Below are 72,089 nucleotides of genomic sequence, written 5' to 3' on the forward strand. Positions count from 1 at the left end.
AGAACTGCTGCCTAACCATTCGGTCCCTAGTCTGTAGCGGTGCATGGGATTCTTCCATTCTAAGTGCAGGACTCTGCACTTGTCCTTGTTGAACCTCTTCAGATTTCTTTTGGCCCAATCCTCTAATTTGTCTAGGTCCCTCTGTATCCTATCCCTACCCTCCAGCGTATCTACCTCTTCTCCCAGTTTAGTGTCATCTGCAAACTTGCTGAGGGTGCAATCCACACCATCCTCCAGATCATTAATGGTTGGACGAGTCAGCAGACTGGCTCTTAAGCTCATCAGCAGCAGCTGTTCAGTGGCTGCTCAAAGCATTTGCCCACGGCTGCAATAGCTCCTCTTCCTTCTTGTTTCTGCCTTGTTCCAGCTTTAGCCCCAGCCCTGGTCCTGGCTTACCTCACTCCAAGTAACCCAGCTCTGACTGTCAGCTCTGACCCTTGGCTCTAGCATCTGGACTCTGACTCTGATTCTGACCATGGGCTCTGAATCCTGGTTCCTGACTCCAGCTGTGACCTTGACTCTGGCAACTGGCCTCTGACTCGAGCCCCGACCCTAGACTCTGATTCCTGGGTACTGACACCTGATCTAACCACTAGGCACGACTACTCACATCCAAGGCACTGAACCACCTGAATGGCTCCAGTCCAGCCTATCAAAAGGCGGTGGGAAAACTGGCAGAGCCCTTGTGACCGAAGGCTGCCATACAAAACAAGGAAGTCTTCTCAAGATAGGAGGGGCAGTCAAGGACACCTTAACCCCTGCACCATCTGTTGTGTGTCTCCTTAACCCCTGCACCATCTGTTGTATGGTATTATAGAGCATGGAGCAGGAAAACTGTGGCTGGATTTGGCAAGCATTTGTTGGATGGAACAGAAGACAAAAAGTGGTAATAAATGAACAATTTCAACATAGCAGTAGATTAGCAATAGGGTGCCTCATAGATGTATACTAGGGCAGTTGCTTTATATAAAGATCAATGATGAGCAGAAGGGTGAACATCAAGATGGTAAAATTTTCAGCTGACATAAAATTATCTAGGACAGCCGACACTTGATGAAATGATAGGAATTTCAGAGGGACCTTACAAATTTACGTGAATGGGCAATATGATGGCAGCTGAAATTCAGTGTTACAAATGTAAGGGAATGCACACTGGGAGAAATAATTTGAAATACTTTAACAAGTCAGGAACAAACCTGGGCATCATTGCGGAAAGTGCAATAAAAATCTCTGCTCAGTGTACAGCAATGGTCAAAAACAGAAATGAAATGTTAGACTGTATAAAGAATGGGAGATAAAATTATACTGACAATGTTATATATAAGTCATTATATAAATCAATGGTGCACCCTCAACTGGAAGACTGTGTTCAATCCTGGTTACCCTATTTCAAAAAGAATATAGTAGAAAGAAGGGGTTCAGTAATGGGTGATTACAGTTATTGGAGGCATGGAAATCCTTCTATAGGAGAAGAGATTGAAAAAATATGCCTCGTTACTTTAGACAGCAGACAAAAATGAGGGGACAAGATAGATGTATTACGAATAATGGAGATAGCAACACTTCCTTTTTCTGCCCTTTGTCTGTCTTGTATATTTAAGCTCTTCAAAGCAGGAACTGTTTCTTACTATGTATTTCTACCATGCCTACCATGATAGGGCACCAATCTCAGTGGTGCCTCCAGATGACATTAAAATACAAATAATAATAAGAAACTATGAATGGTATAAACGAGATAAATTAGACATTCCTATTTAACCTCTCTCATAATATTAGAAAAAGGAGGCATTCAATGATATTGAAATGTGATAAAGTTAATTAAAATAAATGCTTTTTACATAGCAAATAATTACCTTGTGGCAATGAGTTCCACAGGGCATCATTGAGGCAAGAGCTTATCAGTGTTCAAATGAGCACTGGATGTTTATATGGATAATGAAAATATCTACAGTTACTCTATATAGGATTTTTAAAATATTAATGATATAAACTTTCATGCTTCATGGAGAAAGTCAATCCCAAAGTGACTGTTTAGGAGAATAGGTTTTTCCATGACTGTATACTACACAAACAACAAGGAGTTCAGTGGCACCTTAAAGACTAACAGATTTATTTGGGCATAAGCTTTTGTGGGGTAGAACCCACTTCATCGGATGCATGGAGTGAAAATTACAGATGCAGGCATTATTATACTGACACATGAAGAGAAGGGAGTTACCTCACAAGTGGAGAACCAGTGCTGACAGGGTCAATTTGATCAGGGTGGATGTAGTCCACTCCCAATAATAGATGAGGAGGTGTCAAAGCTGCTTTTGTAATGGGCCAGCCACTCCTAGTCCCTATTCAGGCCCAAATTAATGGTGTTAAATTTGCAAATGAATTTTAGTTCTGCTGTTTCTCTTTGAAGTCTGTTTTCTGAAGTTTTTTTGTTCAAGTATAGCTACTTTCAAATCTGTTATAGAATATCCAGGAAGATTGAAGTGTTCTCCTACTGACTTTTGTATGTTACCATTCCTGATGTCCGATTTGTGTCCATTTATTCTTTTACGTAGGGACTATCCGGTTTGGCCAATGTACATGACAGAGGGGCATTGCCGGCACATGATGGCATATATAACATTAGTAGACGGGCAAGTGAATGAGCCTCTGATGGTGTGGCTGATGTGGTTGGGTCCTCTGATGGTGTCGCTAGAGTAGATATGGGGACAGAGTAGGCAATGAGGTTTGCAACAGGAATTGGTTCCTGGGTTAGTGTTTCTGTGGTGTGGTGTGTAGTTGCTGGTGAGTATTAGCTTCAGGTTAGGGGGCTGTCTGTAAGCAAGGACTGGCCTGCCTCCCAAGGTCTGTGAGAGTGAGGGATAGTTTTCCAGGATAGGTTGTAGATCGTTGATAATGTGCTGGAGAGGTTTTAGCGGGGGGCTGTATGTGATGGCCAGTGGTGTTCTGTTATTTTTCTTGTTGGGCCTGTCCTGTAGTAGGGGATTTCTGGGTATCTGTCTCGCTCTGTCAATCCATTTAGTCACTTCTCCAGGTGGGTATTGTAGTTTTAAGAATGCTTGATAAAGAACTTGTTGGTGTTTGTCTCTGTCTGAGGGATTGGAGCAAATTTGGTTGTATCTTAGGGCTTGGCTGCAGACAATGGATTGTGTGATGTGTTCTGGATGGAAGCTGGAGGCATGTAGGTAAGTATAGCGGTCAGTAGGTTTCTGGTATAAGGTGGTGTTTATGTGACCATCACTTATTTGCACTGTAGTGTCCAGGAAGTGGATCTCTTGTGTGGACTGGTCCAGGCTGAGGTTGATGGTGGGGTGGAAGTTGTTGAAATCCAGGTGGAATTCTTCAAGATTCTCCTTCCCGTGGGTCCATATGATGAAGCTGTCATCAATGTAGTGCAAGTAGAGAGGGAAGCTAGGAGACGAGAGCTGAGGAAGCATTGTTCTTAGTCAGCCATAAAAATGTTGGCATACTGTGGGGCCATGTGGGTACCCACAGCAGTGCCAATGACTTGAAGGTATAAGTTGTCCCCAAATCTGAAACGGTTGTGGGTGAGGACAAAGCTCAGCCACCAGGTGTGCCGTGGCCTCATCAGGGATACTGTTCTTGACAGCTTGTAGTCCATCCTCATGTGGAATATTGGTGTAAAGAGCTTCTACATCCATGGTGGCCAGGATGGTGTTTTCAGGAAGATCACCAATGCATTGTAGTTTCCTCAGGAAGTCAGTGGTGTCTTGAAGATAGCTAGGAGTGCTGGTATACTACACAGTTTCTTATGCCTTTCTCTGAAACACCTGACATTGGCCACTGTCAGAAGACAGGATACTGGGCTAGATGGACCTTTGGTCTGACCCAGTTCCGCTCTTCTTATCAGCAGTCTTGGCATTTAGCATATCTGCAAACTCCTCCCAGACCAAACTATTGTTGGTTATACAGTCCAGTACTGAGTCCAGGTCGAATTTGAAGCAGTCACCATCACAGAAACCTATAAGCATCATTGTTGTCTGTTTGTCTCCCATCCCCTTGTATTTCTGCTCCAGCATTTTTTGAATCACCCTGGGGATTAAGGGCCAGATCTTTAAAGGTATGCAGGCACCTAAAGATGCAGGTAGGCACATCGTTAAGTACCTAAATACCTTTAAAAATCTAAACCTAAGTGCCTGACTCTACTCCCTTTGAAGTCAATGACAAAACAACTGTTGCCATCAATATTGTATACCCAGGCCTCAAAAGAAATTAGCATGGTTTAGATAATATAGTAGGGCCCTTGGATCAGACCAAAGGTCCATCTAGCCCAGTATCCTGTCTTCTGACAGTGGCCAATGTCAGGTGTTTCAGAGGGAATGAACAGAACAGGTAATCATCATATAATTCCCATTCCCACTTTCTGGCAAACAGAGGCTATGGACACCATCCCTGCCCATACTGGCTAATAGTAATTGATGGACCTATCCTCCAGGAATTTATCTAGTTCTTTTTTGAACTCTCTTATAGTCTTGGCCTTCACAACATCCTCTGGCAAAGAGTTCCCCAGGTTGACTGTGTGTTGTGTGAAGAAACACTTCCCTGTGTTTGTTTTAAACCTGCTGCCTATTAATTTCATTTGGGGACCCCTATGTCTTGTGTTATGAGAAGGAGTAAACAATACTTGCTTATATACTTTCTTCACACCAGTCATGATTGTATAGACCTCTATCATATTCCTCCTTAGTCATCTCTTTTCCACACTGAAAAGTCCCAGTCTTATCAATTTCTCTTCGTATGGAAGCTGTTTCAGTTCCGTGTTTTCTTATGGTCTCCTCTTGCTTGGTGAAGTACTGGAAAACTATATGGCTGCAAGGAAAGGTACCATTGCATGATCATAGGGTTGGTCTCTTTCATAGAGTTCAGCCGATGGAGGGGTGCATGATCTGTTACTAAAAGGAAAGGGTTCCACAACAAATAATATCTCAAAGTTTCCATAGTCCACTTCATGACCAAGGCCTCCTTCTCAATGACACAGTCGGACACTTCTCAAGGAAAGTTTCCTGCAAAGTTAAAGTATGGGGTGTTCTTCCCCTTCAAAGTCTTGTGAAAGTACTGCCCCTAGGACCCACATTTGAGGCCTCAGACTGCAATATGAATCATCTTGAAAAGCCAGGGTGTGAGAGAACTGGTTCCTGAGTTAGCTTTCCTTTCAGCATCTTTAATGCCTTGTTGCAAGCTTTGGACCACTGAATTTTCTTAGGGTTGCATCCTTTATCAGATCTGTCAGAGGGTGCCGCAATGGTAGTGAAACTTGGTACAAAGCATCTATATTAGCTGGCAAGGCCCCGAAAGCAACACACTTGCTTTTTTGTGGTTCGTATGGGGCATTTCTTCAAGACTTGTAGTTTTCCAATCAGCAGTTTCAGAGGTCTTCCCCCTACTGTATAGTGCAGGTAAATCACTTCCCAGCTGGCCAGCCTACATTTGGCAGTTGTTGGCCATTATTCCTACCTCCTTGAGGGCTTGCAGTACTGTGATGATGTGTCTTAGGTAATTGTTCAACTCATTACTATTAATGACAATATTGTCAATGTGTGCAGTGGCATAATGTCCATTGGGTCAAAGTACATAGACCGCCAGGTGCTGGAAGGTGGCTGTGGCTGCATGGCCAAATGGCATGGTCTTAAACTGGCAGATACCCAACGGGGAGGAAAAAGTGGTCTTCTCTCATGATTTGGTTGCCAAAGGAATCTGCCAATAACCTTTGTTAGGTCAAGAGTGGATATATACTTGGCAACCCCTAGCCTGTCCAGCAACTTATCTACTTTAAGCATATGGTACACATCAAATGTTGATATTGCATTCACTTTTCAGAAATCAGTGCAGAACTAGGTTGACCCATTGGCTTTTGGCACAAGTTTTATGGGGCTCCTCCACTCAGTGAAGGACTCCTCAGTCATCCCTAAGTCTAACATGACCTGTAGTTCTTGGTGGACCATCTCCCACATTTTCCATGGAAAGGGATATAATCTTTCTTGGACATTTATCCCCAGTCTGGTGTCTATGTGATGGAAGGCCAAGTGGGTGCATACTTGCAGTGCTGAGAATATTGAAGGGAAGGCCTCAATCAGCCATTGTAAATGTTGTTTTTGTTCAGGCTGGTGTTCTTCCCCCAGGAGTATTGGTCTTGTATTGTGCCATAAGGGTGCTTGTAGGACAAGCTCATGTTCGGAGAAGGCGCTATGAAGAAGCCAACTTAGTCCTGCCGAGCCTCTTGCAGGTTCACATGATAAATCTGTATTGCTTTTCTCTTCCATGGGTGGTGGATTTCCTAACTGATCACCACCACCCTTCTTACCACCTCAAATGGACCCTGCTATCTGGCTAATAGCTTTGACTCCAAGGTTGGTAGTAACAATAATACCCTATCCCCGGGGCTCAAATTCTCACATCCTGGCTCCTCCATTGTAGATCCATTCCTGGTTCTGTTTGGGACTTCAACAGGTTTTCTTTAGCAAAATGCCTCAATATCTCCAAATTATCCCTCAGGTGGATCACTACTCTATCATGTTTTTTTTCGCAGGGACTTTGCTCCTCTCACGGAAGAGGCCTAGGATCTATGTGGCTGTCTCCCATATAGCAGTTTGAATGGTGAGAACCCTGTTGATGCCTATGGCACTTCACAGATGGCAAAAAGAAGGGGCAAGAGTAACTGATCCCAGTGATGGGGGTCCGAGGTCACAAATTTCCTAAGCATTCTTTCAGTGTGTTACTGAAATACTCCACCAGCCCATCTGTCTGTGGATGATAGACTGATGTCTTTAAAGCCTTGATTTTCAAGAGGTCACACAATTTCCCTATTAACTTTGATGTAAAGTTGGCCCTGTGGTCAATCAGTCTCTCTTTTAGTATCCCTACTCATGCAAAAAACCTTCATCAGTAGTCAAGTGAAAGGGAATGGCCTCTGGGTACTGCATGTTGTAGTCCATTATAACCAGAATATATTGGTACTTCCACTCTTTTCCAGTGGCCGTGGCCCCACAAGGTCCATACTGATTTTTTTCAAGGGAACTCTGACCACTGGAAGGGGGACTAGTGGAGTTTTTGCTCTCTTTTTGGGTCTTGTCCATTGGCACTCCAGACACAATGTCCTTGACCTTGTTATGCCCCCCAGGCCAGTACAATCTAAGGGCTATCCTTTCTATGGCTTTCTCTGACCTTCAATGTCCCCTCTGCCCAGGGTACTATATGTGCCAGCTGTAGTATTTTCTGGAGGAATTTCTTTGGGACCAGAAGTTGTACCCTTACCTCTCTGGTTTGGTGATCTTTCGCCACTCAGTATAATCTCTCCTCTCTGAGTTCAAACTAGGGCCACTGCTTCATCTGCGTGGGTCTATCACTTCACATTTATAATGGCAAGTTGGTCATATGCCTTGCTCAGGGTTAAGGTCATCTTTCTGTTCACCTACAAAATCTATGTCAGCTGTCGTAAGTCAAAGTCTTGGGAGGTTGAAGTCTTCTGTTTCCCTTGATTGTGGGAAGCATGTTATTCCTGTCAGGAGGTCCCTTTACCAGGATTTTCCATCTTTCCAACTCCTGCTAGCTTTCCATGATTATGAGACATGAGGGCCTCTACCTGAGGGTCATCTCCTTCCAAGGGGTCATTGCCCCATGATTTTCTGACCTCCCTGAAGAATTCCCAATCCCAACCCAAAATCACTGGGTAAGCCAGCATATGGACAACATCTTCTCATACTTTTCCCATGTGGTTCCCCATGGTGAGCTGTATCTCCTTCATGAGACATGGCCATATGTTCCTATACATGCACTGGAGGTAGATGGTGTCCCCAAAGTTATCTCTGGCTTGCTAGCTGTTCCCTGATCAATGTTTAGCTGCACCCCAAGTCTCTTAATGCTGGTACTTCTACCCCATTGATCCACACAGGGACTAACATCTTGGCCTGGCCTCTTTTCCTAGCCTTGGTGTCCACCGCCCATGCCTGCCCATAGGCATGATCTATGAAAGGGTAGTAGTCATAGTGGAAATGACCACACTGTGTGCACAAAAAGCAACTTCTTGTTGAGATACTTGCTCTATCCCTTGATGCTCTCGGGGGAGTTGGGTGTCCATGGAGGAAGAGAAGGAAGGATATGACCTGTCAGTGAACCTGCTTCTCCACTACCTTGGATCTTGCATAGGCATTTATACATGCGCAAAGTGGTATAGAATGCTACCATATCAGAACAGGAACATTCTATATTTTCTTTGCACAAGTGTAAATGACTACACAAAGATGTAAGTCAGTGGAGCAGCAGGCCCTATATGTTGTTTAATTGGATGACTGGTTTTCTCAGATTGACAGTTTTGTCACTTTGCTTCTTCAAAGAGTATTCTACTGATGCACAATATTCCAGATAAAATGTAATAATGGAACAAGAGAAGCAAAGGAAGTAGTAAGCCTCTGTAACTCAAATTTTGTTGATGAACTTGAATAACCTGAAGGATTAGTACAAGTGGAATTTAGAGCAATCACTGTATTCACTGGTCATTACCTTTATCATAATTTTCCAATTACTACATCATTGGTATACTTGACTAATTGTAGTGATTCTACTTATATTTCTCTATATCCAAACTGTTCTGTTTTTAGTATTTTTGTACGTTAAAGTTAATTGCACTTAAACTATTATCAAATCTATTGCATTACTCTGAGCTAAACGATATGATGCTAATTGTAATGTTTTTTATGTCCTTTCACTTATCAAATGGATCATTTTAGTATGATTCTATAACTGTAAATAGGACACCAATTATTCTTCCGTGGACATATTAATTAAAGAACAAAACAACATTTTTAAAACTTATCAATAACATATAATCCATGTACCCTGTATGGCAGTAAACTAAATAAAGTTTTATGTTTTATTTTGGTTTTAAATCTCAAATGTGTTTATTCAGTGATGGATATGGTCATATACACACAAAATTTAGATTGGCTTCATTTTGATTATTGCACAAAGACTTGTGTCATTTCTTTTCATATCTAAATCCCAGTTTTACCATTCTCAATTCTCAAACATGTTGGTGAGTTACAAGAGCGTTTACCAGTAAAATGTCAACAGTTACCATTAAAAAGTCAAGAAGTTACTATACAGTCCTTGGAATGTGAAAAACCATAGATATTTCCAGTATGCAAAACTTCAAATAACTGCAGTATCTCATATCCCATTGTTGGTAAATGATTGCTTTACATTCACCATGGTACTTTTTACAATTTTTTATAAATAAAATATAAAGAATTAAAAGGAATGTTGAAATTAATACACAGTACAAAGACTGACTGCTTTCAAAAGACCATTTTAAAAGAGTTTGTAGTATAATACTTGGGCTAAATTCATCCCTGGCTTAACTCTTAGTGGATGTAGCTACTATGGCCTTTTGTTTTGGAGAAATATATTGCACTAACTATTCATTCTTTTATTCAGTTTGGCTGCTTCTGAGGTTTAGAAAGACATATGAATATTGTTGAGTATCACTTTAAATCCCATCCCATTCAAAACTGCTTTGAGTAAAGTAAAGGCAACTAAAATGAAAGTTTAAAATAAGACAATCCTTGCAGTAAAAAATCAGTCACTTATCAGTAGACTTCCATGCAGCTCATTCGAAATTCACAATTTGGAACACAAATTTAGAATATTGAACGTGGCATTATTCATTACCTGGCACACAGTCACTCAAGGCAGTTAGCCAAACAAGCTATCTCTCTACTTACAGGTGAAACAACGTTTTTGAGAATCTTAAAAAATTGAAAACATTCATAAATCAAAATAGGAGGTTTTCTAAGAGGGAAGCTAACATGCCAATTTTAAATATACCGGATAGGAAAACAAGTCAGCTTTTAAAAAGGCTTTTCTGACAGACACTTCCACTTATTCAGACAATATATATTAGTGTCTATAGAGTAGACTTACCAAAATGATATTTCAATCAATATATTTTCCAGATGCAAAGAGACCATATTTCCTCCCTCTTTGCTTCAGAGTGTAGGAAAGAGGGTAACTATTGAACATGGACTGGGTTACAGTATGACAGCTTACAAAAACAATTATAACTAACTGTCAGTTCTGGACACTGAACTGCAAACTTTTCCACCATGACGAGTACCATCTGTAGTAGTGCTTAACCTGTTTAGGTAAATTAGTTTTTCTTTTTAGCATCATCCTAAATCTATAACTCAAGTTGTAACTGGCAAATATCCCCCATTTCACAGGGGGGATGTTGGTCAGACTGGCGGGGGCAGGACAGCCCAGAAGGGAAGGGAAGGAAGAGGGGAAAGTGCATGCCTGAGAATGCTGGGCCTCAGCCCCTATTCCTTCCATTGGCCAGCCAATGGGGAGTGAACAAGCTGATTGGCCTGCGCATTCCCATCCCAACTAATTAATGTCCTTCCCAGATTTTTGGGGCCTCTTGTCCCCTTCAGCTGCCCAACCCGTCTTCCCTGTAGTTGTAGTTCCCTGAGTTTTCATGATGCTGTTGCTCTGACTGATTTGGGGTCAGGAAGGAATTTTTCCCATTGGGCCAAACTGGCAAAGTTCTGTCACTTTTTTCACCTTCCTCATAGCATCATGGAGTTGCATTTCGGTTTAAAGAATAATAATAATACCTAGCTCTTCTATGACAAGGACTTGGAGATTTAATATTATATATATATATATATATATATATATATATATAGGTAAGTTTAGTTAGTTTGTCACAACTTACAGCTGGTGTCCTGTACAGATAAAGGCCAAAATGGTCAGTTCCAGATGCAAATGAGACCCAAGATTTCAATGGCAGACCTTGTGCCTGTTGGAGAAGGGGAAACCTGGAGTCTTCACAGACCAAGGTCTCCCTTTGGGTACTCTCATGAGGGAATGGGCGAGAGGATTCAGGAGTAGGCTGAAGAGGATCTACCCTGAGTTATTGGATATATGGTGGGAGCCCTGTAACCTTGAACTGAACCAACTTATATGTTTAGTATGTGAGAGACAGAGGGCAATGTTAAGTTAATGAAGTTGCAGCCTGCAATTTAAATTCATCCCTGTGTCTGTCTTCATTCATCTGCATGTCATGATCAACCACTTAATGCTATTAGAGATTGAAGAGATAGTGGAATTCTGTACAAATTACAGTTGGGTAAATTACTGTGGTTGGTTGAATTGATACAAAAAATGCCTTCTGAATATTTTCACAAATAAACATATTGATTTTCTTTAACTCTTATTTCTTATTTATTCTTGTTTCCAAGTATACAGAAAACTGCCCCTTTATTCATGAAAATGTTCATGATTCCCAAAAGTTTCAGCAATGTTAGCATAATCAGTTACACATGATGAATAACAAATATCAGACAGTGAATGCTCCAAGTGAACAGTTCACAAAAAACACGTAGTCTGAAAAACTTATTTCAGTCAATTTGGCAAATACTTACGAATAACGAATACCTTAATAAAAATTAGGACCAATTTGCTAAAAATTCAGAAACAGAGAAAAGGATTAAATTTATTGGATAAATTACAGAAGCTGCCTTTCAGTGGTGAGTGAAGAGTTTCATATACAGACACAGAGTTGGACAAAGACAGATAGCTTGATAAATAGACAAATGGAGAGACAGATATGTACATGGTATATTCACAAATATAAAGACACCGTATGTACTCTTCTGTATGTACAAATTAGGTCAAATCCTTAGCAGTTATAAATTTGCATGGCTCTATTGACTTCAATGAAACTATGCCAATTTATATCAGCAGATCATATAGGCCACAATATTCATGTAGGTCCGTTAGCTCTAAAAAATCCTAAAGTGTTTTGTGCTTTAAAAATAATCTATTATCTATATTTCAGCCGGGTGAATAGTAGTTATTGAATATACTGTCTGACCAAATTTACTATTTTTATTGAGTAATTTATTTAATAAATACTTTCATAAGGTGTTTGAGGAGTCCCATATGTGGTTGAACACTGTCTTGAAAAAAGTATTCAATAAATAATGGTGATATTTATCAAATAATGTATTAAATTCTTTTCTTTTTAAAAAATATTTTGATATTCATCCAGCTCTAATCTATATCTCTATCTAAGATATTTGTAGGGCCCTATTACTGAAGTATCTGAGTGCCACAGAATCTTTAATATATTTATCCTTACAACACCCCTATGAAGTTGGGACGTACTATTATTTCCACTTCATAGATGGAGAACTGAGGCAGAGAGAGAGTAAGTGAGTTTCCCAAGGTAATATGAGAAGTCTGCAATGGAGTGGGGAATTGAACCCTAATCACTGGTCCATCTTTCTTCCTTGCATATAGATATAGGTGATCTGTGTCTATATAACAACCCCTTAGAGCTCTGTCTAAGCTCAAAAGCTTGTCTCTCTCACCAACAGAAGTTGGACCATTATCAGATATTACCTCACCCACCTTGTCTCGGTAACGTACAAAGGGATTGGCCATGCATTGTGATTTGCCAGGGTATAAAAATCATTACTTCATGCAGGATTCAGGCCATACTTTGTAACGCTCTTTGGAATACTGAAGGATGAAAGTTGTCAAATTATTAATTATTATTACTACTACTTCTACTAAAGCCTATGTAGTTTCTAACCTTGGACAAATATCTATAGTAAAGTAGACAAAGACAAATTTGCTATCTATAAAATTGTGATCTATCATGATCTTAACTGATTTTGTCTTATTGGGAGTGATGTTCTTTTTTTTAAATAATGATCACATCTTTCTTCATCTTTATCTTTAATGCTTTTCATAGCACTCATGAAGACAAAATAATAAGATATTAAAAGCAGTAGTGAGTGGTTTTAAAAATTTAAAATAAAAAATATTTGTGGTTTAATTCCATATAAATTAATCTCACTCTGGAAAGTATTTTTCACTTCGAGAAGCTATTAAATGCTCCTTTTTTATACTCAACCTGCTGACAAAAATTAGAAAGCAAACAAATGAGATGAGTTGCAGTGAGGAAACTAGATGCCAAAAGAGCACAGTATATAATTGGAAGAGCACAGGAGAATGTTTAAAATAAGTTCAAGAACAGTGATAAGGCTGAAGATGATGTTATCTGTTGGACAGAAGAAGCCATTAACATACACCAGAGTGTTTTCAATCACTTAATCAGAAAACCCTTTTCCTGAGCACTGTTTCTTGTCCATGTGCCATGAACAAACATAAATATTTTGGATTTCCTGCATCCTTTACTCTGATAATGGGCTCTTAACTGTAAGCCCTTCCCACCTCAAAGCAAAAGCTAAAAAACAAACGATAAAACATGAAAGATAGATATGATTTCTATGCCAGATGAGTTACTGAATTCCACAAAGAACTCATTGTGGGCTTTTTAACCACATCATTACTTTTTACTTTAATATGAATGCACTTTAAAATGAGAGAGAGGGGAAATGCTTTAGTGGTCCATTATTGTCCCCACTGAGCTCAACTGGCTAAACTCTTGACTGACTGCAATACTATAAGTCAAGATCAGCCCCATATTAAAAAGGTTTAACTACTCTCATTTTACATTTGTGCATTACAGCAAACTCCCGATTCCATTTTTAGTATCTTTGAGCTCACTGGGCTGGTGTAACTTGGAGCAGCTCCACTGACTTCACTGGAATTGTGCCAGTTTACACCAGCAAATAATTTACCCTACTGTTTAATTAGGGACTTTTCCATCCTAAAACTTCTATGTAGTTTGCATAATAAATGGGAAGTTGTAAACAAACTGTGGCAAATCAACACCTGTAAAATCTTATTAAATAAATGTATATAATATGTTCCTGAAATCTCTGTTCATTTTGTGTATCCCTGCACACATGCACAAGCACACAAACACCTTAAAGATAATGATGAATTATGGTAGCGTTGTATATGAAAGTTCACTGAAAAAAACAACTGAAGAATGGTCAGTGTATTTAATACAAATTCACATTTTATTGCATATAATAAAAATATAATATATAATCTAAACCGCACAAGAAACGATCCTTTATCCTGTGTCAAACGTCAATACATGAGTTATGTGCTGGGAAGAGCCTTAGGAGCTGAACTCCTCCCACACACACATACACACTATAGACTGACTCTATGAGCAGCTTCAAGGCTGCAGCTGCCTCAGCAGATGGGGTCTAATCCTGTGAGGTGTTGAGCTCCATCAACTCCTGTTGATTCCAGGAATGAACCTAGGGTTCACTGATGCTTTCTGCAGGAGTACTGGTTGGTGGATCCATATAGTTCCAGATTTACCATCCCTACTTCTCCTGATGCCCACTCCTACTGGTTATAGCTCCATGGCTCTCAGAAGCTAGATACCCTATATATAGGCTCCTGGTATCCTGTCCAACCCCTTATATACACTGGAAACGCATGGCACTGCATCCGTGGAAGACAGGGCAGGATATACCCTATAACAGTCAATATATATCAGAAACAACCTAAGAGCCTCAGGAGTTGTTTTTAGATAATTCTGACACAACTGATGCAATGTTTTTCTGTGTCCAAATAAGCTGTATCAGTCATTTGAATAGTAATGAACTAGAAACCGCACATTGTGTTAGAACAAATAAATCAAAGTGGGATACTTGGCATCAGGAAAAACTAACTTTAAGTGATCATTAAAGGGAGAAAGAGACCCATATTTAAATACATTTCTTCTGTTCTTAATGGCTACCAGGCAAATTTTTTTGTTCTGTTCTATCGTGATTGTTATGGTGTTACACGAAATGAAATCTTAGACTACATAGTAGATTGATCACCTCTCAAATGTTTACTCCCCATTTGGATCCCAGCATTCATACAAAAATATTTAGTGCCAGATCATCTGCTTCTTTGAGCAACACCGATATATGCCAGATGAGAATCTGGCCCAATATATAGTCCAGAAATTTATAAATAATAATTATGGGTGTAATTTCTCCTGCACAGGACAAAATTTAAAATTTCCAACATGATTCAGGCTCACGTGGGAATGTAAAAAGTAGCTAGGTAAAGAACCAAAGAGCCACACCGCAGAAAATAATAATTCAGCTCAATTAAAATATTTGATAAATATGATCTGATTCTAATCAATATGCAAAATATGTCTTTTGTCAGATGACTTATACTGTTTTCCCATTTTACATTTATGAGCCTTAAGTCATAAGTGTTTTATGCCATACCAAAATGGATTTAAGAGCCCAGACCCATATTCCTATGTACACAGATTCCAAGTGAAGTCAAATGGAATGCATAAGGAATTCAGAATCAAGTCCTTAAAGAGTCATGGTTTATTCCGTGTATGTGTGTGTTTAAGCACAGCAAAAAGAAAATGCATGTGACTTCAATGTTTATGACATTTCCCACTTGTTTCTCTAACAGGTGAGATGCACTGTTAATAACAAGAAGATGAAAAATTAATTTATCTGGGTAAACTGCTAGTGAAATCTGATGGTCTCATTATGGAGGCTGTTGCCTTGCAATAAACATTGCCTCCCATTACTAAGGAAACTGCCACTAATCAAATGTGTTTCTGAAGTACTACAAAAGGATTTGGCAGAAAATTTCAAGATAATGACTGTTAAGTGAGGCTTGATTTATTCCTAGTCTCTCTTTATTTTTAATTCTTTTTTTACATACTGGAAAACGGGCACCATTACTCGTTGTGGAATTTGGGGTATAAATCTGAATAAAAGTTGTTTACGTAAAATATTATTTCATTGTCTTGGGGGAAAAATTGCCTCTTAAGTTATCTGATTTCATACAAAATGTTACAGAAATGAACAGCATCCACATTTTTTTTTCAATAGTCGGTTGAATCACATCACAATCACGAGACAATTCCAAGATGAACCGACTCAGAGTAAATGACCTCTTCATCTCAGTGATAAAGTTCCAGCCAAAATACTCTCTCGGCCCGAGACGTGATTCATTAGAAATATCTGCATGGTGTGGGGCTCTACTCTCTATCTGGCAGAGTCCGGCCTGCAGACTGATAAGAAGCAAATGCAAATGTCCTGATAAGAACTGAATGCAAATATTTATGATATGATATTCCCTGGGAATTATGTGCAGATAAAACAAAGTGTATTATTTTCCTGCTTCTCTTTCAGGTTTGCCAAAATGCCCTTTTTCGCTTTCGGAATTTGCATTTCTTCAAAATTGATTCGGCTTGCGTATTATGTTAAGCTATTTGTTTGCTAAGGATGGTAATTAGTTACTGTAATTACAGCAATGACAGTTGCTAAATTGTTTTTAAAGCATTACAGTGAGCCTGTGCCAGAAGATTGCAGTATTTTTTTGGATTTAAGCAGAGGCTGGAAAAACTCCCACTCTAAGGCCAGCATGGGATTTTCAACTACAAAGCTGCTTTTCCCGATTGAAATATTTTTTTAAAAAAGAAATCATTAATCTGCATTGATTGTAAGTACTCACTTTAAATTTTGGTTTATTCACAGATCACAGAAATATTAGTGATAGTGGGCCCTGTGGGAAAGGAGATGCAAGGGGAACGCCCATCTTAAATAAAAGTGAAAGCAGAGGAAAAATGGTATAACTACTACTCTGAGCTTGCTCATGAAACTCTTTATGCTGTTTTTAGACAAATTAAAAACAACTTTAAAATGCCGGATTGCAAGTCATTTCCAAACTTTTCTGACATGCCCACAGCTAAAATGAGAAACTCAGAAAATACTACATTTTCCAAATCTGTACTGTACAGAACTTTGTGACTTGGAAAGAAGTAGAAGAGGGAAACAAACAGCTCCTCCAAATACATTCATGAAGTCACTTGGAAAGAAATAAGAAAAGGAGGACTTGTGGCACCTTAGAGACTAACAAATTTATTTGAACATAAGCTTTCGTGAGCTACAGCTCACTTCATCGGATGCAAATACAGACTAACACAGCTGCTACTCTGAAACTTGGAAAGAAATGTTTGGTTTTTTTTTTTTTTACTTTAACCTATAACATACAGCATATTTTTGCCATTCCTACTTATAGATAAACAGTGGATAGATTGCAGTGACTGTGAGTGGGGTGAATGTCTGGCACTAAACCCAGAAAGCTTCAGGTTTCATCCTTTACCCCTTTCCCTCTAGCATTTCCTCCAATGGAGGTACTCACACAGCAGGAAGAGCATGCAGCTCAGCAGTGGAAGAGCCCCGGGCATCTTAGCATGAGCTCTTCCTCTTCCAAGACATGTGGTCTCAGGAGATTAGCTGGTGTGTGTGTGGGAACCCTAAGGGTTCACCCATCTCTTCATTCTGTTCCTCCTTCCACCCCACCCCCGTATAATCTCATTCCTCACAGTTTATAGGAACAGACATAATCACTCCAGTTTTCTTCCTTCAGAAAACAGGCAGCCTCCTTTAAGTCAATAGTTTTGCTCTCTAATTAGTAAGTAGAGCATCTACAACCAGCCCTCCACCACCTTCATCATTCTCCTTGATTCAAATTTCATATATTGCCTTACTGTCTGTAACCTGGGAATTTATCTCAAGATAGCTCCCACCTCCTAGAATATTCCCCATTGCCTGCTCTTAACTGACTATACAACTTGCTGCAAATCCTATTTCCAGAACCATTTCACTTCCTGAACCCCTCACTAATAAATAAATAAATACATAATAACAATAACAATAATAATACAATCAAATGCTATGCCAAGAGACTCCTAGTTTCCCCATGTTGTATCATTCTCTACAAAACTTTCCTTTGTCCCCTTTTTCATCCCTTCCTCACTGCTGTTGATGTTAGCTGCATGATATATTGTAACCTGCACACATTACTGTATATGTATGAATGTGGAATGCATTTGTCTATTAAGCATTCTGCAATTCTTTTTAAGGGGAAAAACTATATGAAAGCAAAATATGCTCTATGATTTGCATATGCACATTTGAGTTTTGATAGGTGATAATCACTCTTTCAAAGATACATAGACAATATACTTCTTAATCCCATTTATGTATTCTCCACTTAATAGATGTTCCCAGTTGGTTAACCAGAAGTCAGATCGTCATCTCCCAACATCAACATACCCCATAGTTTGGTGCTTTGAAAGGGCCAGTTTCACAAAGCTGAAACAATTATGAGCCAAATCTGCCAGGAAGAAGAATTTAATCAGAAAAATGTGAATGATAATTGGCAATAGTTTAAGAATACTTTACAAGCTGCCCAAAAGATCACGATCCCACTGTTGAGGAAGAAGGCTGTATTGATTAAAAAACTGACCTGATTTAGAGGGGAAGCGAAGGTAGCTATAAAAATAGTATATAACAAATGAAAGAAAGGGGAAGTTGGTAGTAATAAATATAAATCAAAAGCTACGAAATGTAGAAAATTGATCAAGAAAGTAAAGGGACACAAGGAGAAATCCAGCAGAGTTAAGGATAATAAGGTGTTTTTAAGTATAATAGGAAGAAAAAGGATCCTATCAATGGTATTGGTTCATTACTACACAGAAATGGTAGAATTATCAATAATTATGCAGAAAAGGCACAAGAGTTCAATAAAATATTTCTGTTCTGTATCTGGGGAAAAAACAGATGATGTAGTCATATCATATGATATCACTCTTTCCATTCCACTAGTTTCTCATGGGGATGTTAAACAGTCACAACTCAGGTTAAATCTTTAGAAACCAGCAGGTCTAAATAACTTGCATCCAAGAGTTTTAAAGGAGCTGGCTGAGAAGCTCATTGGACCATTAATGTTGATTTTCAGTAAATCATGGAACGCCAGGAAGTTCCAGAAGACTGGAAAAAAACTAATATTGTGTAAATACTAATAGTTTAAAAGGGTAAATGGGATGACCCAGGTAATTATAGGCCTGTCAGTCTGACATAAATCCTGAGCAAGATAATGGAACGACTAATATGGGACTCAGTTAATAAAGAAGAGGTTACTCATCCTGTGCAGTACTTGTGGTTCTTTGAGATGCGTGTCCCACTTTAGTGTGCTTGTGCCCCATGTGCCTCAGAGCAGAGATTTTAGGTAGCAGTGTCTGTTGTGCCCACGCGTGTGTCCCCACAGCCTTGTGCCCTGCACCAAGGCTATATAGCACTGCATGGAAGAATTGCCTTCAGTTTCTTCTCTACAACGGAGCCCACTGAAAAGAACTCTGAAGCAGAGGGGAGGAGGATGGATAGTGGAGCACCCACAGGGACACATATCTCAAAGAACCACAGTTACTGCACAGAGTCATCTTCTCTTCTTCGTGTCCCTATGGGTGCTCCATTCTAGATGACAATCAAGCAGTACCCTCTACAGAGGGGAGGATCTTCAGAGTCATATCTAAGATTGAAGATAGAACAGTAGAGCCACATATGACATCAGAAGCTGAGTTATGAGTGACTGCATAGTGTTCAGCAAATGTCTGGATAAATGTCCAAGTCGTGACTATGTATTTCTGCAATGGGAATGTTCTTAAGAAAGGCTGTCGAAGTACAAAGGGATCATGTGTAGTGAATTAATACTCTAGAGGGAGGTTGAAGATCGTGAGACTTGATAGCACGAGGTAATACAGCCAGATATCCACCTGGAAAGACTTTGCTTGGAAACTGGAGATCCCTTAGTTCTATCCACTCATGGTTGTGATTCACCCCAGACAGCATGACAATGCTCATCTAGTCTGACCTCCTGAACATTGCAGACCACAGAACTCTACCCACCCACTCCTCTAGCAATCCCATAACCTCTGGCAGAGAGTTAATGAAGCCCTCAAATCTTGATTTAAAGACTTCAAGTTACAGAGCATTTACTCTAGTTCAAACCAGCAAGTGACCTGTGCCCCATGCTGCAGAGGAAGGCAAAAAAACCCCAGGGTCTCTTCGAATTTGACCTGAAAAAAAAATTCCTTTCTGACCCCAAATATGGTGATCAGTTAGACTCTGAGCATGTGGGCAAGACCCACCAGACAGACACCTAGAAAAGAATTCTCTGTAGTCCCCCTCTAGAGTTCCATCTCCAGCCACTGGGGGTATCTGCTAATAGCAGTCATGGATGGGCCATACGCCATTGTAGTCTATCCTATAATCCCATCCCCTCCATAAGCTTAAAATCAGTCTTAGAAGAAATTAGATTTTTTGCCCACACTTGGAAGGCTGTTCCAGAGCTCCATTCCTTTGACGATTAGGAACCTTTGTCTAATTTCACACCTAAACTTATTGATGGCAACTTTACAACCATTTGTTTTTGTGCCAGCATTGGCCCATAACTTAAATAACTCCTCTACCTCTCTGGGATTGATCCCTCTGATGTATTTATACAGAGAACAATCATACCTCCCGAGCCTTCATTTTGTTAGGCTAAACAACCCAAACTCTTTAAGTCTCTTCTCATAAGGTAGTGTGACAAAGTTCCTCCTCTACCTTGGTGGGTCCTGCACTTACTGGAGGATTTTGCTCACCTCAGAGACTCACAGTAGCCCTCAGTTTGGCCACTTTCGTGGCTCAAATCTGCCGTTCACTCAGATAACCTCATCACTGGCCAGCATGGGGGAAAAGAGTAAGAACAATTCCCACAGTTTCTGCTGATCCACCATGTGGGGCAGGGATCAGCTCAGAGACCTTCCCTTCTGGTGGAAGCTCCTGTGTTGGGTCAGGAGTTGGGAGCTTTGGGGGGAACCCGGGCCCGCCCTCCAACCCAACGTTCAGCCCAGGGCCCTGTGGATTGCAGCTGTCCAGAGTGCCTTCTGGAATAGCTGCACGACAGCTACTACTCCCTGGGCTACTTCCCCTTGGCCTCCTCCCAACACCTTCTTTGTCCTCACCACAGAACCTTCCTCCTGATGTCTGTTAATGCTTGTACTCCTCAGTCCTCCAGCAGCACATCCTCTCACTCCCAGCTCCTTACATGCACACCTCACTAACAAGCCTTTTTAACTAAAAAGCCTTTTTAAACCAGGTGTCCTGATTAGCCTTAATTCTCGCAGCTTCCCAATTGGGTACAGGTGTCCTAATTAGCCTGCTGCCTTAATTAGTTCTAGAAAGTTCCTGAGTGTTCTGGAATAGTCCCTGTTATCTCACCCACAAAAAAGGGACCTGCTTAACCTGGAACTAATGTATCTACCCTCGACCACGCTCTTGTAGCCATCTGGCCTGACCCTGTCACAGTAGATTCTCCATTCCTTGGATCATACTATTGGCCCTTCTCTGCATCCGTTCCAGTTTGAATTCATCTTTCCTGAACATGGGAGACCAGCACTGCACATAGTATTCTAGATATGAGGTCTCACAAGTGCCTTGTATAATGGTGATAACTCTTCCCTATTTCCACTGGAAATATCTTGCCTGATGCATTCTAAGAATGCTTTAGCCTTTTTCATGGCTCATAGTCGTCCTGTGATCAACCAATACACACAGGTCTTTCTCCTCCTCTGTTGCTTTCAACTGATGCGTCCCTAGCTCAAAGCAAATATTCTTGTTCTTAGTCCTTAAGTGCATGAACTTGCACTATAAAATTTGCACTATAAAAATGCATCGGGCCTTGCGGAACTCCACTAGTAACGTCTCTCCAGCCTGACAGTTAACTTTTCAGTATGACCTGTTGTTGTCTCTCCTTTAATCAGTTCCTTATCCACCTTTTGATTCTTGTATCAATCCCATCTTCTCCCATTTATGTAACAATTTCTCATGTGGAACTGTATCATATGCTGTAATGAAATCCAGGTAGATTAGATCTATTGCACTTCCTTTGTCTTAAAAATCAGCCATCTGCTCAGCAAGAGAGATCAGGTTGGTTTGGCACAGCCTCCTTTTTGTAACACCATCTTCTATTTTATCCCAGTTACCGTTTCCTTGACATCTTTAATTTCTCTGATTTTCAAAATTTGTTCTAAGGCCTTGCACACAACTGAGGTCAAACTAACAGGCCTGTAGTTTCCTGGATCACTTCTCCCCCCCTTTCTTAAATATAGGTATTATGTTTGCAATTCTCCAGTCATGGGGTATGACCCCCAACTGTATAGATTCATTAAAAATCCTTGCTATTCGGCTTGCAATTTCACGTGCCAGTCCTTTAATATTCTTGGATGGAGATTCTCCAGGTCCCCTGATTTGCTCCCATTAAGCTGTTTGAATCTGGCTTCCACCTTGGATGTGGTCATTTCTACTTCCATATCCTTGTTCCCATAAGCCACCCTTCCACAGCCTGCAAGCGCCTCATTGCCCTTATTAAAAACTGAAGCAAAATATTCATTTAGATGCTTAGATAATCTTTAATCTCTACCCCATTGTCAGTGTTTAGCAGTCCCACTTCTTCGGTTCTTGTTTTTATTTTTATTTATACGGCTAAAGAACTTTTTACTATTGGTTTTAATTTCCTTTGCAAGGTCCAAATATACTCGGTTTTGGGGAATTCTCGCTTTTCCCTACACTTTCTGTCTTCCAGCTTCCTTGCTGATCCATTCCTTCTAGACTTTCTGATTTCTCTTAATAACTTGTGTGATATGCTTGTTCATTCACTTTGGTCTGCAACCCTTTCCTACAATTTTTTTTCCTTGCTTGGAATTCAGGCTTCAGATAATTTCTGAAATTTATATGACTAGATCACTCAGAATAGGGGAATCTTGCACTTGTTGTTAATGGTGAGGAAAAAGCAAACTCACAGTTCATAAGAAACACATGGGGTGAGATCCTGGGGTCACTTTTCTCTACTGCATATACATTTACAATAGTAGATTTTGACTGAGCAGTACTGGATCAAAGAACAACTTCAAAAAGCATAAATTACAATAAAAATATCAGCTAAGTGATTCTTAGCTACAGAAATCAGAGTGGTAGCCGTGTTAGTCTGTATCAGCAAAAAGAATGAGGAGTACTTGTGGCACCTTAAAGACTAACAAATTTATTTGAGCATAAGCTTTCGTGGGCTAAAACCCACTTTATCAGATGCATGCAGTGGAAAATACAGTAGGAAGATATATATGTATATACACAGAGAACATGAAAAAATGGGTGTTGCCATATCAACTCTAATGAGAGTGATCAATTAAGGTGAGGTATTATCAGCAGGAGGGAAAAAAAACCTTTTGTAGTGATAATCAGGATGGCCCATTTCCAACAGTTGACAAGAAGGTGTGAGTAACAGGGGGAAAAAAAAAGCATGGGGAAATAGTTTTACTTTGTGTAATGACCCATAAATAAAGACTGGGAGTGGATGTAACTGTAACTGGGAGTTACAGAAAGAAAAACATCTCTCCTGGAGTCCAAGAGATTTTTCTGTTCCTGAGTTTCAGAGGCTTGTTATTCACTACAAGGTTTATTGGGTTTATATTGGGATTCTGGCTCCTCAATTTGAAACTCCTCCCAGGGATTTACCTCTAGACCCTGCAATAGTTTCACACAGAGTATATCAGGACTACAGCTAGTCAGGAAATGGTTTTCCCATTCTGTGAATATTTCTGAAAGTTCAACATTTTTCCGCATTTGAAATCAGGATGAAAAATCAAAATTTTGAAAATAATTTGTGAAGCAATTTTTTTTCCTTTTTGGGTCAATTGAAAAGTTTTGTTTTGCTAATTTCAAAATGTTTTGTTTCACTTTTGACCTGTTTCTCTTTATTTAAACCTTTTTCAGTCTAATTAGCTTAAATTTCAAAATGAAGTCATTTCAAACAAGAAAACTGGAAAATTCAGTTTTGAACATGTCAAAATGAAATGTTTCAACGATTTTGAAACATTTTCCTTACATTTTTGAGTTGGGAAATTTATTGAACCCAACCCTGTTTCAAGAACAGTTTCAGTTTTGACAAATCAACATTTTTCTAAGTTAGTCAAAAAAATCTAACCAGTTCTAATCAGGACATGAATGAAAGGCCTATTTGTCAACATGTAGATTTCTATCTACTTTGTGCATTAATTTGGTAGATAGGGTTTCTAGGAAAGGATTGGGGTATATTTTGGGGGTCACACTTTATATGAAGATTCCATTTATAAATGGTTAATAAATGATTAATGAATATTATAAGTGTGTTTCACAAATTAGTAGTATGTGTCATAGATTGGTATCAGCCCATCAGCAGAAGGTGTTTAATATATTTATAGGCCATGGATATTAACAATCTAATTATCCATTAGATTCTACAACAATCCATAACAATTGATTAACAATTTTTTAAAACATCTGTTCTCTATTAACCCTTTATAAATGAAGACATAATATAAAAAGTGAGTCTTTTTGGAGTTCTCATTTGTATTGTCTGCTGATAAAGGTAAATTCCTATATGTTTTTGATTACAGATGGATGCTAACTGGTGAAGTTAGGTAATTTGTTTTTAATTTGCTGTGTGGTTACTGTACATTTATTATTGTGAGAGTGCACAGATCTTTGTATGGACTTTTTTTATATGTCAAATCTAAATAAATCAAACTATGGTAAATTATACGATGTACACATGCAAATTCTTGATTGGTATAACACATAGCTACATAGGCACCTATCTGGCCACATGGATGTGCAAATTTGGGATTTGCACTCTCATATGCAATATTGTACACACAAAAGAGGTATACAGAATGCTCATTTATCTCATTACTGAAAATCCAGGTCTGAAACTATAAAAAGGCATGCCATATCCAGTCACCTCAGTATTACTGGAGGTCATAAAGGAAGTGCTAATACAGATGATTGGTGTCCTGCTAGCCCTATTCTAGTAAAATAAAATTGGGGTCCAAAATGGTGTGGGTGATGAAGTGGGTGGCATGCTTCCTTCATATTCAGTCATTACCCAGGTTCTCCAACTCTCATGACTTTACCATAAGTCTCATTATGTTTGGTGTATTTCTTAAACTTCCCACTGCTAGACTAAAGAAATTCCATGACAATTTCAGTTTTTATGAAAAGAATACGTTTCTAGCCCACATGGATGTTGAGAAAAGCCTGAAAAAGTGCCCCAGAGACCCTGAATGGGTTACCTGGGCGTGGTGGTGGTGGTGGTGGAATCTCCATCCTTAGAGGTTTTTAAGGCCTGGCTTGACAAAGCCCTGACGGAAATGTTTTAGTTGGTGTTGGGCCTGTTTTGAGCAGGGGGTTGGACTAGATGACCTCCTGAGGTCTCTTCCAACCCTAATCTATGATTCTATGGAGGCTCAGAAACCAAAAGGCAAAGAAAAAGAATCCAAAATTTGTTTTCTTAAATTCATGATTTTAAAGCCAATCTTATGCTTTTTTTGTTGCTTGACTCATGACTTTTGAATGCTTTAGTGTTGGCAATACCATAAATCAATGTGTTAGTGTGCTCTTAGGGGACACTGTGCAAGGCACTGGATACTGGACATAAGTTTGTAAGGAGAAATTTTGCCCTGGTGGATGATAAATGAGATGATTAAATAGATCATATATATCTCTGATTGCTCTGATACTATATGCTGCTTTAGGTTCTGTCTTTTGTATGCAACCCTGACAAATGGTGGTTAATAAAATTCCACTTTAATTAATCCTGGTACCCGGTCTGTAATAAAAGTTTGACACATAAGAGTGATAGTTAGAAACTGGTGTTTATATCCTGGCCCAGTCACATGAAAATGGATCAGGGTAACAGAGTTGTACCTGTGTCACATGAAGACAGCCCATATCCAGTGATTTCAGTGGCTATTGTTACATCTTCCCTTTTTATTTTAAATCAAATGTAAAAAAATATATATATTAACTGAGACTTGATGTTTCATATGATATGGTGATGTGAGTGTTCTGATGTTCTAACAATGCTAGGTATGGATCCCTTAACTCTTCCTGGACTATTTTGATTAAGATTTTTGCTATTTGCATGGACTTTTCTGTTTTCATTTATGATGCTTCATAGTAAAGGCTGTGGACTGTGTGCCGGCACTGAAACATCGAAGAGAACTGACAATGCGAGCTACTCATTAATTGTGGGCAGGAGTGAAAGTAACTTACAGGACTTACCGGTACGCAGGGCGGCTGGGTTCCTGGGTAAGGTGAGGCGGGGGGGCAGCTCTAGGTCCCTGGAAGGGGCGGGGCCTCAGGCAGAAGGGGCGGAGCTGGGCCAGACTCCCCAAGCCAGCCCTTCATCACTGCCCAGTCCCCACCACTTTGGGCTCCAGTGGTGATTTAAAGGGCCTGGGACTCTGGCCACTGCCAGGGTAGCAACGCCTGGGAGCCCTGGGCTCCGGCGGCGATTTAAACAGCCCAGGGCTCCGGTGGCAATTGAAAGGGCTTGTGGCTCCTGGCTGCCCCTGGGAGCCCCGGACCCTTTTAAATTGCCAGGCCCTGGGGCAGCTGCCCCTTTTGCCCCCCCCATCAGCGGCCCTGCCAGGCCCTGCTGTGGCAGCGCTTTAACATCGGCTGTGTACCGGCCCATACCAGCGGCCACTTTCTTACCAGTATGCCATACCAGCCCGTTCCAGCTTACTTTCACCCCTGATTGTGGGCCATTATCTGTGAATAACTCATCTGTAAATCGCATGGTGAGCAAACTGCAATTTTACACTGCTGTCATATTGTTACTTGATGTGTAATTGATCAATTAAAGAAATTAGTAGTCCACTCAGAGCAGTTAATATTTCCTCCTTAATTCAAACAGATCTGCACCAGACTTGGACCATAATCATACTATAAATCACCTTGGACGATCGGTCCATCAGCCCTCACAGAGACCACTAATCACAACACATCATTTGTGTTGTTCTAGCCAGGTCCGCTGACCAGGCTGTCAGCGGCACCGGACACACTATCAGCATAGCGCACCACAGCCCAGAACCCCTGAGCAATCCGCCAGCCTCAGCCTCCCAAGTAGCTAGGATAACAGGCACGTACCACCACACCTGCATGCTATAAATATTTTAGGAATTTCTTTCAGTAACATGACAACAGTTTTCTCCACAGACAATGTAAGTGAAAAGATATTCCCCACACTGCTTACTTGGAAAAGCTTTATTTTAACATAGGAAGACCATTTGTGGGAGATACATAAGTGCAGGAATGAATTATCCAGAGAAAATTCATAATAGATTTCTAATGGTTCTATATGGTTATTGGGAATCCAATTTTATTTTAATTTAGCTATTCTCTAATCTTAGTTTAACATTTTGTTATGGTGGTAAAACGCTAATCCTAACCCAATGCAACACAATGTGATAAAAATAATAAATAAATATTGTACTTTTAGCTCAGATGACTAACAAAATGAAGCCAGTAGATTATAACATTGAATGAATTCTTAAAAATCTATGGTACATTTAAACAAACAAATGCTTGCTGTCACACATGTAAAGATGATTCCTTTGTGTCCCACCAGGAAGAGGATGAATTACTCTTAATCACATCCTGAGATAGTCACAAATTCTATCAAAGGAAATTCATTCAGACCAGGTGCACCTCTGTCCCCATAAACCTATGATGGTAGATGATAGATGCTAAATATGAATTAGCTGTACTGGATCAAAGACCAGCTGCAATGATGAGGAGAGAAAGGCCACATTTATCCATCTTAAAGCAGATGGCATCACAAAATGGTGCTAGATCACTAAGTAAAAGGGAGACTATGTGTAATTACAAAGACCACACAGGTGTCCAAATTGTACAAAATGATTAAGGCTATGTGAAAAAAAATCTTATTTTATAATGGAAGTTTGCAAACCATTGCACAGCTCTATTATTTAAAACTTTAAAAAAATCATGAAAAGGTTTCTGAATCACACTTTCATATTGTCTCGTTATAATACATTTTGACGAAAATCAATGTTTGCAACATAAATCAGCAACTTTAAGGATTTCGCTAACAAACTCACCTTTTAGTGGAAACTGGTCACTTGTCACACAAAATGGTTCTGTTTTCCAATAAAACCCATCACATTTTTGCAGGGTTATTTTTTTCTACCTTGTGAAACTGGAGACTAGTTTCTAAAATTTCAAAAGAAAAGCAAAAGCATGTTGAAGTTTTCTAATTTCATTATGAATATTTTACACAGCTAAATGATTCCATTCTTGCAAGTTCAAGGGCAGCTGATGATAATATATCATGGTTTACAAATGTGTACTCTCTAAAAGAGAAAACCAAAGTTCTCTTGGACTTTATTCTTTTGCATATCATTTATTTCCCCCAAGAATATCTGCTCATTTTGTGTAAAAACCAACACTCCTTCCTGAAGTATTTAAAGCTTCAGATTAATTATTCAAAACTATAAGCATCAAGAGCCAGCCTTTGAGCTTTATGAAGCCTGTGGACACAGGTCTCAGTATTTGAGGGAACAGGGAACGTAAAGGAGAATCTCAGTTGTTAGGGTTTAAGAGAACAGACAGCTTGGCCTCACTTCAGCCAACAAAGGCTGAGGAGGACTTAAAGATCCCCCAAATTCTCAGGCTGACTGTGCACAGAAGTTTATATACAAACGTTACCAACTCCTGTCTCCTGGATTAAATGACAGAAACATTGTTTTGCAGGCTCTCCCAATAATGTTGCTTTGTTAATTAATAATAAAAATACTAAATTCTTCAAATTTAGCATAATCTAACTGCACTACAAAAACATACACCCTGACCATCTTCCATAGCTGATCAATACAGAAAGTCAGTCTACCATTTCTTCTGAGTCTCCGATTCCCATTTGATTCAATACAGTTAGCTGATGTAGACTTTGGAAGATTAGTTTGTTGGGTACATTGTAAGCCCTTTGGGGATGGGGACCATCTTTTATTTGTGTTGGTACAGTACCAAGTACTATGGGGTCCATGTCTGGGGCTCCTAGGTGCTACCACAATAATAAAAGAATAATAATTCCCAAAAAGGATATCAGAATAATCTGCTGGCTACGTGATGGCAGGCATGATGGTGTTTCAATTGATACTGTACTTTTTGAACCATTTGAAATCTCCACTGGTATCATGCAGGATTTGTTTGGCCTTTTAGAGCTATATTGAACAAGGACACAATGGATCTAAAAAGAATAGATAATGCATTTCCACACTTATGCAAAACAGTGTAACCTCAATAGGCTGTAAAGTCACTGAAGGTTCTGTTTGTGAATTTTTCTGTGATTATGGCTACTGTCATAAATATAAAGGGAAGGGTAACCACCTTTCTGTATACAGTGATATAAAATCCCTCCTGGCCAGAGGTAACATCCTGTTACCTGCAAAGGGTTTAGTAGCTCAGCTAACCTAGCTGGCACCTGACCCAAAGGACCAATAAGGGAACAAGATACTTTCAAATCTTGGGGAGCGGGGGAAGGCTTTTGTTGTGCTCTTTGTTTACGTGGGTGGCTCTCTCTTGGGACTGAGAGAGGCCAGACAGAAATCCATCTTCTCCAACCCATCCTAATCCAAGTCTCCAACATTACAACCAGTATAGGTAAACCAGGCAAGGCGGATTAGTTTATCTTTTGTTTTATGTGAATTTTCCCTGTGTTAAGAGGGAGGTTTATTCCTGTATTCTGTAACTTTAAGGTTTTGCCCAGAGGCAGATCCTCTGTGTTTTGAATCTGAATACCCTGTAAAGTATTTTCCAAGTATTTTCCATATTTTACAGAGGTGATTCTTGTACCTTTTCTTTAATTAAAATTCTTCTTTTGAGAACCTGATTGATGTTTTCATTGTTCTTAAGATCCAAGGGTTTGGGTCTGTGTTCACCTGTACAAATTGGTGAGGATTGTCATCAAGCCTTCCCCAGGAAAGGGGGTGTAGGGGCTTGGGGGGATATTTTGGGGAAAGACGTCTCCAAGTGGTCTCTTTCCTTGTTCTTTGTTTAAAATGCTTGGTGGTGGCAGCATACATTTCAAAAACAAGGCAAAGTTTGTACCTTGGGGAAGTTTTTAACCTAAGCTGGTAAGAATAAGCTTAGGGGCTCTTTCATGCAGGTCCCCACATCTGTACCCTAGAGTTCAGAGTGGGGAAGGAACCCTGACAGCTACCCTGTGAAGAAACTCTGCTACTGGCCTGCAACTAATAAAAGATTTCAGAGTAGCAGTTGTGTTAGTCTCTAAAGGTGCCACAAGTACTCCTTCTTCTTTTTGCAGATACAGACTAACAAATTTATTTGAGCATAAGCTTTCGTGAGCTACAGCTCACTTCATCAGATGCATGCAGTGGAAAATACAATAGGGGGATTTTATATACACAGAGAACATGAAACAATGGGTGTTACCATACACACTGTAACGAGAGTTATCAGGTAAGGTGGGCTATTACCAGCAGGAAAGAAAAAAAACCTTTTGTAGTGATAATCAAGGTGGGCCATTTCCAGCAGTTGACAAGAATGTGTGAGGAACAATAGGGGGGAAAATGTTTCCCCATGTTTATTTCTCCCCCCTTTTCTTTTTAATAAAAGATTGTTTCTTTCCAGCTCCCAAGAATGATGATCTAACTATCAAACAATCAAAGACAGATTCCTCATATCCAACAGGAGTATTTTGCACTCCTTAAAAATGGTGACTGATAACACAAGACTAAATAAAGCAACCCATTTCATCTACCAAATTAGTATCCCCTTCTTGACACAGAAAATAAAGCTTCGAAGGCCAGCTCTGCTTCTGGGTGAGCCAATAAATAAATAAAACCATCTTTTCTTATGGTGAGCTATGCAAGCAATATCTTGACCAAACATGGCATTGTTTTGTGAACTGAGATCAGGGTTTATGCTCCAGTTCAGATTATATTCCTGATGTTTGTGTAAGAAATATACCATGCTAACAATTCTTAGAATCCTAGAGTTTAAGGCCACAAGGGACCACCAAATAACATGAGATCTTAAGTTTCATAGTATTCACTTGTTTGCTTTAAAAAAGATGAGAGATCTCTTTCCTTCACCTCTTCAGTCATGTCTCAACAAATATTAAGGCACTAGCCATTATCTTAAAAGGTGGACGTCCTGTCAAAATATACTTGCATAATTCTATTGCTATGCAATACATTCGTGACCTAAAACTATTGGGAAAAAATTACCTTGCGTTAATTTTCTTTCTTAACCTAGTTAGTGTGGTATAGTTGAATTGTCAGGTTTTTTCCATCAGCAATGGAAATAATCTATACTCAGCTCAACTGATATACTGATCTTTTTTAAAAGCAACAGTGCCAGAGCTTAAATAAACATAATTACAAAGTATATTCTTGTCTGCAGCCCCAAATCATTTCCCCAGCTTGCTGGGACATTAGATTTATTTGTGAGCACGCTGCTATTAAACATTGGCCATGTAATATGATGTTCACAGGTGTTCCCTAGATTCTTCCCATCTAAAGATGCAATTTTGCTCCAAGTGAAGTCAGCAGCAAAACCTCCATTGATTCCAGTGGGAGCTTGCTCAGCCACTAAGACAGAATGGATGTAACTTAGAGCAGCCTGGAGGCTGTTCTAAATTATGCTGATGGTCAGCATCCCTTCTGGATAGCCCCAGTTTGAGGAATGGCAACAGTTACTCCCCTTCTCCTCCGCTATACTGAGCCATGACTGAGAAACTAGCCTTATATTTTTGATATGTTTGAAAAACTGAATCAAAATAAATAGCTTATCCTATATCAGTTACTTCAAACTCTGGCCTGACGTGTCTGCTATACAAGCCATCCTTACGGCCTACAAAATGCAAAATCAAATACATAAAAATTATGACCCTAGTTAATTACCTGGTAATTATTCTGTAAAGCACTATGGTATAATGCTTGGACTTCTAATTCTAAAATGGCCACTTTGACTATCAACAAATAAGAATTGCTAGAGTAGTAATTTCTGACCATAATTCCTGATCATTGCCTTTGGATATAAAAAGTAATTCAGCAAAATGGTGTATGTAGTTTTTACTTTTTTATACTTTGCCAACACTTGTATAGCTCATCATGCCAAGAAAGTCTCATTTGATTGAATTGAGCTGCATAGTTAAGACAACACACCCCATTCCGTTGTCATTGAAAAAAAACTGTCATTTTGTAGGGTAACAGTAATCAAGAGTTATTCAAGTGTTTACTAGATGGCTAAGCAATGGGACTTACTAATAGCTCTTCTTTTAAAAAGGGTTATCAGTCAACTTTACTTTCATGTTTTGTGTCTTTTATCTAAGGAGCACTTTTTAGGCCTCGTATTCGTGAAAAACATAGTGAGGTCCCATGCAGATTTCAGATTGCTAATCAACTCACATAATTTATCAATGAATGACAGCCTATCACATCTGCTTAATGTATGGCATTCTTAAAATAAGCAGGGCTGCAATATTAACACAAAAGGGCTATTTCATTGCCAACAAAAGACTGTTGTACACAAGTTTTTAACAATGTGTTACTGATTCCCAAATGGTGTGTTAGTGATCATAAAACTAGTCTATATAGTCATTCCAGTGAATGCTTAAAGCACAGCACTCTAACTGGGGATGGAATTTGTTGAGTATTATTTAGCAGTTCATCTTTGAAAGGACAGAAAATTCAGCACTGTGATTCAAAATAAATATAAACTGAAACTCAGTGGGTCAGTCCCTTGCACAAAGATGAAGGACTGAATCAGGTACTAAAGACTTCCAGGAACTGAAAGAGAAAGTTCTTAGATCTTGGTCACGATGAACTAACATGCAGATATATGTCAAATAAAATAGGGACATATTTAGATCTCCTCCTTTTTACCCTAAAGCCATCATGTTTGTTGCTTTTTAAAAATTAAGTTTTAACAACATTTATACACACTATGAAGTGTTGCTACCAAGTATAACATTTTTTTAAAAAGTCAGTATTATCTGTGTTTGAACCATTCGCCAGACATTCATGTTGCATACAGAGTACAATTTTCAAAACAAAATAGGATACCCGCATCCTGCATTTGAATGTTTTTCTTACTAAATAATATGACTCCGTGACTCCCTAGATATGTATTGCTATGTATTGAGAAGCACAGGCAACATCATAAATGCCAAAGTAATAACTAGTTGCAAAGGCATAAATTGAATGTTTTAAGGGTATAGAGAGATTTCTTGCCACATGCAGTTCCACCAGATTGGCAGCATAAAGTTGTCCTAAATTTTTGAGACTTAAATTAAGATCATGCTCCCCATGTATCCCATTGATAAGAGACTCAGCAGCTGCTACCTGTCAGATTCTTAAGCAGCTGAAATTTCCAGAACAACTTCTATATATATACTGTAGTCACCTCTCTCTTGGCAACACGGTGTTAAGAACATCACATTTTAAACATGTTCTCACAATATAATTTCAAATGTATACGATATTTTGAGGAAAAAACAGTCCATTTAACAAATCCTTAATACATAAATAGCTCAGATGATTTCACTGAGACTGCAATGGGATTACTCACATGAATAAGGATTGTTCATGTGAATAAGGCTTGCATGACCAGGCCTTAGTGAAGTGTTTAAAATTCATTCTTGTATGAGGACATGATGAAAACATGCTGTCCTGACCATTGGCAGATGGATGATGAAGATGCCTATGGACCATATTCTACCCTTTTGACAACAGTAGGAGACACAAAAGGCTGTGTAAACAAGAAGCAAGTTGATAGTCTAATATTGAAAGTGCAGTGCTATGAATCAGGGCATCTTGGTTTTATTCCCAGCTTTGCAGCTGATTTTGTTTGTGAGCTTGGGTGAATCACCTAATTTCTCTGTTCCTGAGTTTCTCCGTCTGTAAAATGGGGATAATGATGACATCACCCTTTCAGTGGTGTTCTGAGGCTGTATTCATTAACATTTATAAAGCACTGTCAAACTCTTGGACAGAAGATGCTAAGAAGGGACAAAGTATCATTATTTAGAGTATCCAAGGCCAGAAAACTTTTAATGAACCATTCAACACAAATGTAATATTTACACCATCTATCCAGGAACATATGTAATGTATTGGTACTAAGCATAAGTATTACTATACCTCACGTTGAGCTGAAGATGGAATAGCTTGTCTGGTTAGGAAGATACTGTAAACCAACTAGCCCACTACAACTCTGCTATGCTCAGCACCTGCCCTTCATAATTTAAGCTCTTCTCCAGTTTTAGAGTTAGCTAATAAAAAGTAGTACAGAAGATTGGAAAACTGTGGAAATTAATAGAAATACAAAACAGAAAAATATTAATCCAATATTAGAATTATCTTCAAAGTTTGACTCTGGTTATTATTGGCCTTAAATATACATTTGCAAGTTATATAAAGAACAAACATGAATTTTCCAAACTCTAATTGTTGTAACTTATCCATGCATTCCAGCACAAATTTTCAGCGTGCTCCAGAAATGTTTGTTCACTTGCTACAAACCATGTCACAAATCTTCAGTGCAGCAGCTAATATTTTACAATTGATCAAATAAACTGGGATATGTACTCTAAATATGTGACTTAATGAAAACAACTTAAAGATTTATGCTCCATTTAATGTACTTTAGCTAAAGTCTCATGGGATTGCCAAAGGAGATAAAAACTGCAGCATGGGTTAATGCTTAGTTATCTTTTGGTTAAGTTATATAGCTTAGTAATCAAAGAACATGAAAGAAAAACCTTTGATAAAAATTAGCATATTTTTAAATTCCACAAAAGGCAGTTGCCTTTATATACACTACAATGTAAACTTTCATACTTACAAACAAGAGCTCATGGCTAAACTTCATTTGCAATTTATAGACAAGAAAGAGTGTTCTTAGTTGTTTGGCATCCTATAAAAAGTCCAAATCAGTTTTGTGAGCAAGACGAAGAATGTGAAACGATAAGAAGCACTGATATGATTACATAGTTCTCTCTCCTTCTAGTTTTATAAGAAAACAGCAAAAACAAATGAGATTCTATAATATAGAAAATGACACAATAAATAAGAGAAAAACAAATGAAATACTGGGGACATATTTATGAATCTGTCCACTAAACCCAAAATCTGGCACGTTGCAGACAACCCAGTAAGACATTTGTTTGGTCAGGCCTTTGAATGACCCTTACTAGTGCATTGAATTATTATATGACTTTGTGGGTGGTTATTTTTATTGATGCAAAAATAGCCAAGTGCTATGAGGATGCCATTACATATTTGCAAATGAAAATACACACCTAGGCTATTATCATTATTATGTCTGAAATCAATGTATCAACTAGATCTAGCCTAACATCCAAGACAGACGGTAATCTCAGAGTCCCACCACTGTCTTTTTACATTCAGTCTTCATTGTCTGGCTATGCTGGAAGACAGACAGGATACACAGGATGTGGTTTAATTAGTCTGCAGCTTTATTCCAAAATGTCTGGGCATGCTTGGCAGATAGAATTTGTACAGTGCAGGTAATTCCATAATCATTTACAGATACTCAGGGGGCTGGTGGCAACCCTCCCTTTTCCCCATCCTAGTGCTTAGCCAACCTGTTGCTGGGACCTCACCCCACACCCCCGCTTGAATGAGGGTTAATGGGGGCTATAAATTGGAGGCTTGACTCCCTGCTGTACCAATCATAGGAGCTCTGATATCCACTCCATTTCCACTCCTTTAAAGGATACCTCCTTTAAATCCTTTTCCAATCCATTTTCTCTCCATATGCATTTCCTATGAAGCACCTGCACTGGACATCTGCCCCAAACATACATAATGAGTTGCAACATCAAAGCCTAATCCCCCTTTTGTTTCCCCCCCACGCACACACACTTAGCTCCCAACCCGCTGTGGGGAGGAGAAAAAATACCCACCTCACCTTCGCCAATTTGGTGGTAAGGGGAAATATCTTTCCAGGCTTCCGCCGAGATAGGAGCAACTAGCATAATGCCCAGGGCAGATCATGACAAAACCTGGTATTTAAACTACTTCTATGACTGGGAGGGTGAGTGCTACTCAGCTTGGTCCAGGTGAAAACGAGGGCTTTCACTGCACAGATGTGGGCATAAATAATTCCCTTCTTGTCTGGTCACCTGGCTGGGGGCGGGGAGAGGAGATAGGTCAGCATCCCCAAACTGACCTGGTATGGAGCTGCCACCACTTAATGGGTAACTCTAGCTCTCTAGCCCTTAATAGGGCAACTCTTCTTCTCCAACAAGCCAGACAAAGGGCCCCACTGCTTAATATGGGGTGAGGTCATTGTTTCAGATTCAGAGCTACCAAGTTCACATGTCATTGAGCAGAATGATTGAAAGAGTTCTTTAGGATGATCTGGTGTGTATGTCTCTTGGTGGAGTACCAGAGAACAGAGCAAATAATAACAGAGATTTTACTTGTCTCAAAGACCATTGAATGAGATGTCACTATGCAGGAAACAAGTGGGTACAAATGAAGATAGAGGGACAGACGTTAATTCTATATAGGCCTACAGACAGGTTTTGGTTTCCTCTCTTTCTGAAGTGTTACTATGATGTACAGGAAGAGCAGACCCCGCTGATGGAGGCCTCTATAGATAGATACTGGTAGTCTTGGAAGGATTAGATTTTTATCAGTAAATGTCGGTAAATGTCAATTTCACTGTGCACACACAAACTGACAAAAGATATTTCCATCAATACTAGAAATTTACAAGTATACAAAGAAAGAAAAAACTTTGAAAGAAAGAAAATGCTTGAGAACTTAAAGTTTGATATAAGGATATTTACTCTGTATATTTTGACAGGTGATATTGACAATTTTTGTTTTAATGGTAACAAAACTTTAACTTTTTGAATTTCAACATCTACTGTCATTAAATTACTATCTGACATCCCCTCCACAACTTCCTGCAACTGTGAAAATTTATATAAATAACAAATATTGATATGTCAAAATTATAAAAAATAAAAATTGAGTTTTGCCAAGCCTAGATACTGGCGATAGAAAGGGACTCAAGATCAGAAAAAGAAGGGAAGTCTTAGTTTATTTATTTCCCATCACCTTGCCCGCCTATCCACCCACCCCATCCCTTATCTTTTTCTGAACCTGGATTCCTAGCCTGTTAAGAGTATATTATTCCATAGGTACATGGTGTCTAACCTCTCTTGGTATAGCTAGTTTGAGAGATCCTACAGTAACAACCTTCTAAAGATTTGTATGATTGCAGACCATAAAGATATTTTTAGTTCACATTTATTCTGAAACAAGATTCTGATCTTTGTGGTTCTAACGGAGTGGACTTTTGTGAGGGTGAAAGAAGAACATCTTTGTGGCTGTCCAGAGAGACTGGGAGAGCATGCTGAGGGGCTGGTATCTGTAACAGTAGTCCTCCCTCTTGATGGCTAAATGTCAGCAGGGATCGGTGTTCTTGAAGTTAATCCAATCACAATGATGGCATAAAGACATGCATTTATACCTCTATTGACTTTTCACGTTCACTGGGTAATTGTTGTAACATTTTCTTAAAGGCCAAGACTTTTTGATAAATATATCTCATTACATGGAATTTGATATGTAGTCACCCCATGAACCTCAGTGTAATTCAATGGGTGTATTTACCATATGTTAATCCTAGCATAACAAGACTTTAACCTATTTCACTTAATTACAGGCATATCATCAGATACATTGTAAAAAGGGGTTTTTTCTCTTATGTTTCCAAAAAGCCCTTTAACTTTCTTAACCCTTTTGTGATTTACCTATCAGAAATTCCAACTTTCCCTGCCTCTGTCCAAGGTGAGGGCTGTCATAAATATAAAGGGAAGGGTAAACCCCTTTGAAATCCCTCCTGGCCAGGGGAAAGCTCCTCTCACCTGTAAAGGGTTAAGAAGCTAAAGGTAACCTCGCTGGCACCTGACCAAAATGACCAATGAGGAGACAAGATACTTTCAAAAGCTGGGAGGAGGGAGAGAAACAAAGGGTCTGTGTGTCTGTCTATATGCTGGTCTTTGTCGGGGATAGACCAGGAATGGAGTCTTAGAACTTTTAGTAAATAATCTAGCTAGGTATGTGTTAGATTATGATTTCTTTAAATGGCTGAGAAAAGAATTGTGCTGAATAGAATAACTATTTCTGTCTGTGTATCTTTTTTGTAACTTAAGGTTTTGCCTAGAGGGGTTCTCTATGTTTTTGAATCTAATTACCCTGTAAGATATCTACCATCCTGATTTTACAGGGGGGATTTCTTTATTTCTATTTACTTCTATTTTTATTAGAAGTCTTCTTGTAAGAAACTGAATGCTTTTTCATTGTTCTCAGATCCAAGGGTTTGGGTCTGTGGTCACCTATGCAAATTGGTGAGGCTTTTTATCCAACATTTCCCAGGAAAGGGGGGGTGCAAGTGTTGGGAGGATTGTTCATTGTTCTTAAGATCCAAGGGTCTGGGTCTGTAGTCACCTAGGCAAATTGGTGAGGCTTTTTACCAAAGCTTGTCCAGGAAGTGGGGTGCAAGGTTTTGGGAAGTATTTTGGGGGGAAAGACGTGTCCAAACAGCTCTTCCCCAGTAACCAGTATTAGTTTGGTGGTGGTAGTGGCCAATCCAAGGACGACAGGTGGAATATTTTGTACCTTGGGGAAGTTTTGACCTAAGCTGGTAAAGATAAGCTTAGGAGGTTTTTCATGCAGGTCCCCACATCTGTACCCTAGAGTTCAGAGTGGGGGAGGAACCTTGACAAGGGCAAAGCCCAGGATGCATGCTACTGCTATTTGTGCAAGTGGTGTGGAGATAGTTACTGAGGGACAAGCTTTTTCATTTGTTTGTGCTAGCTTCAGGGTGCTATTTCATTTGATGGGTTTTGTGGCACTCTCTCCACTTGTATTTGTATCATGCTCAAGCTTTGACAGCCAAGGCTCTTTTGAACCAGGACCTAAGTCAAATGGCCCCTTTAAAATTTAGGCAGGTTTAAGGTATTATTTGTAAGATGTATTTTAATAAAACTGAGTAATAGAACCCTGTAAAAGCTGTGTCCCTGACACAAAATGGTCATTCATATTGCAGAAATCAACAATACATTAAAAATTATACTTTCTGATCTGGGTACCTGTAAACTGTAGTTTACAAACCACAGAGAATGATAGCCACAAAAATGTATAAACAGATCCTTAGTTCATAAAAATCAATATAACTTCATTTAATTCAAGGGGTCTATGTGGATTTATGCCACCTGAAGATCCAGCCATCTTCTCTCACTTAGGACTTTAGCTGAGACAAGTTCTCATGCTTCATGTCTGTGCCAAAGGCCGACTAGTTTTAAAGACAAAGTTGTTGATTTCTGTAAAACAATACATAATGTATAAAGAAAAAGGAGTACTTGTGGCACCTTAGAGACTAACAAATTTGAGCATAAGCATGTAGCTCATGAAATCTTATACTCAAATAAGATCCGTTAGTCTAAGGTGCCATAAGTACTCCTTTTCTTTTTGCGGATACAGACTAACACGGCTGCTACTCTGAAACCTGACAATGTCTAGTGCTTCCACGAGACCAAAAAGGATATTAAAGGAACATACTGTATATCCCAATAAACTAAGTCTTAATTATACACAATGTAGGTATATTATCTCTTTCAAATAACATACCTTACATTTTGAGTTTCCTAGATTTTCTAGACATAGAAAAATGACCATGAAGGAACACCTCTGATTTGCTATTCTTCTAAGTGTAATGCACAAATTAACCTGGGAATTATGGCTAGTACCATGCTTCCTAGAGAAGGATGGCTGTTTAAATCATTACCTAGTGAGTGGATAAAATGAACATAGGATGCTACTGACTAGAGTGGACATTGCCTTTATCCACCTCATTCCAGTGAATTAGGGGACCATAAAATTCTACGATTTTACAGCCGATAAGAATCACCACATAAACGGTGACTGGTATCATAGCCTTTGATCAATGGCATGAATTCACTACACTAGACTAACTTGACTGTACTTCGGAGGTTAAAATGAAAGTGAAAGTATACAACAAAATACAAAGAAAGCCAAAGTGACAATGTAGAATATGATCCAAGTATTGCTTTGTTCTAGACATGTATCATCACATAAAACTTGTACATGAAAACCAGTAAGAGCCTATTGTTCCTATGAGGAGCTCAGGGAAGGGATTGTGACTCAGGAATAACCCAGCCCTTGTGTGTGCAGGGATCTCAATGTTGTATTACCGACCCCAAGCATTCAAAAACCATAAAATTAGCTCAAAATGAGATTTTTAAAATAAATTTTGGGTTCTTTCTTTGCCTTCTGGTTTGAGCCTGCAGCATGCTCTCAGTTCACACTTTCAGGCTTTTCTCCACAATTATTAGAGCTAGAAATTGCCTTTTCTCAAAGAAAACAAAGCAAAAATTGCTGAGTTCCTCACCAAATGACATGCCTTTGAGAGTCAGAGTTTTCAGAAAAGCACCAAAACATTCTGATACAATAGTCAAAGTTGGCACCACTGGGGGATCATAGAATTTCAAAGGGACTACAAGTGTCATCTAGTCTAAACCCCTGCCAAGATGCAGGATTTGTTGCAGCTAAGCCATCTGTCTTGGATGGTTATCCAGCCTCCTTTTGAAAATCTTCAGTGAAGAAGGTTCCACAATCTCCCTAGGCAGTCTGTTCCATTGTCCTACTGTTCTTAGTTAGAAAGTTTTTTTCTGAGATTTAATCTAAATCTGCAATGCTGCAGTTTGAATTTATTGCCTCTTGTCTTGTTGTCTGTGGAAAAACGAACAACTTTTCTCCATCTTTTTTATGACAACCTTTCAAGTATCTGAAGGCCACTATCATATCCCCCCTTAATCTCCTCTTTTCCAAACTAAAGATACCCAGTTCCTTCAGCCTTTTCCATCCCACTCTTGATAGTCTTTGTTGCTTGCCTCTGGATCCTTTGCAGTTTCTCTACAGCCTTTCTATACATTGGTGACCAAAACTGGACAGTATTCCAGCTGAGGCCTAACCAGCTCAGAGTAGAGCAGTACTATCACCTCCCATGACTTGCATGCTATTCCTCTGTTAATGCAACTTAAAACTTAGCTTTTTTTGCAACAGCATCGCATTGCTGGCCCATGTAGAGGCTGTGATCCACCACAACTTTCAGATCCTTAGCATGCTGCTGCCAAGCCACTTTCCCTGCATTCTGTATTTGTGCCTGTGGTTTGTCTTCCTTAAGTGTAGCACATTTGTCTTCGTTGAATTTCATTATGTTGTCTATAGCCCAATTCTCCAATTTATCAAGATCCCTCTGAATTTTAGCTTTATCCTCCAAAGTATTGGCACCCTCCTTCCCTAGCTTTGTGTCAGCTGCAGACTTGATCAATACACTCTTTTCCCTACATCCAGATCATTAATACAGAAGTTAAACACCAGACCCAGAACAGATCTCTGTGAAGCCCTTCTTGAGACCTCCCTCCAATCCAACATCCTCCTAGTAATAGTTGATTCACCATTTTCCCTAGGTGTGGTTGGACTGCTTCATGGTCTACAGCAGAATGAAGCCTATTCTCTGCTTCCACCCTGCCTCTCCCTGGTGCCTTTTGGGTGCATTCCGGAAGCGGTCCCTGTACTCTTCAGATTAGCACTCACAGAAAGCCCTGTCCCTCTTCATTTCCCACAGAAGCTGGTAAGTAACCAGCAGAATTCTTCATGAGGACAATGAGTTTTAAATACACATTGAATACACACAAAAATGAATTTTGAATTCATAAGCATAATAACCACTGCAAACCTGTGTAAGTTTTATCCTTATAAAGTCAAAAAAGAAATACACAAAGTGGCTTATTTGTCCAAACAAAACAAACCAGTGCATCTTGAAATTTGAATACTCCTAATAAACTGCACATAAACAAACTACAGACCAAGAGGGAAATCCTTGCACTATTAGAGTCAACAGCAAAGCTCCAATTGATTTAGATGGGGCCAGGATTTCACCCCAAGATTTTCAAAATTAGCTTTATTAAAGAGAGGGATTGCTGACCTCCTTTGTAAAGTGTTTTGAGAGTGGCAGATGAAAGCCACTATGTAAGAGCTAGGTATTAAGAAAAAATGTGATTAAGTCTGTTCATAGGGAGGAAAGAATAATAATTCTGACATCACAATCCCTGCATTATATTTTGAGACCAAATTGATAAGAAAGAGGAGGCTGGACTGCTAAAAACTTAACCCAAAAATATTTAAAAGGAAAATAAGGTAAATAAGTTACTCCCTTCATGGTTTATCAGTAGTATATACAAACACAAAGTGTATATATATATATATATATATAAAAAATGGTGTGTGTATAAAGGATCTTTCCTTATCTCCCCAGCCTCTTCCTCACGAACAGAATGGTTGCAGCCTTCCTTGGCACGACTTAACTTCCACTTTTTTGTTAGGACACTAAATTAGCAACATTAAACTAGCCTTTAATTTAGGATTCCATTTCAGACAAAGTGAAAGTTAAAAGCCAGCAGGTTACAACTGGAGCATTACAGAAAGTGGGGTCTACACTGATTCAGTAGGTGGAAGCTATTAACATGTCTGCAACACTTAGCTTTATACACAACCACCCGGCTTTTAACTTCAGCCTTGGTCACTAAGGTCAGGGAGCAGAGCTGACTAATAGTGTCACTTCTCTACCATCTTACATTGTCCATCCCCACAGCTGCATGATGGACAGGAGTTGGAGCAATAGTATAGCAACCAGCAGTGGGTAGAGAAGAGCTAATTGAGTCTTTATTAAATGTTGCATGATAGGGAAAATGAGTGTCATACCTCCACAGCTATAAAGCTACTGAAAAGAAAGCCACTTAGCTGTTCATGAAACACAGTTAACACAATAATGAATGGGACAAGGTGCCTTATTGTCAAACAGGTGGTGGACTTTCATTTTGCATGAAGGAACCTGAGAGCACAAATTGCTCTAACCAAGTGTAAAGAAACTCATAAACATAGTTCCCAGCCCATTATTTCATGTTTAAAATAAAACACAATATGTGATGAGATCTTACAGAAACTGAATCTTCAGAAGTTTCAGCTCAAATGCATGCTCAAGACTGCAATATGCAGTAGGGCATTAAAATAGAGGTATAAGCCAGTGAAGCCTGAAGCATTCATTCAATCACATCATTTTCTAATATAAAATAACAGCAGTTTTTTAGAAGTTATTTTAAACCCCCTCAAATGTAATTAAATTTATACGTGTCATTCAAAGGAGAAAGGAATCACACCAGAGAGTATTTCTCAGGGCCAACCCACTGATCTACTGGCAGAGAAACAAGAAGAGGATCCAGATTCAAGCCTAGAGCCTGCTCCTGGAATTGCAGTGTATCAGGCTGTTGTGGCAATGGTATGTTAGAGAGAGCCCTGTAGCCAGTTAAAGGAACAGGATGAAATAAGCTATAGAGAGATTCCAGCCTTCCCTGTGTAAGGGGACTCTTGTCCCCTTACTAAAACTCAGTGGGGGTATTTTGGTTGGCTAGCTCCCAGTACCAAAAGAAAGGGGAAGGGTCGATAGGAAATCAGGACCCCGAGACTAACAGTCCCCAAAACAATGGGGAGAGGCCAATGCTCCAGGTCAGCCTGATTGACAGGGCGGGCAGGCTAATCAGGGAGTCAGGAGGGGGTCCTGTCTTCTGTATGAGCTGGAATTGCCTGGGTCAGAAAAAGTGGGGCCAAGCTAAGGAAAAAGCAGGGACCCAAGCTGAGCTGGGGAGCAGAGCTGTGACAGATCCAGAGTGGCCAGAAAAGGAGCCCAGGAAGCAGGTCAGTGCTGGGAGCAGAGTCACAAAAGTAGCCTAGAGAGCAGACCTGTCCTGGGAGGAGAGCTGCAGCAACGAGAGCCAGAGGTGCCAGAAAAGCAGCCTAGGGAGCTGGAGGCAGAGTGGTGGAGCTGGAACAGTCCGGAGCAGAGTGTGGTGAGCAGCTAGGGAGAGCAAGGGGGATCCTGGGCAGCGGGCCTACCACAGAGATGCCCTCAGCCAAGAGGCCTGGCAGGCCAGACTTGGAGGGGGATCATAACTGCAACGGAACAGGGGTGACACTGGGAAGAAGCATCCTGCCACCTAAAGCCTGAGGGCGTGTGACCACTGCCAGAGCAGGTGTCTGACCCATAGCATCCCTGCAGCTCAGACAGGGCCTGAGAAGGGGGCCTCGGACTTGTGAGGAACAGACTGAACTGCCCTTACATTCTGGAGATGCTGGTTGTGATGTCCCTGTGCCACAGAGCAGGGTGATGTGTTTTCTTTTAACCGTTCCCATTTTTTCCTTATTTTTTTAAAATTGATAATCTTTAAGGTGCCACCAGACTCCTTACAGTTTATTAAAAGGCAAACAGATTTATTTGGGCATAAGCTTTCGTGGGTTAAAAACCACTTCTTCAGCTGCATGGAGTGAAAATTACAGATGCAGGCATTACATACTGCATAGCATTATATACTGCATGTAATGCCTGCATCTGTAATTTTCACTCCATGCAGCTGAAGAAGTGGTTTTTAACCCACGAAAGCTTATGCCCAAATAAATCTGTTAGTCTTTAAGGTGCCACCAGACTCCTTATTGTTTTTGTGGATACAGACTAACACGGCTACCCCTTAATATTTAATAAACTGTATTTGCTTTGAGCTGTATGTAATGATCAGTGGGTCAGGGAAGCATCTAGTGCAGAGAGAGAACACCCCAGAGTGGGGACACCCTAGCTCCTGCCCTGAGTGACCACAACAAGGTTGGGGGTCAAGCCCCCCAGGAATCCTGCACCCAATCTTGTTGGGGTTATGAGGACTCTGCCACACAGGAGACTGGAAGTGGAGCCCTTGAGGTCAGGCAGGCCTCTGGGTAAAGGAAGTGGGAGCGAGGACCCAGATCCTTTCGCTAGCACACTTCACTGGGGTAGTGTCCAAGCCAGGAAAGTTCCCCACACTAGCGGGACCATTCCCCTGCTTGCATTGTAGTGACTCTCTCCATTCAAGTGGAACAAAGCAGGATGGGAGAGAGAATTAAGGACTCAGTTCTGCAAGATACTGAAAGCACTGTATGAGGTTCTCAGTGCTCTCAATTCCCATTATCTTTCGAAGAGCCCAGCACCATAAGAGACAATTCTGTGAATGGGGATCTTCTATGATCCCATTTTGGAACACAGATACCACAGATTAAACAGCTGATAGTTGAAGCTGGACAAATTCAGACTAGTAATAAGGCATACATTTTTTATAGAGTGTAATTAACCATTAGAACAACTTACCAAGAGTGGTGACGGATTATCCATCACTGACAATTTTAAAATCAAAATTGGATTTTTTTCTAAAAGATATGTGCTAGGAATTATTTTGGGGAAGTTCTATGGCTGTGTTATACAGGAGGTCAGATTGGAGGATCACAATGGTCCCATCTGACCTTGGAATCTATGAAAAAAAGAACAAAACTATTATTTGCAACTTCGAGACATTTTGCAATCTCTGTAAAACGGATCAGATTAAACAATCATTCCAAGCGTGTAATTGTTTCACCAAGCTCAGTAGTTAATTTTCCAATTTAAGTATTTTGGGCCACATTCTAGCCCCAGTCTGCACTACTCAATAAGTTATTCTTAACAGACAGCCAAAGATTCTCTAGTCACGTGGGAAAACCTAGCTGATTTCCACCATCACTTCCCAGCCCCTAAGTATAGGTGGTATATTGAGGCATACCAATAGCAGGTCAGCGAGAGCAGGCATGACTGGCGTGTGTTTGCACCTGAGTGATGTCTTGCCTGTGTAACAGCCCCTAAGGGACGGATACAAACAAGGACAGTTTACAGCAGTCCTTGAGGCTACTCTAAATTTTGCTGAAGCCAATGCAGGCCCCAGCCCCTGGACTTGGAAGAGTGCAAAAGGGGCTTAAAGCCACCTCCTCAGTTGCATTGAGCTCTGATGAAGCTGAGGATCTAGTACTTTCTATGTAAGCCTTAGTGTAGTGGGGCAGCTGCCCCACTCCAGCAGAGCAGGGGTTAAAACAGTCCTTGGAGAGGGCTGTGGCTGGGACCCAATTAGAAAAGGGATTAAGAGCAGCTGAGGGAGGCTGGCTGGGTAGCTGGCCCCAGGTGTAGCTAGCTCAATCAGCACACAGCTGGCCCCGATAAAAGGGATGTGAGCCAGGAGATATGGAGTCTCTCTAGCTTTGGAGTGAGAAGGGCCTAGCTGCCTGGGAGTACAAGCAGAGCAGTGCTGGGGAAGGGCAGACTGAGTTAGGGAGCTCTGGCTTGGTGAGTCCCCAGGCTGAGGCCTTGCTGAAGGCCAAAGGAGACAGCTGGCCCAAGAAAGGCAGAAGGTCCACCCCCCTTGCCAGTGATAAGTGGCCATTACAGACTGCAGTTTACCCCAGTGAGAGGGGGCTAGATGACTGGCAGTAGCCACTGAGGCAAGGTGGGTATAGAAGGTTGGGGGTTCCCCTGGGAGGGGACACCCAGAGTTTGGGGGTACTGCTGTGGGCAGAACCCCAAGGTAAAGTGCACTGAGGTCTGGGAGGGACACCAGCCAGCAGGAGGCGCTCTGAGCACTGGAATTGAGCTAATTCCTGGATGACCAGCAGGAGGTGCTGCGCTGGTGAGTCCATGTTGTGCTTCACTTAGAAAAACAAATAGTTGTGTATTAACAGATATATATCCAATTTTTGCATTAAATATTCATCCACAGTATTAAAATAAAGTTAAATAAATTTAAAAGATTCCATAATATTCCATATATAGGGAGACACCTTACTTTTTCCAAATCAACAGAATCTGAATATTTGTGTTCTCAATTACCAGAGTATTGAAGCACCTCACAATCTTTAAAATATTTATCCTCACAACACCAAGTGAGTTAGGAGGTACTATTATCCCTGTATGATAGGGAAAGAACTAAGGCCCAGGGAGCCTAAGTGACTTGCCCAAGAAGACCCTGAAAGGTTGTGACAGAGCAGAGAAATGAACCCAGGTTACAGGCTGCCATATTAATCAATGGACTCCACTGCATCTCTAATGTAACATTAGAGTGTCCTGAACCCCCCCCCCCCCCCCACATGGGAATACCTCTCTGCCCATGGTGCCACCTTGCTCTTCCCAGCAGCTCACCACTCTCAGTTCCAGTATTACTTGTGGTATGAGCAGCCTTCTGTTAACTCAGTTCTGGTCCTGTGGCTTCCTGCTGTAGCTCAGCCCTGGCTCACCATCTGAGCAACTGGTCACTGCTGCTCTGGCTCTGTGCTGCTGCTCTGCCTCCAGCTCCAGGCTGCCTCTGAGCTGCTTTTCTGCCCCTTCTGGTTCTGGCCTGCTTCTCTTTCCCCAGCTCAGCTCTGCCTGCAGCCCTCTCCTTGGCTCTGCTCTTGTCCCTGGTAGCCCCAGCTCACACAGAGGACAGGTCCGCTGTGCTCTTGACTCCCTCATTGGTCTACCTGCTCTGTCAATCCAGGTGACTTGGAGAACTGGCTTCTTGCCATTGGCTATAGGGGACTGGCCATCTCAGGATCTTCAGTCCTTCCTCTTTCTCCTGGTGTTGTGAGAGTGCCAACCCAAAACTATATATTGTGACAAAGCTCTGTCCTTGCCTCCATGGGTCCCATGTTTCCTGGCAGATTTCGCTAGCCTCAGAGGCTCATTGTGACCCTCCACATAACTCTTCTTTCTCTCAAGCCAAGGGTCACAGTCTACTGAGCCATTTTCATCATAAGCCAGTGAGGGAGGTGAGGAGAAGTTATCCTTCCTTGCACAGTCTCTGTTGTCTCCCAGCCTCAGTGATTAATCAGGGGGCAAAGGTGGGGCAGAGCCCAGGCCCACCCTCTACTCCAGGCTCCAGCCCAGGGACCCTAATAGTATCAACTATGGTAGCTGACCTTTTAGAAACAGGACATGTACAATTCCCTGGGCTACTTCCCCTACAGCAGCCCTCAATTCCGCAAGCTCCACTTCACCCTTACCTCAGGGCCTCCTTCCTTGTGCCTGATATGGTGTGTACTGCTCAGTCTCTCCAACAGCACAACTTCCTTCCACAGCTCCTGACACACACACCCACCTGACTAACTGGGAGGCTTTTAACTAGTTTCAGCCAGCCCCTGATTGGCTTCAGGTATCCCAATCAACCTAGCCTTCTCCCTGCCTTCTGAAAAGTTCTTAATTGGCCCCAGGTGTCTTAATTAACCTGGAGCAGCTGCCATTTCACTTATCCTGGTCTATTGGGATTTGTTTAGCTTGGAGCTCATATATCTATCTCCCACTACTTTTCTATAGCCATCTGGCCTTGCCCCGTCACTATATATATATATATATATATATATGTATATATATATATATATCCCCACTGAGTTTCAGTAAGGAGCCAACAGCCCTCTTTAATTCAGAAAACTAAGAACTGTGGGGGGTGATTAAGGCAAGTTGCTGAAGTTGTAAACACCTCCAGAGAGGTCATAGCCCTAGTGATAGCTTGCATATACTGGTTCAAGATGGGTTTTCCAGAGACTGGGAAACAAAGAAAGGGATTTTGGTATAAAAGTGTGAGCTTGAACTGACTCATGATCTTCCTTGTTATTCAACCAGCTGACAGACCTTGAGTTCTAAGGGGACTCCAAGCTTTACTGAAGGGTTGGAAAGATTGACACCCACCAGATCCCTGTGCTGGAGTTGGGGGTGATATCTGGTAAGCTTTTTGTAAGCACGTAGGAAACTGTAGTGTTTTTATGTGTGTTCTCTGTGATGCTTTTGCCTCAAGAATAACCTTACTGCTGACAGAGCTGCATGGTCACTTGTAATGGCTGGGAATACACTGTTCATAGCCCTCAGAGAGAAAGTACCTCACACAGACTGCTCGTTACGCAGACTGGCTTGCTGGGAATATCACAGTGTAAGGCAGAGGGCTGTGCAGCCTTAAAACTCCCCAGTTAGAAGGGACAAGAGTCCATACCATGAGACAAGGAATGACAGGAGTTCTGAGAGCTGACTGGGCACTCCTAGCGTGGACTACAGTGGGGGTGAGACAGTGATATCTTACCAGTGGTGTATTGCAAAGTACACAGTGATTACTGTGAAACATACAAACAGGAATGTGTTGCTTTTGTCTCCCCAGACATGACTGTGGAAGACCCAGCCCACACTGTAGCAGAGCATCTGCGACGCTTAAGAAAGTGGCCAAGATGCACTAAGGCAGACGTGTTTCGTGAGGTGATTCTGCACTCCCAAGCAGAGAAAGATGATAAAAATAAATAGAGAGAAAAGTGGAAAAGGAGAGAACTGAGACCGAAAAGAGAACAATGCTTTCCATAAGGAAACCACGGAGAGGCTAATCAACATTTTGGAGCGTCAAACAGATATGTTGCTTTCTCTCTTTACACTGCAGAGTGACCTGATTCGTGCCTGCCCCCCATTGCAGCAAATCAGAATTCTTTCCATGCGCTCCCCAAACTCCCACTGCATTATTATGGGCTCGCTGCACATTTTTCCACTCTCCCACACTGCACCCCCCCCCCCCCCCGACAGCTTGTCAAACGACAGCTGGAGTTATACACAGCTATGAGATGTACCGGTCCCCTACCCTCCACCTTATTCACCACCATTACTGAGGGTGGCTATATGTGCATCTGGTGTTTTCTCTTTTTATTAAATAAGAGCACAAATTTTTCAAAAAGAAGCAAGCTTTATTTGTGCGTTCACATTTCTTTACATGTCATCACAGCTATGAGTCAACTAGCACTTCATCTTCACTGAAGTTACAGACAGAACCGCCATGTAGCACAGCACGTGCTGTTAACCTTTTCTTTCCCAAGCACAGCAGCAAATTTTAATGATTTTCATTTTCAAACTTTTCCCTCAAGGCTTCCTGGATTATTACTGCCCCTCTTATAGCCCTGGTATCTGGCTGCTGAAACTCAGCAGCCAGGCGTTCGGCCTCCATGCTTCACCTATGAGTAAAACTTTCGCCCTCCCCCTCACACATGTTATGTAAAGTACAGCACACCACAATAACCAGGGGAATATTTTCCTCATTCATTTCCAGTCTGCTGCACAAACATCTCCAGTGTGCTTTCAAATGGCCAAATGCACATTCGATAGCCATTCTGCACCTACTCAGCCTGTTGTTGAAATGTTCCTTATTGACATCTAGGTTTCCAGTGTATGGCTTCATGATCCATGGCATTAATGGTTAAGCTGGGTCTCCCAGGATCACAATGGGCATTTCCACTTCCCTGACAGTGATCCGCTGGTCCGCATCTATTAACCAACATTAATATCAGTAAAATGCCCATGGTGATCCACTAGCGCCTGCAAAACCATGAAGAAGTACCCCTTATGATTTATGTACTTGTTGACAAGGTGGGCCGGGGCAGCAATAGGGATGTGCGTTCCATCTATCCCCCCACCACAGTTAGGGAAGCCCATTTCTGCAGAGTTTCAGAGTTTCTGCAAAGCCATCCAAAATGGCACACACATTACTAAGAGTCATGGTCTTGCGCAGTAGGATGCGATTAATGGCCTTGCACATTTTGAGTTAGCACGGTACCAATGGTTGATCTCCCCTCTCCAAACTAGTTCGCAGCCAACCGGTAGCTGTCTGGAGTCGCCAGCTTCCACAAAGTGATTGCCAAACGGTTCTCTACAGTGAGTGCAGTTCTCAGTCTGGTGTCTTTGTGACACACGGCTGGGGAAAGCTCAGCACACAGTTCCATGTAGGTGGCTTTTCACATCTGAAAGTTTTGAAGCCACTAGTCATCATCCCAGACATGCATAACGATATGATCCCACCACTCTGAGCTAGTTTCTCTAGCCAAAAAACGCCATTCCACAGTGCTCAGCTTCTCAGTTAATGCCAAAAGCAATCAAATGTTACTGCTTTCCATTTCAGTCAACTCATCAGGCATCTCTGACTGCCGTTCTCTTTGCAAGTTTAAGAACAGCTGCATTGCCACACGCGATGTGTTAGTGACAGCTATCAGAGCAGTGGACAGCAGTGCAGGATCTATTCCTGCTTGTAGATGTGGCAGGGAAAGCAGCCAGACAGCAAGAGGTGTTAAAAAATGCCACAAAAGAAACAAGGAAGTAATGGGGCTGCCGGGACATGAAGCTGTGCATCACAGGGCACTGAGCAGGGATCCAGAATGCCCTCCGCTCACCCTCCCCTTCCCAGAAGACCTATCGTCAAAATGGAGAGAGCTGCACTGTGGGATAAATGCCCTCAGTGTGGTGCTCTCATCGGTGATGGAAGTGCTGCAAATGTAAACACTCTCTGACGCCTTTGGAAGAAAGTGAGTACACAAACTAGCACTTTTCTTTCACTAGCTCCCTATCACCGGTGAAACTGACAGCGCAAAAACTCTGAAAGTGTAGACGTAGCCTTAATTGAGACAACTCATAGAGACAACTCCCATGATTGGAGTAACAGCACTGAACTCAACATTATAGAGACAACTCCCATGATTGGAGTAACAGCACTGATGGATATAGCTTCTGGACCAACAGGTATGAGGAAAAAGGAGGCGGCATTGCACTCTATGTCACGAACGTATACACTTGCTCCACAGGTCAAAAGGAAGTGAGCAGCACATCTACTGAGGGTCTCTGGACGAGGATAAAACGGGAAAAAGAATAGTAGAGATATTATGGTGGGGGTCTATTACCAACCACCAAATCAAGAAGAAGAAGTGGATGAGGCATTCTACAAGCAGGTAACAAGATTAACTAACACACATGACCTAGTATTAACTTCTCTGATATCTGTGGAAGACTGTTGCAGCAAAACATATGTCCTGCAAGTTCTTAGCATGTGTAGGGGATAAATTTCGATTCAGAAAGTGGAGGAAACAACTAAGGGGTCATCCGTTTTGGATCTGGCGTTGACCAACAGGGGTGAATTAGTTGCAAAGGTGAAAAAGTGGTCAGAAACTTGGGAGGAAGTGATCATGATCTGAAAGAATTCAAGATCCTAAGGAAAGGAGGACACGAGAACAGGAAAACAAGGACAATGGACTTTAGAAAGGCAGATTTCAACCAACTCAGAGAAATAGTAGGTGCGGTCCCATGGAAAGACCAATTAGGAAGAAAAGCAGTGAAATGGAGCTAATGTAAGGGGACTGTTGCCCCCTTACTAACATTCAATGGGGGTGTTCTGGTTGGCTAGCTCCCAGTACTCAAAGGGGAAGGGTCTATGGGAAATCAGGACCCTGAGACTGAAAGTCCCCAGGAACAATGGGGAGAGGCCAATGCTCCAGGTTAGCCTGATTGACAGGGTGGGCAGGCTAATCAGGGAGTAAGGAGGCCAGGGAGGTCCCGTCCTCCGTGTCAGCTGGAATTGCCTGGGTCAGACAGAGTGGGGCCGAGCTAAGGAGAAAGCAGGGGCCCAAGCTGAGCTGGGGAGCAGAGCTGTGCCAGATCCAGAGGGACCAGAAAAGCCGCCCAGAGAGAGCAGACCCTGTCCTGGGAGCAGAGCTGCAGCCCCAAAGCCAGAGGCACAGCCCAGAGAGAGCAGATTTGCCCTGGGAAGAAAGCTGCAGCAACCAGAGCCATATGGGCCAGAAAAGCAGTCCCACATGACATTCTGATAGTAAACTAGGAAAATGCGGGCTTGGTAGAACTACCATTAAGTGGATACATAACTGGTTAAACAACCCCAAACAAAGAGTAGCTATTAATGGAATTATGTCAAATTGGAAGGAGGTCTCAAGTGGGGTTCCGCAGGGACCTGTTCTGGGTCTGGAGTTATTTAACATCTTTATTAATAACCTGGATGTAGGAATAGAGAGCATACTGATCAAATTTGCCGATGACACAAAGCTGAAGGGAGGGGTTGCAAACACTTTAGAGGATAGAGCTAAAATTCAAAGGGATCTTGATAAATTGGAGAACTAGGCTATAGACAACAAAATTAGATTCAACAAAGACAAATGTAAGGTTCTACACTTAAGGAGGAAAAACCAAATGCACAAATACAGAATGGGGGATAAAGGGCTTGGCAGCAGAACTGCCCAAAACACCCAAGTTATGCTCTAAGATCCTGATCCAAATCCATTGAAGTCAATAGAAAGATTCCAATTGGTTTCAATGGACTTTGGATCAGGCCCATAGAACCTTTATCTGGATTTCCTAGGTCATCTTATTTTCATCTGTCTATTTAGATTTTAAACTTTTTGTGGCACAAAATGTTTCCTTTTCAATATTTTGCACAGAGCCAAGCAATTGCTGGCCCTTAATAAATAGTACCTTTAAGAGAATAAGAGAGATTGGAGATGGAAAAAAGCCAGTAGACCAAATATTGTCTCTTCTTACTAACACAGGATTGCTTCCTACAGCACATTTATATGTATTTTGTCTAATCTAGTTTTGAGTTCCCCAAATAATAGAGTTGCTACCACTTTTCTTAGGAGACTCTTCCAAAAGCTCCTAGATCTGATTGTCAGGAATATTTTTCCTGATATTCAGTTTAAATTATCCTTTTCTTAATTTCACCCTCCCTGTCGTGCCCCCTTACAGTATCCTCCCATGTTGGCATTCATACTGTACCTATCAAATTCCAGTAGCGGCAGATCAACTCATCCTTCATCATTGCTCAGCCTAGATATACAATGTTTTACATCATTCCTCATACATTAATCCTCCCAGACTCCTAAACATTTTTATTCCCTCCCCCATCCCCAGTTATAATTTCTCTGTATAGTCCAAATTCCATTGGCCCATTTGCAAGCTATTTACGTTTTAATTGTTGTCTAATTTGCTGTCCACTATCACTCCTATTACTCTCTCAGCATCACTACTTTCCAGTTTTCACTCTCCCATTAAGTCTGTGTTCTGATTTATTTTCACATACATGTAATAACTAGAGTTTTTCCAAGATACATTCTTTTTATCCCTTTCTGCTTATGTTTCTAACCTCATTAGGACCTTTTGTATCATGTCTTTTTTCTCATTGCAACTCCCATCCCATTTACCATCAGCAAATGGTTGTATTAGGCTGGTGGCTCCCTCTTGCAATCATGAATGAAATTATGAAAGACTGGAGTTAAGATTAAAAGACTGTTACTGCCCTCTGCTGGAGAGAATAGCAGACATCAAGTGCATACAACAACGTAAATTCTGGAAGTGCCAAGCTACCAGAGACTCTTCTGTAGCTTAGATTAGAAACCTACCATTCTGAAGCTCAAAGAGGTTGGCTTGTTTAGCCTAACCAAAAGAAGGCTGAGGGGATATATGATTGCTCTCCAGTGAAGAAGCTTCCACAACCTTCCTAGGCAGTCTGTTCCATTGTCCTACTGTTCTTACAGTTAGGAAGTTTTTCTTGAGATTTAATCTAAATCTGCTATGCTGGAGTTTGAACCCATTGCCACTTGTCCTGCCATTAAGTTAAGTGCCAATGTGGACACAAGAACAAATGCCTATAAACTGGCCAACAAAATGTTTAGTCTCAAAATTAGGCAAAGGTTTCTAACCATCAGAGTGAAGTTCTGCAACAACCTTCCAAGGGGAGCAGTAGGGGCAAGAAACCTAACTGGATTCAAGACTGAGCTTGATGAGTTTATGGAGGGCATGTGGCCCATCCGTGACTGCCAGTAGCAAAATTCCTCAACTGCTGGAGATGGAACACTAGATATGGAAGGCTCTGAGTTATTACAGAGAATTCTTTCCCATTAATCTTCCTGGCCGATCTTGCCCACGTGCTCAGGGTCTAACTAATTGCCATATTTGGGTTTGAGAAGGAATTTTTCCCTGGGTCAGCTCGGCAGAAACCCTGGGTTTTTTCACTTTTCTCTGCAGCATGGGGCATGGGTCACTTGCAGGTTTAAACAGGTAAATGGTGAATTCTCTTTAACTTGAAGTCTTTAAACCATTATTTGAAGACTTCAGTAACTCACCCAGAGGTTATGAGTCTAATTCATGAGTGGGTGAGGTTCTGTGGCCTGCAATGTGCGGGAGGTCCGACTAGATGATCATGATTGTTCCTTCTGACCTTAAAGTCTAGGAGTTTATGAAGCTGAAGCTTCTATCCATGTTCATTTTGTTGGCCATTGTGACAGGGCAACGTCCCACTCCTGTCTTCTACTGTGTCTAAACAGATTTGGAGAGCTTCAGTTGTTTAACACTCTAATGCAGTTTATTTACATTTGTTCTTCCCACAGTCTTACTGATCCACATACTATTTACAGTATCAATTTCTCCTCAGTTCTCTGCTGAAAGTTCTCTTCTACCCAGACATTCTTTCTAGCTCTGCTAGCCAGCATCTCTCTCCCCTGCCTTTCCTGCCTGTGCTTTCTTATACCTCCTGTGTTATTGGGCCAATTTTCTCATTAGTCTTCCCCCAGCACATTCTAATCCACTAATTAGGCCCCATCAGGTCCACCCTGGGGGGAATTAATTGATATTTATGTGACCAGAATGCTGGCTTAGCTGTTGGTTCCCAGCATTCTGTGTCAGCCATGGATTCATTACATTCTCCTTTCCCTATGGTCTAAAGAGCTAAGCAAGGATTTTGTCTTACTGCAGATCAGAAACTATGTATGTCTACAATTGACACTTGGTGTTTTTGCTTCTGTGGCTGACATTTGTCCTACAATGTTACTACTTTATTTGCAAGTAGAAGAGAGAACACCTCATTCTTCCTCCTCCTTCGTGAGGTAAGGCACCTAGTGTGAGTTCTTTTCCTTGGATCCCATTCTGACCATGGTGATTCATGTCCTACAAGGATCAGGTGAGGAAACTTTCCTTTTGGAGCAGATATCCCTGGTTCAGTCTAATCATAGTCTTCCTGGGAAGCTTTCACTTACAGACTTGCATGCAAAAAAAAAGTCTCTATGGACAATCAGAAACAGTGGAGACTGGAAGCTGGTTAAGTACACTATGCATGGCATCATCTTATAAACTCACTACAGTAGACGTTCTAGCCTGGAGGTTCCATCCTTTCCAGGTTTCAGAATTTTCCACAAAGATTCAACATGCTGTGAAACTTTCACTCAGATAGGATCAGTACCAGGTATTGAATCAAAAGACTATAGAAAGCTCTGAATTTTCTCTACTTAGTTCAATGATTCATATCCTTAGTTTACAATCATGGCCTTGGTTCACCATTACACTACTCCAGTGGAATTATAGCAGTATAAAAGTGGAGTGCAATAGAGAATTTGGGTTACTGTATTCAAAAGCAGAACATACTTTTCCAACATCTCATTCTGTGTAACAATATTTTTTCCGTTTGCCAAAAACTACTGATTAAATACAGGACAAAGGAGCAATTAGCAGTATAGAGCATGAGCGTGGGTCACACCACTCACATTACCATTGAAAGGAGTTATGCAGCTCACATATAAAGTCAACCATTCTTTATCTTTGGCAAGAATTACTTTAAGATAAAATGAAAAATGGGCCTGATTCACTACTGTTACTCCTAACGTGACTTCATTGACATTGACTCCATTGACATCTAGGTTTGTTTCCCTCGAAATAAACCAAAAAATGAACTAGTTTTGTTTTAATTTTCTTTAGGATACTAACATGAAGTTTTTGCACAGAAGTTATACATCCCTCACAAGAGTGTTTTAAAATAGAATTATTTACACAGAGAGAAGCTACACACTAGGTGTTATAATTAGGGCTTTTAAAAGTCTGATAATTCCATTCTTTTTGTTTCTCCTTCTTTGATTAGCTGATAAATGTCACTTAAATATTTGCATGAGCATTCAGTAGTAAAGCTGGTTTTCTACGAGAGAAAACAGCATATACACTTATTCCTCATCTACTGTATATAAATTCTAAACAGTTCCTTGACAGAATTATGAAATAGAAGTGAATGCTTTTAAAAGCATTTGTGGAGTCTGGGGAATAAATGATAGAATTTTCTTATATTTCTTGTATATGCAGATAACAGATATATTTAATGCAAGAAGGAAATAGAATTTTAATAGAATTTTTAACTAAAGATCTTGAAACAAAACTAGACATACATTTTAATTGAATTTCTGGCTCAAATTACAGCAAACCATTATAAATCATTAGGAATCAGTTTTAAAACTGCTTTCACTTTTACCCGTATTACAAACACAGAGGTAAGCTTTTACAGCTACAGATAAGTGTTAATAAATTACCCGAATTTCAAAATTAATGGCTGCCCGGCTGCTTTGGGGAGATATCATTGTGTTTCATGAATATTTTGATTTTGTGATTAGATCAAAATGCGCTGAATTCCTAAACAGTCATAACTAAGGTCTGCTGATCATAAACTGTTCTTTTTTTAATAAATTATATTCCTCGCAAATCTGCTGATATGGAATAATTAGAAATTGGTTGCCTGCATTTACTGTAATATTTGCATGACTTTAGATCTCCACCTACTGATCTAGTGGCTGGCAGGAAATGTACATTTTGTACATTTCTAAATATACCTTGCCTGCAGAGATAATGGTTTATATTGTGATGTTAAGAAGGTTTTTATTTGCAAAAAACAAAGAGGTGTCACTTGCCAGTTCTGGAAGACATTGATTAGGCTGTTTATGTCATTCCTATTCAGAACTTATTATTTACAGCTTTCCTGTTTCCTTTCCTTTGTAGGAGATAATGATCTGTCTCTTTTAAACTGCTTAAAGTGTGCCTATTTTCTTTTTTTTAGAGTCCTGAAATACATTTTATAGAATGCAAGCATATTGAAAATGGAATGTAAATGGTGTAAAATACAGCATATTAATCAAATATCATATCTGTCAATATAATCTTTAAGTGGTATACAAATATTTATAGTTAGGGAAAATGAAAATTGCAAATCCATTCTTTAGTGTGGAATGTATGTGTATCTGAATTTGATCCCACAAAACATATATACTCTATTATTAAATGTACTTACATTTTGGGTACTATTCATTTTAAATGTACTGTACATATGCATATTTATTTTTCCTATGGATCTTCTGAAAGGAAGGGAGGGTGTACTGAGTATGTAGCATCCACCTTTTAGAACATCCAAAACACAGAACACACAGGGATTTTTGGAAACATTTAAAATATAGGAAAGGATCTACAATTTTTGAACCATTTCTTAATGCTGACTGTACTTTCAGCAGAAAAGAGAGAGACTACATATTACTATGTCATAGTTACATGCTAAAATTAAAATAATTCTCCATTTCAATAACGCCATTAGACAATATGAACAATTCTGTGGCACTGTAGTCCTGAAGATGGATTCAGGAAAAACCAATCAACAACAACAAAAAGACGACGCTGGTGTAAAACAAAATTGTTGAATGGATCATTGACTTACAATTTAATGGTAATGCCCACTTATTAAGAAAAGTTGACTCTGTTGTCTGCTTTTTCTAATTCCCACCACACTAGTTACTGCAGCTCAGTGGAATAGCTTCTTAGTCCTACATTGGACAGCTGGTACTGTAAATTATGAGCTATACTGATCATGGACAATTTAGCCGCTAATTTTTCACAACATTCCAGCTTGTTTGTGCCTTATTGTTTGTGCCTTCTTGCTTCACAGTGTTATATGGACATTTGTTCTGTTTCCCCTGACAGCATGACCCACCTGTATTAATATTTTCCAGTGTTCAATGTTTATTTTCATATAACCATACACCCTCTCTATTTTTCTGTGATTCTCTAAAATACAATATATTTTCTTTTTAGAAAGAAGACTATAACAGAGTGAGGAGAACTTCAACATCTACACTTGTTGAACCAGATACCCATATTGGTGCATCTTTACGAACTCTCAAGATTGCCACAGAAATATTTGTGTGTATTTTAAGGGAGATATTTTTGACATAGGAAAATCAGGCCATCTAGCCAAATACATATGGACAGATTTGGTCCCAAAAACGTTAATGGTATTTGAGATGCCCCTTCCACTAGCTACAATGGGGCTTAGAGTTTCTGTTGCACCCACTATCGCTGGTTGTAATGCCTGATTCTGGATCCAGTTCTATGCTGGCCGCAGCATGCTTCATAGCAGTGCGAGCTCTAAGGTATTCTTCAGCTCCATTCTGCTCCTGATACTATGGGTGAGGAGGATACCAGATCTGCCCCAGATGTGGACTATCCCATGATGTGGACCCTCTGATGCAGAGGGAATTCCCAGGATGGGAAATCTGTCCAACTTGCAACTCCTTTGCAACACCAGAATGGTGCAAAGGAGATGGAGTGACAGAGAGACTTTGTCCCTGTGTGTTTATTCCAAATAAAGATTGGAACCAGAAAATCTGTCTGCCTAATGTTGAAGTAATGAAGATTGTGCCTAGCCTACAGAGAATATGTGCAAGGGCAATTTATCCTTATGATAGCCTTACAATTCCATCAAGGTGAATGAAACCTTGGATTATAAGCTTACATGTTTTTGACATGGAGTTTATAGCTATCTGAAGCAGTATTAACTTGCACAACTCTTTTAAAAATACATTTGTGCTATATTTGTGAATTGTTTCTACTTGCTCCACTTCCCCTGTGTTCATTCATTTCTCCCTTTTGGAGTATACATATCCCCATAGTGCATGCTGTATGCTTATGGATGCGCACATTTGTCTGCATTATGCAAAAATCAGTAAAAAGATATAAAAAAGATATATTGGAATTGGAAAAAGTTCAGAAAAGGGCAACAAAAATGATTACGGGAATGGAACGGCTTCTGTATGAGGAGAGATTAAAAAGACTGGGACTTTTCAGCTTGGAAAAGAGTAGACTAAGGGGGGATATGATGGAGGTCTATAAAATCCTGAGTGGTATAGAGAAAGTAGATAAGGAAGTGTTATTTACTCCTTCTCATAATATAAGAACAAGGGGCCACCAAATGAAATTAATAGGTATCAGATTTAAAACAAACACAAAGTATTTTTTCATGCAATGCACTGTCAACCGCTGGACCTCCTTGCCAGAGGGTGTTGTGAAGGCCAATACTATAACAGGGTTTCAAAAGGGAGCTAGATAGATTCATGGAAGATAAGTCCATCAATGGCTATTAGCCAGGATGGGCAGGAATGGTGTCCCTAGCCTCTGTTTGCCAGAAGCTGGGATTGGATGACAGGGCATGGATCACTTGATGATAACCTGTCTGTTCATTCCCTTTGGGGCACCTGCCATTGGCCACTGTCAGAGGACAGGATACTGGGCTTGATGGACCTTTGGTCTGACCCAGTATGGCCGTTCTTGTGTACTCTATGCGGGGCACAAGAGTAATTAAAACAGAATATGTGTGTACGGTAGTCTGTGTATATATTAGCTATAATCAAAACAGTAGAGAAAATTGTACAGATAATATTTCATATTCTTCCTTCATAAAGTGATGAACAAGTTTTAATCTAAAACAAAGGAATTTTAAGAGTTCCAGTATTGGCAAAGAGCAAATGATCCACGAAGCGTCATGAAGCAAGAATTCCATGTTTTACAGGATATGGAATAATTTTAATCACTTCCATGTTCAAATCATGTCTATATACCCAGTGCTTCTGATGTCATTTATATTTTCTCTAGGTCATCATGGTCATCTGTCTAAACAACATTATGGATGTCCAACATTTGACTTTATCTGTACTTCTAAAGGGCTTTCAACTGTTTTTGAAGCAAACTCAGGATTTGTTTATATCATGTCACCACTCAGAATAGGTTGCTGCTATTTGTGTCAGCAGAACATTTCAAAGGGAATATGCTTTGTCCAAAAGTGGGTGAGGTGATTTTTAAAAAAAAGACTAACTTTAGTTGGATGGACCTTGTAGAAAAGCACAGATCTGGTGGGATATTTTATGCTCAAATTATTACCCATCTTAGCTTGAATAATTTTCATTCTTCAGTATCCAGGAAGCTGCCTGATTACATGTGATTTTACATACTGTGCACTAAATTAGCGATACAAATATAAAATGTAATACTCAGGAATAGTATAATGATTTGAGGGACTCCCAGGTAGACTTTGGTTCCTCATATGAATCAGAATGTGAAATACAGTGGGCACCATTAAAAAGCCACATTTACCAGTGTGGTTCTTTGTTAAATTATGTGTGGTATTTCCTTTATTTATTATTCCAAACAGGAATCCTGGAAATAAAATCTTAAATTTTAAAAAAGATGGTGCCAAATTAATTGTTTTCTTTTTGTCTACTTGGTGCTGCTTCTTTTCTTTTGAAATTTAGGAATGACAAGAAAAATCAGTAGTTTTCCTTTGTATCACAAGAACAATCCTGGAGCAAGATTCTCTTTCTGAGATTACTGTACCATATATAATTCAATACATAAACTAAAGTTGTTTGGAGGGTCTTAAATTTTAATTTCCATAATTTCTATTTTAGAGAGGTGGAGAGTGGGAGGAAAATTAAGTGTAAATAAAAACTGCACCATTAGCTTAATAGCTTTTCTGTTAAGTATTTGATATTTACAACTTTGTCACCATCTGTCAAGGTTCCTCCCCCACTCTGAACTCTAGGGTACCAATGTGGGGACCTGCATGAAAACCTCCTAAGCTTACTTTTACCAGATTAGGTTAAAACTTCCCCAAGGTACAAATTAATTTTATCCTTTGTCCTTGGAATATCCACTACCACCACCAAAGTCTAACTGGGTTTACTGGGAAACGTAGTTTGGACATGTATTTCCCCCCAAAATCCTCCCAACCCTTGCACCCCACTTCCTGGGAAAGGTTTGGTAAAAATCCTCACCAATTTGCATAGGTGACCACAGACCGAAACCCTTGGATCTGAGAACAATGAAAAAACATTCAGTTTTCTTACAAGAAGACTTTTAATAGAAATAGAAGTACATAGAAGTAAAGGAATCACCTCTGTAAAATCAGGATGGTAGATACCTTACAGGGTAATTAGATTCAAAACATAGAGAATCCCTCTAGGCAAAACCTTAAGTTACAAAAAAGACACACAGACAGAAATAGTCATTCTATTCAGCACAATTCTTTTCTCAGCCATTTAAAGAAATCATAATCTAACACATACCTAGCTAGATTACTTACTAAAAATTCTAAGACTCCATTCCTGTTCTATCCCCGGCAAAAGCAGCATATAGACAGACACAGACCCTTTGTTTCTCTCCCTCCTCCCAGCTTTTGAAAGTATCTTGTCTCCTCATTGGTCATTTTGGTCAGGTGCCAGCGAGGTTACCTTTAGCTTCTTAACCCTTTACAGGTAAGAGGATTTTTCCTCTGGCCAGGAGGGATTTTAAAGGGGTTTACCCTTCCCTTTATATTTATGACACCATCTTAGCGGAACTATTTGTTTGGGAATTTCATTAGGTTTTAAAAAATGCTAAGGGGTCACTGGTAGAACATGAAAAGCTACACAGTGATTCCAAAACTGCTTGCAAGTTCTGCAGAGACCCCAACAAATCTTGCAGATTGCATCGGGATGGACCCCATTTCTCACATCTCCACATAGATTCTCCCCACGTCATGCAGAGAGATTTACCCGGGGCAGGTTGTATAAAGTGGATTTAGTGGAAAACATTTGCCCATAACTCCCAAGATCCTCATACTGCATACTATCAGCTGCTCATCATAGTATTCTTGGTATAAAGCACTAGGAGATGCAACTGCAAAGGCTAGCCCATTTAGAGTATTGAAGATGGAGGCCAGGACCTTAAATTGCATCTGATAACAAGTGAGGAGTCTGTGCAGCACACAGAGCGCGTGAAGACATTGTCTACCTATTCTGTTCAAGATATGGTTAAAATGTGACTTGATCACCGCTAACAAGAATCTTGACAGGGAAGAGATTTCTGACTGTAGGTGGCTTTTTAAAGCTTGGAAGCTGGAAGCTAAAACAAATTCAGATTAAAGCAAATTTTAACAAGTGAAGTAATTAACCATTGAGGTGATTTGCCCAGGGACCTCTTGGATTCTTTGTGACTTGAAGTTTTTTAAATCAAGACTGGATGTGTTTCTAAAAGTTTTGTAACAGCTCAAACAAAAGTTATGGGCTTGATGCAGAAATTACTGTGAGAGGTTCTATGGCAGAAGGATAGACTAGATGATCATAACAATCCTTTCTGGCCTTAAAAATCTATGACTCACTTCTGAATAGGTTTGTGCCTTAAAGGCATGGCAGGGTCCATAAAATACTAATCTACTCCATAATTATTGTCCGACTTGGACTGGGAAAAAAAGAATGTTGTTATTCTCCCAAGGTCTGTCACAAACCAAGATCTGCCTTCAATTAGGCATCTAATTGCAGAGTTAGACATTATCATAAAATGAACTGGCCCTTTAAGAAGGGTTCAGTGTCCATTTCTGACTTGTTCCTGTTTGAGCTCAGAAAGGGAGCATTCTGGGAAGGATTGATCGGAGTTGTAGGCTGGGCAGCCGTGCAAGTTGGGAAAGGGTAGGGATATAAAAGAGTTCTCTTTTTTAATTAAGAAAAAGTCCAGAGAGGAGGAACTGTTGTGTCTACTGTGGCTCTTTCTACATAGAGAGAAGAGAGACCTGGAAAGAGTAGGATCTGCTGGTGAGTCTCTCCAGGTCAGGCCTTGGAAGGAGTCTAAGCAATAAGTGATAATAAAGGTGCCTTACAGAGAGACTAAGGAAGGAGAAATCCCCGGCGTGGCTTCCATAAAGGAAGGAGCAGTGGTGGTGTGGAAAGAGGTCCTTTCATCCGTTCCACACTGCATCCAAGTAGGAATTTATCATAATCCTGGCAGAAAATATGGGATCCTAGTGACTCAGTGCCAGGAGAGTGCTGTAAGTTTGTTGTTTACATTTGATTCGTGGACATCAAAAACCAGGACACACATAGTCAGGGACAGCACAACAAGAGGGTGGTTCATTTCATTGAATTCTTGAGGCCAGGCCAGTCATTTGTTTAACTTTGGACCTTTCTGTCCCCGATAAGGGGTAGCATTCAATTTAGGCACAGTGCCAGCCCATTTTTTTGCCCAAAGGGAAACTGAGGATATGAGACATTACCACAGGACCAGGTAACAAATCCATGATTGACACCTGAATAAATAGTGTGATTTTCAGAGGTGCTGAACACCTAGATGCTCCCATTGACATTACTTAATGCTGCAAACACTGTGGACTAGTCCCTTGTATTGTAATCCCCTCAGTTTAGGATACCGTCCTATTGTATTTGTCTGTAAAGTACTGCAAGGATTAATAATATTAAACAATATATAACTGCAATCTATTGAAGCTTAGAAACATAAACTAAATGTTTTTAAAAGAAATACATTTCTGTATTGTTGTTTAGCTTTAACTTCATGATATGTCTTAAACACTTAAAAATATTGTGGTGTAACCTTTAATAACCCGTAGTCAGTAACAATGATAAGGTAGTAGGGAGCTGTTGGGTAAAGGGGGTAGTCACCCTATTCTGTGCGCCCAGGGAAGCAAATGAAACAGTCATTGGGCGAGAGGAAGATGGTCCTGGGGAGCAGATAGGTCCAGATCGTCCAAAGTATTTAGGTGCCTAACTTCCATTGAAATGCCCTGGAGGATCTGGCCCTCAGTGTCTGGAAAAGGGAAGGTATAGTTTCATCCAAGATCATTGTTTCTTTAAAGGCATGGGACCAGGAGCCTCATAGAGTGGGCAGGGCAAGTCTCCTTTTTCTCCCAGCCAGTGCAGACAGGTGTTGGGGTTTTAGACCCAGCTGGGAAAGATTAAGACACTAATTAGTGACTGGTGGGTGACTCTAATGGAGGCTCCAAGCCCAGTCAAGGGGGAAGCTGCTGAAGAAGCTGCAGAGGCAAAGAAAGAACACCTCTTTGAGGCAGCACGAGGAAGGAAGACTGCAAAGCCCCTGAACCTGAGGGGAGAGTCTGCAGGCCAGTGGGTCAGGACTGGAAACTCAATCCCAAGAAGGACTGTGAGACCATTATCCTGAGGGGTGAGCTCTGGGCTGGGGGTGAGGCCTGGATTTGAAGCCACAGTCCTAAGAAGGAGGGCTGTAAGATCCTAAACCTGAGGAGCTGAGTTTATAGGCTACGACTTAAAGCAGGGGTGGGCAATAATTTTTGCAGGGGGGCCACTCTGTGAATCTTGGTATGTTGTCATGGCTGCACATTTCTCCTATATTAATGGAAGGGGCGTGGGCTCTGGGAGGGAGTTTGGTGTAGGAGGGGGCTCTGGGCTGGGGCAGAGGATTGGGGTGCAGGGTCTCGGAGGGAGTTTGGGTGTAGGAGAGAGTTCTGCCCTGGGGCAGGGGGGGTGGGATGAGGACTGGGGCTGCAAGGTGCATGCTCTGACTGGGAGGCATCATATGTGTACATGTTTGTGCTAGTGGCACTGTATGACTGGAGAATTGCTAACATAGTTCCTATTTTTAAGAAAGGGGGGAAAAAAAAGTGATCCGGGTAACTACAGGCCTGTTAGTTTGACATCTGTAGTATACAAGGTCTTGGAAAAAATTTTGAAGGAGAAAGTAGTTAAGGACATTGAGGTCAATGGTAATTGGGACAAAATACAACATGGTTTTACAAAAGGTAGATCATGTCAAATCAACCTGATCTCCTTCTTTGAGAAGGTAACAGATTTTTTAGACAAAGGAAATGCAGTAGATCTAATTTACCTCGATTTCAGTAAGGCATTTGATACGGTTCCACATGGAGAATTATTAGCTAAATTGGAAAAGATGGGGATCAATATGAAAATTGAAAGGCGGATAAGGAACTGGTTAAAGGGGCGATGACAAGGGGGGTTACACTGAAAGGTGAACTGTCAGGCTGGAAGGAGGTTACAAGTGGAGCTCCTCAGGGATTGGTTTTGAGACCAATCTTATTTAATCTTTTTATTACTGACGTTGGCACAAAAAGCGGGAACGTGCTAATAAAGTTTGCGGATGACACAAAGCTGGGAGGTATTGTCAATACAGAGAAGGACCAGGATATCGTACAGGAAGATCTGGATGACCTTGTAAACTGGAGTAATAGTAATAGAGTGAAATTTAATAGTGAAAAGTGCAAGGTCATGCATTTAGGGATTAATAAGAATTTTTGTTATAAACTGGGGACGCATCATTTGGAAGTAACAGAGGAGGAGAAGGACCTCGGAGTATTGGTTGATCACAAGATGACTATGAGCTGCCAATGTGATATGGCCATGAAAAAAGCTATATGCGGTCTTGGGATGCATCAGGCAAGGTATTTCCAGTAGAGATAAGGAGGTGTTAGTACCATTATACAAGGCACTGGTGAGACCTCATCTGGAATATTGCATGCAGTTCTGGTCTCCCATGTTTAAGAAAGATGAGTTCAAACTGGAACAGGTACAGAGAAGGGCTACTAGGATGATCCAAGGAATGGAAAACCTGTCTTATGAAAGGAGACTCAACGAGCTTGGCTTGTTTAGCCTAACCAAAAGAAGGCTGAGAGGAGATAGGATTTCTTTCTATAAATATATCAGAGGGATAAATACCATGGAGGGAGACGAATTATTTAAGCTCAGTACCAATGTGGACACAAGAACAAATGGATATAAACTGGCCATCAGGAAGTTTAGACTTGAAATTGGACAAAGGTTTCTAACCATCAGAGGAGTGAAGTTCTGGAACAGCCTTCCAAGGGAAGCAGTGGGGGCAAAAGACATATCTGGCTTCAAGACTAAGCTTGATAAGTTTATGGAAGGGATGATATGATGGGATAGCCTAATTTTGGCAATTAACTGATCTTCAACTATTAGTGGTAGATATGCCCAATGGCTTGTGATGGGATGTTAGATGCGTGGGATCTGAGTTACTACAGAGAATTCTTTTCTGGCTGGTGAGTCTTGCCCACATGCTCAGGGTTTAGCTGATGGCCATATTTGGGGTCAGGAAGGAATTTTCCTCCAGGTCAGATTGGCAGAGGCCCTGGGGGTTTTTTGCCTTCCTCTGCTGCATGGGGCACAGATCACTTGCTGAAGGATTCTCTGCACCTCGAAGTCTTTAAGCCACAATTTGAGGACTTCAATAGCTCAAACATAGGTTAGAGGTTTGTTACAGGAGTGGGTGGGTGAGATTCTGTGGCCTGCGTTGTGCAGGAGGTCAGACTCGACGATCATAATGGTCCCTTCTGACCTTAAAGCCTATGATTCTATGATTTGTGCTAGTGGCACCATCTTCACATTATGGTGACTGACTTTCTACATAATAGTGAACAGTAGAGCATGTTTTAAAGTTAGTGCATGACTAAATTTTAATTGTCTTGTGAAAACTGTATGTTTAATTGTATGTTAAATGGCTCATAGGCATGTTCTATTTAGGCTCAGTTTTATGAAATTAAGAGTGATTTGGACAACAGGGTTCCTTTGAACATCCCAGGCTTGCTGTATTTTCAAGGCAGGCAAATTACAATTACTGTCCTAATGGGTGAGGATTAACCGGCTGATATATATAGATTGCAAAGCACTGTAGAAGTGCTAATCGTTGTTATCATTATTGCACTGGAAAATGCAGAGCAGTAGAAACATGGAACTTCTCCTGAAGTGACAATTAGATGTCAGAGACAAAATACTCTGCATAGTAATAATTTGGTTAACTTTTCATTTAGATACGTCCATGGCTCCTGAAACCATACTATCTGGGTGCCTCATAAATATTAATGATTTTAACCTCACAGCATGCCTGTGTGGTGGAAAGGTATTATGGTCCCTACTTTACAGAATGAGTGACTTGCCCAAGCCCATGCTGAAAGTCTGTAGCAAGGCAAGGAATTGAATGCAGGTCTCTACTTTCTCATTTCAGTAACTTAAACGCCAGACCATCTTTCCTCTGCTGCTTATGATAAATTGGCAGGAATAGAGGGGATGATATTTGCTAGAAAGGAAAAATATGGGAAATTTGGTATACAGGAAAGAAGGGATACTTAATTTAGGGGAATCTTTTGGCTTCAGTTTGGAACCCTCTGTTCATAACATTCCTAGATATTTCTTAATTTGTGCTATCTATCTGAAACCAAGCATGTAGTTCAAAAACTATCCATCTGTCCTCAGATAATAGAAAGAAGGTGGAAGTCATTGGGTCAGGCATTTCTGTTCTCATAGCTGACTCCCCATGTAGCAATAGTCTTAGTTTTCTGACTATATGTAAGCATAAAATGGTGTAACATCACAGTGCAAGGTAACATTGCAGCTTAATTAAGATAAACCATCATCATCATGTTCCCATTATGCCTCTGGTGTTTAAGGCAGCGACAAAGCACCTTAACTCCTGTCTGTTTCTGGCAAGTCTTTCAATGGTTCCTCAGCTCTACCCCCACCCCCCAATTAAGATAAGATAAAGTCAGTGCAATATTCTTTATATTGTCTATTTTAACATTGCCATTGTACATTGAGACTCCATAAGCAAGTTGTGCGCCATAATCCATGCTTTTATTTCTTCTCTTGCCTCTTCTCCTCTTCCTTTTTCTCTGTTTTTTACCAACCTAATAATTTGTTTTTCTCCATTTCCTTCTCTTTTTCTTTTGTTACTCATGATCCTGAATTAATAGTAACCCTCCCCCGCACCTTATTCAAAAATTACCTAATTTCTTGTAAAAAATAAAAAAGGTACATTTGTGTCATCCTCAAAGTTCCCTTTCATTAAAAAAAGTCACTGCCTATCTGACTGGCCTGAGGGAAGGGGGGAAAGGTGTAAATTACCTTAACACATTATGCTTAATTTGGTGTCCTTGGCTCTCCTCCTCTCCCCTCCCCCCCCCCCCCACACCATGCTGTTGTCTGCCATGGCTTTTCATTTACATAGATTGCCTGAGGGCTTTTCACATACACCACATTATATTACCTCTTAGGTTCTTAATAGGTTTCCTAGGTACCAGCAGTAATAAGTGACCAAAAAATCCCATCTTCAGGTAATCTAGTTCAGAATGTAATGTCAACTGATATGATATGATATTTGAAGATGCATATAGAAGTATTATTAATGTCTTAAAAGAGGGATCTTCTTGCAAAGTAAATCACATTGTTGGGCTGGCACCTGTGTCCTTGACCATACTATACTATGAAGAGTTTGAATGGCAATTTAAGGTATCAGAGGAAGGAAGCCATAACCATTACTCTTGCCCCTCCCTCTCTCTGCAGAGGGGAGCTTGTACAGAGGGATGGCCAACTCCTGGGATCAGCATTGTGGAGGCCAGTTTAGGTAAAAAGGAGTAACAATAGGAATTTAATGTTAGGAGGTAATATAGGAATGTTTAGTGCATTGGAACTTGTGGCTGGTGTCCAGTGCACATAAAGGTTAAAGGTGCCGGCTCCCAGAGGTAAGTGAGAGCTGGGGTATGGTTGGTGGACCTATTGCCTGTAAGGAAAAGGGGATCCCTGAAATCCTCACATACTGAGATCTCCATCCGCTCTGAATCCTCTCCTGCTCTCGCCCCATGAAGGAGCTAGAGGTTACCAAGTCCTAGGAGTTAGGACGAAGAGTATCTACCCCAAGTTACTGGTTCTGTGGTGAAAGCCCTGTAACCCCACAGTGATGCCTGAGATGTGAGACATTTTTAAGTTAATATAGTTGCATCCTGCTGCTTAAATCCATCGTTGTGTCTGTCTCTCTTTTACCTGTGTGTGTCCTAATCAATGCGCCCAAGATCACAATGACACACCAAGGCAGGATCACTGCTCCAGCCTGAAGCAAGATCAGCTTTGAAAATTAGCCTCCATAGCCACATATTCTGAAAGGTGAACTTCTCTGTGCATAATTAAACAACATTAGCAGTGTTCCTCGCAGCTGGAAGTGAAGTATTGTAATAAAACCTCCACTTGCTGTTCAGAGGAACCCCCTGACAATGGCTAAAAGAGGGAAAGCTATATTTCTGCTGAATAAGTCAGACATATTCAAAAATACAGCTGCACGGTATTATCTAGCTTTCTACTTCTGCTTGGTGCAAATGATAGCTTGACTCAATAACTACCCTTACCTTACACAAACTGTATGCACAAAATTGATGGTTTAGAAAAGGAAACTACCTGTAAACATTTCTTAATACAGCATGGATGATATATTTCCACAATATAAGAAACTGCTGTTCCCTTGTATGCAATCGGAATCATCACTGGTATATAGAAAAGGCACAGAAATCTGAAATAGACTATGGTCCAGTGAAGAGAAGAGGAAAAGGTATTATGAAATAAAAGAAGACCAGAATAGGAAAACAAAGACATCTAATTTCCATGGGACTTTGCATCAGCTATAGCAACACTTCCCATTGGCAGATCCCAGGCTAGTGGCTTAAATATGAGACTAGAAGGTCAGTGTAAAGTCTGAGGCCTTTTTCTGCAGCCATATTAGGAGAGCAGAGGCCATAACATTGGGAGCCCCTGGCTCTGGTTCCAGCTGTTCTGCTGACTCACTGCAACTTGCCCAAACCTAAAGCAATATAGGTCAATTATTTTCAAAATCCATATTCAGGCACTTTAAAAAGTGGTCTGATTTTCAGAGTCATCAAAAACCTACTGACTTCATTGAACCTGCTTCACTCCACGCTATCTGACAGTTACTGAGTCATGTGATTTAGGAAGTTTCAGCATCATCATAATGTGAAAAAACAACCAGCCTTCCCATCCAAAAACAATCCCAACTCAAAAGGAAAAAGACAGGAGGTGGCTTTGCCTATAGATGAAATATGGGGTTTAAACAAAGAATGATCACATGGTTTTAGATCCAATTAAACATTCTCCTTCTAGGTCTGTGACTCACCTCCAAACCTAATGAGTCTGATGTAGGATCAAAGAAATCAAACCATGATTCCCAAGCATGGAGAGCTCAGAACACTGTGTCTTGGGAAACTATGGGAAGTGGAGGGATAGAATGTGAAGAAGATAAACTCTGCACAGCTGAGACAGAAGGAAACACTGCTGGGATGATGGGAAAGGGGGGAACCCCTCCCACACACCCAATTGTCTTTGAGTGTCAAAGAATCTGCTATAATCAAATATATTGTAAGTGAGAAAATGGCGCAAAAAATAGCTGATATTCAGCACAATCCATGGCAATGCAAATGGGGAGGGATAGCTCAGAGGTTTGAGCATTGGCCTGTTAAACCCAGGGTTGTGAGTTCAGTCCCTGAGGGGGCCGTTTAGGGATCTGAGGCAAAAATTGGGGATTGGTCCTGCTTTGAGCAGGGAGTTGGACTAGATGACCTCCTGAGGTCCCTTCCAACCCTGATAATCTATGAATGTGAGAATTCATTTGGAACTACGTGCGCTCACAGCTCTGAAAATTGGGCCACTTTAACCTAGGTGCCTAGCTATAAATTTAAGTACTTGGCTTTAGATAACCAAATTTTGGAAACTCTGACCCTAACCTGTCTCAATTTCCCCCTGTGTAAAAGGCGGATAATGATTCTGACCTATAACGTCAGGGGGTTGTTAGGAAGATTAATTTGTTAGTGTTTATAAAGTGCTATGTAGCATCCTTATACGTGTCCCCTCTTATTTTACAGGAATGGAGAATCATTCTTATTCTACAGAGGTTCTTATACCATCCCCCCACCGCTGTAATATCTAAGCTCCTTCCAGTAGTGCATTAAGTGATATGCCTGACAGCTGTCACATGGCTCTCTCATCCTCTGCTGAGGGGGAGAATTGTGTGTGGAGTGGTGTCTTATTTTGGCAGGGTTTTGTTTATGTAAATGTACATGCTGCTGTACATGTGTTCATATTAGAGAAGACAAGGCCAAAGAAGTGTGACTTGCACTTTGAGTGAGAAGGTGTTGAGGTTTGTGGTGGTCCTTATTTCCTGTGGGAGTTCATATCACTATATTGGACCAGCCTCTGAGAAACCTCTGTGTCCTGCACAGATGAGTTTCATTTTACTTCATGAACAAGTAGTATCAGGGTGAAACAAATTTGTTTAAATTTAATATTAGGCTTACAGTAGCATTCAACCAAGTTATGACTGTGGCCCTGTTGTGCTAGGCATTGTCTGAAAACATACAAAGACATGTTCCTTGCTGCAAGTGGCTTAGAATAATTAATGAAAAGCAGGAGGGAGTTACAGGAAAAAGATGACAATAACTGTGTACATCTTGATGGTAAAGAAGGTTCTGGAATGACAGTGGATTTTACATGAATACAAATTATGACTGTTTATACCCTCCAAAGAAACAAAGTAGGCTCAAGACATGCTGTACTCTATATGGGTTTGGTTTTACCTGTGGTGGTTTTTTTTTTTTGGAAGATCATATTTGCATACCAGAAGTCTTGCCTACTCTGCCATAGGAAATTAAATCAGATCATGGATTCATTGAGCAATCTGACCTATAATCTTTGGGTCACACAGCATTAGATTATGAATTCACAATGCGGAGTGCTACTTACACGTGCAATCCCATTGGTTCTGTTGGGACTACTTGTAGCAGTACCTGCTCATCAATGTGAGTAAGAGGTTCACAATCTGTCCCACAGTGAATCAGTCTTGGTAGAAACAAGATACATAGAATCATAGAATATAAGGGTTGGAAGGGACCCCAGAAGGTCATCTAGTCCAACCCCC

At 40.5% G+C, this 72,089-nt stretch overlaps 1 long non-coding RNA gene across 1 annotated transcript; it reads left to right on the forward strand.

The window, feature by feature from the left end:
- Positions 1–16,168: 16,168 nt before the first annotated feature.
- LOC142070738 (uncharacterized) lies at positions 16,169–49,332 on the forward strand. The gene is made up of 3 exons (XR_012666689.1): positions 16,169–16,413; positions 48,261–48,360; positions 48,787–49,332. It is a non-coding gene; the product is annotated as an uncharacterized LOC142070738 (long non-coding RNA).
- Positions 49,333–72,089: the final 22,757 nt, after the last annotated feature.

This window comes from Caretta caretta, chromosome 2, assembly GCF_965140235.1.
Source record: "Caretta caretta isolate rCarCar2 chromosome 2, rCarCar1.hap1, whole genome shotgun sequence".
Taxonomy (NCBI): Eukaryota; Metazoa; Chordata; order Testudines; family Cheloniidae; genus Caretta; species Caretta caretta.